We start from the raw sequence: 72,089 nt of genomic DNA on the forward strand, positions 1-72,089 counted from the left end.
TGGAGAAGGAATAAATACCCTCTAAAATCCCTTTCAATCTAATGAGGCTAGAGTGGGAATTCCAAGGGCTTTGGAAGGAATGCATTCATAAGATTGGCTCCAAGTTTGTGGGTCTTTGGGGTCCTGCTGAGAACTACCCCCACAGTGCTGGGCATTAAACCCAGGGCCTCCTACATGCCAGGCAGGTGCTATACCACTGAGTCACCTGTTGGGAACTTTGAGGAGAAGAATTTCCTTTTGCACCAGAAAGGCAAGTTTAGCCCTGTCCTGGAGGCCTTGGACCAACTCCACCATAGTATGGCACCAGTAATGGACCACCTGGGTTAAGACTATAGGGCATTTGGGCCACCAATTAGAGCACTCTGTGTTCAATCTGTTTTGACAATTCCCCTCTTCTGTATTATAAGCTCCTTGGATTTCTCAACTTATTGATCCTTATATTCCTGGTGCTGGCCCTCAGTTGGACACACAGGAAGTTGGTCATGGTGTTCATCTCTGGAAAAGGGCCAGGGAATGAGGTTATGGGAGTGGGAAGGAGACTTTCATTTCATGGATCATGAGTATGTATTAGTGATATACACTACAATAAAAACCTAGGGTTAAAGAGTGTCCTAAGTGCTTCCAGCCAGCCCAACAGGTGATAAGTGATGTGATAGAGAACTGGATGATGTGAGTATGTGATGGTCCTTAGAAAGGGCTTGGGATGTTTTTCTCAAATTTGAATTTACAAATGATTTTCACAACTCTGAAATGTCTGTTTTCTGGTATGGAACTCATCCAAATTCTTACTGTTAAAAGTAGATTTGTGATAAGGACAGGTATGAAGGCTTTTTCCAAGAGAAGGGTCAGAAAACCACTCTATTTCATTTTGAATACCTGAATCAACAATCCTGAAAATGACCAAGAGCTGCTGGCAAAAGATTGCGTATGTTTTCTTTTTTTTTTCTTAAATATTTACTTTTTAGTTTTAGGTGGACACACTACCTTTATTTTATATTTATGTGTTGCTGAGGATCGAACCCAGTGCCTCATGCATGCTTGGAGCACTCTACAACTGAGCCACAACCCCAGCCCCCCCCCCCCCCCGCATATATGTTTTTAAAGAAAATTAATCAAAATACTTCTTGGTTAAAATCAACTCTTCCAGGGCCAGGGCTGTGGCTCAGTGGTAGAGCGCTTGCTCTAGCATGTGTGAGGCACTGAGTTTAATCCCTGGCACCACATAAAAATAAACAAATAAAATAAGGTATTATGTCCATCTACAACCAAAAAATAAATAAATAAATAAAATTTTTAAAAAAATCAACTATTCCAGATGAGCCATGTACCTTGACATTGGGCAATTAAACAGAGAAGGTAAACTTGTGGACCCAGCTAAATTCTAAATTCCCAGAAGCCTTTCTCAAAGTCTGCAGAGTAGACTTCCCTGGTGCTCAGAAGTGTGCCCTCCAAGAGGAAGAGGGAAATTCCACTTTAAGTGACCAATAATGGACCTTTCCTCAGCTTCTCTCACTGACTCTGCAGCAAAACTCAATTCTCTCTGTCATCTGTGTCAACATGGTCTGTTTGACTTTGGGGCATTGCTCAGTATCTCTGGGCCTCAATTTCTTTAACAGTTAATTGGAAATTAAAATCCTTAGTTCTTGAACCTGATGGTGGTGCTATTATATGAATCTATACATGTCAAAAATGCATTAGAACTACATGCCAAAAGAAAAACAATTTTTTGTATGATAATTTTCTTTTTAAAATTTCTGGTTTATCTGTTCATTCTTTCTGTTAGTGAGATGCTGTCTCAAAATTCATTCTTTCTGGCATCCAGTGCAAGGCGTGGCTCACAGTATGCATTCAGTAAGTTGTATATCTGGATGAGTGCATGTCGAAAGAACAGAGGGCTGACCTGCAGATTGTCAATAGTTGTTCCTTCTTTCCAGTTTTCCTTTCAGTCATTTCAGATAACAGGGCACAGTGCACATGTACACACACATGTGAGCCCGCACGCACACACACACATATGTATATATGCTTTATAAGTGTCTATGTAATCTATTATTTACATTTACATACATACTCACACATTCTGGCAAATTTGCATGAATAAACAAAGGGTACCTTTGGGCACAACAGAAGCCATTTCTTCCAGCTTTTTGCACAGGCATGGGAGTTAGCTGACTGATTTCCTGTTGCCACATTGATCAAGTGTCTTGTCCATGCTAAGCACTGTTGGGAGTGGCATAGGTCCTGAGTCCAGCTACACGTCACTCCGTCCAGTCAACCTGAGCAATGGAAACTAATATTCATCTCAGTGTCCTTGGTTCTCACATGCTGGGGATTATCCAGTTATGGTATTTACAGAAGCTTGTTTCCAGTGCCTGGCTGGGAGCTGGAGTGAAGGCAGCCAGCAGGAAATCAGCCAGGGTAGCCAGAGCCTACCAGTATGGCCCCTGGGTCTGGTACTGTGTTAAGCCACCAGCTCCCCAGCCCTAATCATATCCCCAGGGACCAATTTGTTCTAATTAGCCAACAAGAATGGGAATAATGGAATAGGAAGTGAATGTGTTAGTTTCTAAGGCAATTCCTTGAGTTCAGCAGCAGGAAAATTACTGCTGCTGCAGCGCTGGTCTCTCTCTTTTTAAAATATTTTGATAGATAATTTTCTTTTGCAAAGGTAAATAATACATCATGAGTTATCAAGCAAGGAAAATAAGGGCTGGGGTTGTGGCTCAGTGGTAGAGTGCATGCCTAGCACGTGTGAGGAACTGGGTTCAATTCTCAACACCACATAAATAAATAAATAAACAAACAAATAAAGGCATTGTGCACATCTACATCTAAAAAAAAAAATTTTTTTTCAGTGGAAAATAAGCTGGGTGCAATGGGGGCATGCCTATAATCCCAGTAACTCTAGAGGATAAGGCAGTGGAATCACAAACTCAAGACCAGCCTGGGAAATTTAGTGAGATGCTGTCTCAAAATAAAAGGGGGCTGGGGCTAGGGATATAGCTCAGTGGTAAAGTAGAGTTGGACTTGATCCCCAGTACTAAAACAAAGAAAAAGCAAGTATTTGAAAAGACTTTTGGATGACATCTAAACCTCCCACAATTCCATCAGCCAGAGGTAACTATTAGTAGCATTTTTTCTTTCCAGGCTTTTTAATTTTTTATTAAAACAAACAAAAAAAAGCAATCCTGTTCCCATGCTGAACATAATATATTTATTTACGAGTATGTATTAATATCATCTCAAATCTATAAATCTTCCACAGGCTAATTTTTGAGGGAAAAAAATGACTGGCTTAGTGACCCATGATACGGCCATATGTTTTATTTAACTGATTCAATATTATTGAGCAGTTTCACTAGCATAAGCAGTACTCAAATGAACATCTTAGCAGCTGAGCATCTTTTATCACACCCCTACAATAAAGATCCTGATGGAGACTGTTGGTCCATACCAACAGCCTTTCAAACACTTCCCACCAGTTTATGTTCCCACTCCGGCAGTGTACATTATTCTGACTATAGGCCAACCGTTTTAGTCAGCTCTTTTTGCTGCTGTGACTAAAAGACCTGACAAGAACAATTAGAACAGGAAAAGTTTATTTTGGGGAATATGGTTTCAGAGATATTGGTCCATAGAAGGCTGGCCCCATTCCTTGGGGCCTGAGGTGAGGCAGAACATCAGGGTGGAGGAGTACGGCAGAGGAAAGCAGCTCAGGACATGATCAGAAAGCAGACAGAGACTTCACTTACCAGATACAAAATATATACCCAAAGCACGGCCCCAAGGACCCACTCCCTCCAGCCATACCACACCTGCCTGCCTTCACTTACCACCCAGTTAATCCCTATCAGGCGATTAATTCACTGATTGGGTTAAGGCTCTTGTAACCTAATTATTTCACCTCTAAGCCTCCTTGTATTATCTCACACATGAGCTTTTGGGGGATATCACATTCCAAACCATAACACCAACCTTGTGTTTTGTCATTTTTTTCCCCCTCTTCAGCAGCAGTAGCTTGATCACTTTCCTTTTGAGATTTCTGTCCAAATATAGTCATCCCTCTATTGGATGGTTCTGCATCCAGGTATTCAACCCAACCACAAATTGAAAAACGTTTTTAAAAAATCTGTGACTGAACTGAATGTGTACAGACTTTTTCTTGTCATATTTCCCAAACCAAATAGTATAACAACTCCCTAACATTTATGATCTGTTAGATATTACAAGTGATCTAGTGAGGATTTTAAGTTCATGGAAGGATGTTTGTAGACTACATGCAACTAATGTGTCATTTTATATAAGGGATTTGATCGTCCATGAATTTTGATTCCACAGGGGCCCTGGAACCAATCCCCTGTGGATACCAAGGTAGATTTGGTCTCTGGGCCTCATAAGGCTTTGTGTCAGAGAGCTTTTCTTTGCTGTGACGAAGTATCCAAGAAAACTCAACTTAGGGGAGGAAAGATTTATTTTAACTCACAATTTCAGAGGTTTTAGTGCATAGTCACTTGGCTGTTGGTTCTGCGCCCATGGTGAGGCATAACATCATGACAGGGAGTGTGTTTTGGAAAAAAACTGTTCACTTTAAGACAAGTGGGAAGCACTGAAAGAGAGAGAACCCACTCTCTTCAACAAGGCCCCATTTCCTGCGGTTCCCACCACCTCCCAATAGCCTATTCAGCTGTGAACATCTCACTAAGGGGTCAGAGTTCTCATGATCCAATCACTTCCCCAAAGCACCACCTCTGATCATTACTGCACTGGGGACCAAGCCTTCAACACCTTTTGGGGGACATTCCAGACCCAAACCAGCCTCTTCTGCCCAGTCTGGTTCTGGAGACATCTCTGGATAGTAGTCTCCTGCCAATTTTCCATGCCAGCCAGCAGGTCTTGTCTCACAGAGGACCTGTGATCTTTAATTAGATTACTGCTTACCTACTATTGGCTACATTTCCCAAATCTCATCAGCCTTGTTCACAAATCTTGCCAAGGGTAAATTCTTTCTGGAGAAGATTTCCAGAGATAGCTGGTACCACTCATCTTCTGTTTACAACCCTGGCTTCCGTTTCTGAGGGCGAGCCTCTCCAACTTTGTTTCTGAAGGCAGGGTGGGGAGGAGGGTATTTTAGCACAGCTGAAAGTAGCAAATTTGGTTCCTGGGACAAATAGCAGGAAATGTGGGCTCAGATCAAAGGAAGGGTACCCATCGGGAAAGGGGATGTGGGGAGAACAGAGGCCCTGGTCACACACACATTCCTGGGCTCATTGGCTCACATCATTCCAACCTCTGGCAAGAGATGCCTCTCTATTTCTTCAACTCTCCTGGCAACTTCTGTCCCTCTCAAGGACCTTTGTGATTATATTGAGCCTATCTCAGGGAATCTGGGATAATTTCCCTTCTCAAAATTCCTGTGACATCAGCAAACTCTCTTGTGCCATGTAAAGTCATATATTTGCAGATTCCAGTGAATAGGAATAGACATATTTGGGAGTTATTACTCTGCACTCCTCACCTGGCAAGCCACTTTCTATCTCTGGCCTGAGTTTCTTTATTTGCACTTGGTGAGTCTTCAACAGAGCTCTCCACAGTCCTGTGCAGCTGTGGCTGGTGGAAATGTTTTGAGTGAAATCCAGCAGGCTGAGGTATAGGAACAGCACCAAATTTTTCAGGTTGTCTGTATGTCATTCTCGCCTCTGAATTCTACGCTCTATCACTTGAACATTTATTTTTATTAATTGAATAAATCTGCACAGAGTACTTACTATATCCTAAGGCTTGTTTTAAGTCCTTTCACGTCGTGAACTTTCACAGCAGCCCCATGAACAAAGTCCTGTGGTAATTATTATTGTATAGAGACACAGGGACATTAAGTATCTTGCATAAGATCACAGGGCTGAGGTCAAATTTGGGCGGTCTGGCTCGAGTCTGCATTCTTTTTTTTTTTTTTCCTTAAAAAAAGCTTAGGTGTGTATGTATGTATGTATGTATTTTAGTTGTAGTTGAATGCAATACCTTTATTTTATTTGTTTATTTTTATGTGGTGCTGAAGATCGAACCCAGGGTCTCACATGTGCAAGACGAGCGCTGTACTGCTAAGCCACAAACTGCTGGCTACCCAGCCTCTCCTCAACCCTTGATCCACAGTCCTGTGGCCACAGCTTAAGTTCCTTCTAGACCTAGAGAGCAGAAACCTTGTCTAATTCTGTGAATCCCAGCTCTGATAACAGCCTAGCACACCATTAAACAAACACATGAATGAATGAAAGAATGAATTGCTAATATCTACTTGATCAGAGCCATAGTTGGGGGACATAATAAACATTCATGGTGCACTTCAAAAGAGGATGATCCTCATGCTAACTCCCGGAGATAGTTACTGTTATTATCCTCATTTTACAGACTAGTTAACTGCAGCAGAAAGAAGTTAGGTAACTTGCCCAAGGTCAGGAACTAGATGTGAATTGAGATCTGCTTGATTCCCAAGCTGCATCAAGAAAGGCAGCAGGAAGTGCCTAAGGGCTGCATTTTTAAGGTTAGAACCAGTTTGACCTTGAACAACCAAACAAAGCAGCAGCAAAGGAGCATTTTCCTGGACAACTACTATTCTCCAGGTTCTGGTGTCAGGGGTTTAACACAATCATCTCATTTAGCTCTCAGAACAATCTTATTTTTACATATCACAGGTTAAGTAGAATTTCCAAAATCCATAGGAAAGAGCTAGGATTCAAAATCAGGTCTAATCCGCAATTTATTATCTTTCCATTCTTCCTAGGCTGCTGTGCCTGTTCTCTCACCTATAGAATTAAGGAGTTGGGTGAAGTGATCACTGAGCTCCTCCTCAGTTTGTCTTCAAACCAGTGTTAATTGTGCGCTTATTGCCTGCAGGCAGTGCGAAGAACATTACAATCACTATGCACCTCCATCTTCATAGCACCCACTAGTTAGTTCTAGTATTGTTATTTCCACTTTAAAAATGGGGAAACCAAGAGTCAGACATACTTATATTGTACAAGGTCACACAGCTACTCTGAGGACCAGCCTGAGTTGTTTTTTTTTTTTTTTTTTTTTAGTTTTCGGTGGACACAACATCTTTATTTTATTTTTATGTGGTGCTGAGAATAGAACCCAGAGCCCCACGCATGCCAGGCAAGCCCGCTACCGCTATCCTCAGCCCCCAGCCTGAGTTTTAACAGACATTTATTGGATTCTTAAGCCAAACTCTTGCCCATGACCCTGCATGACCTCCAGCAGTCTCCGACAGCTTTGGAGTGTGGACATCCTGTGTTCCTGCAGAACGGGAACAAGGCCGGGGTAGACGTGGGATGAGTTCCTCAATGCGTGGGCCCTTCTTCCTTTGGATTTCAGACTCACTTGAGTGAAGTTCTATGAAAGTCAAAGGTGACATTGAATGGATGCTTGGCCAAGGCTCAGAGTCCAGCCCTAGCACTGCGAAGGCTTGACCATTTTCTCTGATCGTTGTCAAGGCAACTGAATCTCTCTGTGGTTTGGTTACTCTCCCTTTTTCCTTCTTGTCTTCCTACCATTTCAAGAGGACACTTAAGAGACGACAAATCCCTATGGCCTACTCATCAATGATTGAAGGAGATGCTGACTTGAAATAAAAATAGTTCCCAGGACTTTCAAGGCCTTAACCAGAAAGATTTAAGTTCTTTAGACACCTTGAGGGCAAAGCTGTCTGTCTCCTTCACATCTGTACCCTGGCAACTTATAAAGTGCTTAGAATGGAGGAGATGCTCAGCAAATGTTAAATGAATGACCAGGAATTGAAAGGGCAAAATTTCCCTGTGTTTTGCAGGGAAAACAGGAGTAGAGCAACAAGCTGAGATTTTCAGGGGCAAACAGAATAGAAGTGTATGTGTATGTGTGCATGTATCCCCACAGCAAAGGCTCAAAGACCCCTGTGATATATTGACTTGTGACCTTTCTTCCCCATCTCTGTGAACTGGAGCTGCCAATGTAGAGAACTTGCCCACTCCAGGCTTCTGACCTCAAATTGTCCCTCATTTTTTTCTCTTTAAAATTATAAAGTAGACATAAAACTTACCATCTTAATATTTTGTTTGTTTTGGGATCCCAATGTTCTTCTTTTTTTTTTTTTTTTTAAATTGGTGCTTTATAATTATACACACTAACCAGATTCATTGTTATTCAACCACTTTAAAATGTACAATTTGATAGTATTGAGTACATTCACATTATTATGCAACCAGTCTTCAAGACTTTTTTCATTATGCAAAACTGTTTATTTAACATGTGTTTAATGTATTTTTTAGCCACCATCTTGGATTTTAGCTACAAATACACAGTCATTGAGTTTTGAACACTTTATTGAATCTTAACATAGCATACAATGGCATTGATGTTCAATGAATGTTCACTGGGTAACTGGTCTTGGTCTATTTTTTATTTCTTACCGCACACTTCCATCTCTTGGTTTAAAAGCTAGTTAAGCTTCATGATACATTCCACAATTATAAATTCTTATCGACTGCCCTCTAGTGGAAAAATGAAGAAGTGATACTCAGAACAACTGGTTCTCCTGTCCAGCAGATGTTGAAAATGTACCCCCTCATCTTTTTATTTATTTTAATTATTTTTTGTTGTTAACTCATTGAACTTCATACAATCCAAAATTATTATCAATACAAAGTCAACCATTCAATCCAATGTATCCAGTTGATGTATTAAACAGTACTTCTCAGACTGGTAAAGAACCAGTTTTCAAAAAAAAAATTAAGCAATTGCAAACTAATCCATTTGTATGATCAAAATTAATTACTAATAAGTTACATTAAAACACAAAGGCATATAAGATAAAAGAAATAACTTTATTTTTTAACTTGGGATTGAGCCCAAGGCCTCACACATGCCAGGCAAGCACCCTACTACTGAGCTACTTTTTTTTTTTTTTTTTGGTACCAGGGATTAAACCCAGGGCCACTTAACCACTGAGCCACATCCCGGGCCCTTTATATTTATTTTGAGACAGGGTCTTGCTAAATTGCTTAGGGCATTGCTAAATGGCTGAGGCTGACTTTGAACTTTTGATCCTCCTGCCTCAGCCTCCCCAGCGCTGAAATTACAGGCATGCACCATCACAAAAAACAAAATTATTACTGTAAGATTCAACAGATAAAATTACAGTTCAATAAATATATTAAGAATAAACATAACCTCAGGTAAAATGAAGCATTTTTTTGTAAAATCTGTACATGTTTATTGAATGTGTATAGCATGTAATGAACAGAGACTTGCTATTATACTCATAAATTTTTGCTGTTCTGCAATCACAGCTAAATGAAAAAGTATGTGTAAAATAGTGTTTCCCCACTTTGAGTGCCACATATATCAGTATTGAGGAGTTTTAACGGTTGAAAACTCATGTGATTAATTGTTTACCTATCTAATCCCAGCAGAATTTGATCACTTTGTACAATGCTATTTGCAGGGTACAATGTGATCAAAACTATTTCTGATGTTTTTTAATAAGTGTTTGTAAGAGTTAGTAAAAGTTCTATGTTTTCCTTTTTGGTTGCGGGGGGTGGGGGATATGCTAGGGAATGAACCCAGGGCCTTGTGCATGTAAGGCAACCACAACTGAACTGTATCCCCAGCTCAATTTCTATGTTTTTTTTTTTTTTTTTTAAGTAAGAGATGGGAAAAACCAACCCCTCAGAGTTTTGTGAGATGAAAGAAGAGATTTAAGCCAATTTCAGGGAGTTAAAAATTTTCATCTTTCACTTTTTTTTCCAAAACAAAAGCAAACAAATATCTATTTTCAAAATTCATCTTTGATTCTCTGTCAATTGTCCATTCTAACAATTTGTCCTGTATAATTATAGTTAAATGAAGTTATCTTGGGCTGGGGGGGTTGTGGCTCAGTAGTAGGGTGCTCACCTAGCACGTGTGAGGCCCTGGGTTCCATCCTCAGCACCACATAAAAGTAAATTAATAAAACATAAGTGCTGTGTCCAACTACAACAAAAAATAAAATATTTTTTTAAAAATGAAGCTATCTTTCAATGAAACCATGGAATATGGATCTTCTTTTGATGTAAATAAATTTTAAAAGTTCTATCAAATCTTTACGGGATTTGGTCATAACATTTTACAGATATAATTAAGATTATCACCACTTCATTGATAACAATTACTAAGTTAAAAGGCATATTATAACAGACTGTAGAAAATGCTCTTCCAAGTTCTCATTTTCATTTTTGCCATTCAATTTTATCTGCCATTGAGATCATATTGCATTCTTTCTTGCTTAGAAATACAAGATCATTAAAATGCCAAAAATATCGCACAAATATGTCTATCATCAAAACCACATTTATAAAAGGTTGTGACCTTATAAAGTTGGGAGTTTTTATTTTCAAGAAACACTAGGAGTTTTTCTCATAGTTAAAACATTCCTGATAGAATTTTTCCCTTTAGTAAGGATCAGAACTCAGCATGCAACAACAAATGTTTATGATTGGTTTCCATATTATCACATAATAAACAGAATAATCTCAAATTTAATGCATTTGACTTTGCATAATCAACTATTTTTTACTACGTAACTGGATACTGTTTAGTTCAGCTAACTTTTTTTGGCAAAACTTTCTTGATTAAAGAAGCAGTGTGTTGGTTTACATTTCATTCTAGCTCCATAATCTGGGTAATAACTTTAGAATGTTTTTCTGTCAATGAAACTGCACATTAGAGCATATTCCTACATCACACTTAAGATCAAATCACATTCCTTTATGATGCAATTATTTACATAGTTTTATACAACTCACAGCTTGTGTTTGTCATCAATGAAACTGAAAATTCTTCTTCATATATTCACTATGTTCAAATCACATACCAAATTAAGTGTCATGTTAACACTCTGTGTGCATTCAATGACTTGCAATGAAAAATGCTTTGCTAGCTCTACTTGTGAGTTAAGGATAAAAATTTGTCCAACTATTAAAAAAATGATACTGAAGCTACCTTCTTTATCCTGGATGTATTCATAACTTCCAAGGTCTCTGATACTAGTGTCTTTTTCAAAATTTTAGCAACCTAAAATGTTAATTTATGAGATACAAGTTACTGTTTATATGTGAAATATTGAACATTTCTGTCAATTTTTTTATTATTTATTTTTTGGGGATACCGGGGATTGAACTCAGGGGCACTTGATCACTCCAACCCTATTTTATTTAGAGACAGGGTCTCACTGAGTTGCTTAGCATCTTGCTTTTGCTGAGGCTGGCTTTGAACTCACAATCCTGCTTCAACCTCCCCAGCCCCGCTGGGATTACAGGCATGTGCCACCACACCCAGCCAATTTTTTAAATTCAATATTCTTTCTTTCAAAATGTTTTTTAGGTTTTAAAGTGTGTGTGTGGGGGGGGGTGTGGGTGGGGGGGTGGGTGTGTGGGTGTGTGTTTTAGTTACTGGGGATTGAACTCAGGGGCTCTCTACTATTGCATTACATCCCCAGTTGCCAGAATTACAGGTGTGCTACTTCACCTGAATTGGGTTTATTTCTTTTTATTTTCTGTGTAAATGCTACCTAAGATCAATATTTTTATTAGCTTTTTTAGTTGATACATTATTGCAAGTAATGCTAGAGTTTTAGCACTTCAGTATCAAGTATGACTACAAACTTGCATGAAGAATCAGGCTTGTGAGTAAAATTACTGAAAACTCTGGGTTTCATTTCTTTGGAATCATTTCCATAGCCATCACTTGTTTTGCTGCTGCTATTTATTAACAAAAGTGTGTCTTTCCTGGTCAAGAAAAGTTTACTGAAACCGGGAGCAGTAGTGTACACCTGTAATCCCAGCGACTCTGGAGGCTGAGGCAGGAGGATCAGTAGTTCAAAGCCAGACTCAGCAATTTAGCAAGGCCCTAGCAACTCAGCAAGACCCTGTCTCTAAATAAAATGTAAAAAAGGGTTGGGGATGTAGTTCAATGGTAAAGTGCCCCTGGGTCAATCCTTGGTACAAAAAAAAAAAAAAAGACTGGGGATGTGGCCCAGTGGTTGAGTACTCCTGGGCTTAATCTCTATTATCAAAAAAAGAGAAAAGTCTAGTGAAGTCTGTAATAACACCTGCAAATTAAAGTTAAAAATTATCATAAAAAAACTGCTTCCCTAATTTAGCTAATATTTTTAAATTATACAGTTTTAGAATTTTTATAGGAATAATTATTTTAATAAAACAACAAATTGTAAAAGGAAATAAGTGCTTTTATTTTCTCTGATTTTTTATATCCCTCTGTTTATAGTTGACCACTCATCATAAAATATCATACATTATAGCATGATCCTATTGCCCACACAGCTCATGGACAGCTCCTGAACTGGTCTATGACTTGTTCAATGAGACAAGTTCTCTAATCATGCACTTAAATGTCAAGTTGCCATAAAAGTTTCTAAACACTGGCATCAATTCTGTACTGCTCTTCTTGTGAATTCGTAAAAAAACAGTTCATGGACTACAGGAATACTTGCCCAAGGTCCACTGGTAAGTGGTGGATCACTTTAGTGTAATGCCTTCTTCATTTCCTACTTCCACCAGAGGATTAAATGAAATTATGCATTGAAAATCTTTAGCATGGAGCCCAGTACAGAATAGATGACCGTTATTACCAACTTACTGGTGTAAGAGATGCCAGTCACAGAATCTCAGCCTTCACTGTGTTCCTTAGGACATGTCACTGGGGCACCATCAATGAGCACAGACATCTACTGAAACTCTCCTTTCTCAGTCCTTTCTAACTTGAGAAGAAGCTTCCATTTGAGATCCTTATCTATAGGTCTCCATATTGCATACACCCAGAAACTATGCAGAGCAGTCTACACAGGTAACATGGTGACATCATATATGGTGGCTACACCTTGGTATTCTGAGGTATGTTGTATGCATCTCCTCAGAGGTTTCCAAGTGGGATTGATCCCCAGAGCTCACATACAAGTAACTAGTTCAATAGAACATAACTTACTGACTTTTCTTTGTTCCCTGTCTTACTCTTCCTACCCCATCACTTTTGTTCCCTTGGGTCACCTCCCAAATAAACTACTTGCACTCAAATGCTGACCTCAGGCTCCACTTGAGTAAAAAAAAAATCAAAATAAGGTCCACAGGCAGCTGTCAAGAAAGCTAAACATTTCTTCTCCATATTTTGGTGCAGGGGATCTCTCTCAATTATGAGGACTCATTTTAAACATAAAAAAACTTCCATGGAGTCTTCATCTTCTAGAAATTGTCCTTTTTGGTATTCATGCTTCATTCAATAGATATTTTTTTAAACCCTGACAAAGTATACAATGACAAAATGGTATTTATTATGACAGTTTTTACTACTTTTTATTATATGGCATCTATTACATTATCCTTTTTGTGTGTGTGTGTTTTGTCTTGGTTTGTTTTTTTGAGAGGAAGTCTCACCATGTTGACTGGGTTGGTCTCAATTGATCCTCCTGCCTCAGCTTCCCACGTAGCTGATTCTATAGGGAACTGCACCTGGCATCTATTATCCATCTGAAGAAGTGTTTATATTTCATTTATTGCAATAGCATCTATTGAAGATAATGTTGTTTATAGATGTAGAAATAAACGTGACTTTAAAAAATATAGGTAAGGTGATGTTATGGTTTGGATCCAAGATGTCCTCAAAAGCTTCTGCTAATGCAGGAATATTCCGAGGTAAAATGATTGCATTATGAGAGCAGCAACCTTTCAGTCCTCCAAGTGAGGACTGACTGGGTGGCAACTGTAGGCAGGCGGGGCATGGCTGGAGGAGATGGGTCACTGGGGACACTATACTAGAAGGTACATCTTCTCTTTGGCCCCTTCACTCCTCACTCTTTGTGCTTCCTAACACTCCCATGAGCAGAACAGCTTTCTTTACTGGGCCTTTCCTGCATGATGTGCTGCCTCACTTTTGGCTAAATAAATGGAGTCAGCTGCCTTATGGGCTCTGAACTGGAGCCTCAAATAAGCTTTTGCTCCTCTGAGTTGATCTTGTCAGGTATTTTTGTCACAGTGATGCAAAAGCTAACTAAAACAGGGGACAATCGAGCAAAGGCCTGAATGAACTAAGGGGTAGGTCTTGGGGGGTCTCTGGTAAAAGTGTTTCCAGGCAGTAAGCAAGGAAGTGAAGCCTTTCTTTCATAGTTATGGATTACAAAAACTGGACAAGATGTTAGGCAATTGGTTTTTGAATATGATACCACAACCACAAGCAACCAAACATCAACGAAGTGATGTTAAAATTAAAAACGTATGTGCTTACATCATGTACAACCAGAGAAATAAAAAGTTGTGATCCATTTGTGTAAAAAATAAAATAAAATTAATAATAATAATAATAATAATAATAATAAACATGTATGGGCTTCAGGGTTGGAGTGCAGTGTGGTGGTAGAATACTTGGGTAGCATATGCTAGGCCATCACAAACAAAGCAAAACAAAAACTCATGCTTCAAAGGACAGTATCAAGAAAATAAAGATGATACACAAAAATGGGAGAAAATATTTGCAAATCATGTATCTGTTAAGAGTCTAGTATCAGAATATATAAAGCATCTTACAATATAAAAGATAAACTACATAAAAATTATGCAAGGCATTTGATAGCTTCTCCAAAAAAACAATACAAATGAGAATTTGACACAAAGATGTTCAACATAGTTTATCATAAGGGAAATAAAATCAAAACCACAGTGATATACCATTTTACACCATTAAGATGACAAAAAATAAATAGCACAATAGTAAGTTTTGGCAAGGATGTGGAGAATTGAAATCCTCATCACTCAATAATCATAGTGTAAATATAAAATTATGCAACTCATTTGGATAACAGTTTGACAATTCCTCAAAAAGCTAAATGTAGAATTACAATGACATTGTAATCCCACACCAAGGTGTATGATAAAGAAAAGTGGAAATATATGTCCACATAAAAATTGTACAAGGGTGTTCATAACACTTTATCTATACTAGCTCCCAAATAGAAATAACTCAAGTGCCCATCAACCAATGAATGGATTAGAAAATCTGTAATGGCCACACAATGAAGTTTTATTCAGCAATAAAAGAACACTAATACATGCTATGACACAAATAAACCTATAAAAAGTCATACCAAGTGAAAGAACTAAGACAAAACTGGCCACATATTATAAGTTTCCATTTATATGGAATATGAAGACATGGGGACATGGCACAAAAGGTGTATTCAGGAAATTATCTTTCCAAGACCAAGTTTTTCCAAGACCACATTTGTAATTTTCCCCAGTACTGGGGATGGAATAGCAGTGCTCTACCTCTGAGCTACATCTCTCAGCTCTTTTTATTTTTAATTTTGAGACAAGGTTTCCTGAAGTTGCCCAGGCTGGCCTTGAATTTGTGATCCTGAGTATCTGGGATTAGAGAGGTCAGTCACCATGCCCATTTGCAATGAAAAATTTTTAAGTGAATAGTTTTGATAAATACATAAACCTTGGAACTCAAATTTCTATAATGGTGGGCTGGGGTTGTAGCTAAGTGGTAGAGGGCTTGCCTAGGACATGTGAGGCACTGGGTTGAATTCTCAGCACTGCATATAAATAAATAAAAACTAAAGGTCCAACAACAACTAAAAAAAATTAAAAATAAAAAACCTGTAATGATACAGAACATTATTATCACCCCTAGAAAATTCCCTTATATTCCTTCCCAGTTCCCTCTTAGCCTCCCTGCAATGATCACTTTTCCGATTTTTTTCTGTCACATATTTTATTCTAGATCCTTCTATAAACAGATACAGAATGTATACATTTGGATAAGACTTCTTACATAATATTAATATAATATTCTAGAGATTTACCCATGTTATTGCATGTATCTGTAGTTTCTTTTTCTTCTTCATGTACAGCTAGCTATATATAGCTTCATGTATAGCTAAATCATAATATATACATAGTCTATATTCTGATTACAAAATGTTACAAATGATTTTTCATTTCCTGCACTCTTTTTATCTTTTATCACTTGGTATTCTCCTATAATATGTCAATAGCTGGCATAAATGAGCCAGGCCCTTTGGTAAGTACTTGGCTTCTGTGTACTTTTCGTTCCTAAGTATTTACTATTTTCTGCAAACTAATTACTGAGGAAAAGGCAGGAACAAAATAAAGTGCCTTCCTTTTGGATTTGTTAGGTAGTTGCCAACAAGGAGCAGTGGAATGTGAACTAATAACATAAGCAGGGTCATGGGGTTTCTGTAAATTGTCTTTAAAACTACAGAATAATTAAGTAACTTGTAGGAAAACAGCAGGTATTCTGACTCTGAGAACAAACAGATGGAAATAAAGAAAACAAATTAAGAAAAATGTCAAGAAGGAAAGATTGATGGGACTAACTCCTGACAGGATCCACAGATCATTGTAAAGTTAGGATTTATAGCTATAGGCTTCTCAAAATAAATCAGAAGGGCAATTTCTTTAGTAGTCCAGGCACACTAAGATAAAGTTTGCCTCGTCATTGATCCCCAAAATCTGCATTAACAAAGGTCTGACTTGTAGAGGAAGCTTCCCTGAATGGGATGACAGCCATGACAGTACGAGAAAGGGCAAATAGGGCCAAAAACTCCCCAGCCTAAAATGGAGGACATAAGTTTCTTTTGTAGTTCTCTGCTTGGAGAATAAGTCACTCCTTCTCTTTTCGGAATGTTCTTTGCTTGAGCCTAATTTTCACTTATAATAAAAATTTCTGGCTTGGTTTGCCACCTCTGACTAAAGTTTTTTCCTCAGGACACAAGAACAAAGCCCTGGAGTTCTGGCTCCTCATTTGCCTGTGACAGATTTATATTCTCATCCAGAGGAAACAATAAATACATAAATACAAATAAGATAACAGCATTAAATTCTCAAAATCATCGTTGATATCTTACATTTCACCTACCTTCTTTTCTGCCTTTATAAATGTTGCGATGGGCAAAAAGTGCGACTTATGCAGTCCAGGGGGAGAAATAAAGAATGTCCACATGCTTCTGCCCTTTTCAATACTTTATTCACTCAAATCACTCAATACAATTTCAATCTATAGGTTCTTAATCAAGAAAACGACAATCCTTAATGCTTGGCACTGCAATAGATATAATCAATTCACAGCAAACAATTCTAGATTGATTAATTCTAAACACTGCAAACACACTTAATCATGATAGGCTAGTGACAGACATTCCCTCTGTGTGCTAAGTTCAAGTGTCAGACCAAAAGTCTCAAGCCTTAGGCTTTAAGTACAGCAGATGCACACTCACTCAGACCATAGTGATCAGGTCAAGGAACCAATGCAGGCTTCTCCTGGGGTGGTCAGCTCCACCTGCTGAGGAGGCCGTTCTAGGGAGAAGTTGCTGTTCTCACCAGGGCCAAGATGTGGCTGTAGTTTGAGAGCGGTGAGAAAATGCAGAGGTTCAAGCAGAGAAGAAGAGTTGGGATGTCAGTCCAGGTCCTCATCAGGCTCTCCATCTTGTGTGCGTCAGTATTGGCTGGCTGAATGTCTGTTCGTTTGCTCTATTATTTATACTAAATTTGGGGGCTTTTGACCCCCCCCCTTTCAGTCCTTATCAGCTACCACCAGATTTCTCAGTAACATCATTTACCCTGGAGTTAAAACATCTGGTCTGGTGGTCCCCATCCTGATCTTTTCACCTTTCCCTCTTAGCAGGCAAGGACAGCCTGCCAGAGGCTTCACACTGAGTTTATCAGGGTGGGGGGAATTGACTTGTTTGTGTCTGAGGGCCATACAAAAGGGCTCCATTAGGTGTGCCTGGCGATGCAGTTGTTTAGGATCAGGCCTAAGGCCATCCTCACACATCCTCATTTTAAAGACTAGGATTTGGAGGCTTAAAACTTTAACATGTCAAAAATCCCACAAACTGACAGGATTAAAAGACAAAATAAAATGTTTACACAGGATGTTTTATTTTGGAACTTTTTTTTTTGCCAAGGGCTGGAAAGGATTTGATTTGAGCTTCAAATAAAGGATACTAACGGAGATACTAACAGAGGTGGAAGCTAATAATAGCTCAATCTAGAAATAAAAGTGGGCCAGAACTGCCTCAAGCAACTGAATGGGTGGTCAAGACCAACTTGGTTAGTTTTCACAACAGGGGTAGTTTTTTTTTCTTTTTCTTCTCTTTCCAGCATGTTATTTTAGGGCTGTCCAGAAATCCAATTTCTAAACAAGAAATGTTTTTCTATCAAAACTGATAACACACTAGAGACACTTAAGATCTTCACTAGTATCTATTCTCTTTTAGGCTGTTAAAAATAAAAACAAGGGCTGGGGCTGTAGCTCAGTAGTAGAATGCCCACCTCGCACTCGTGAGGCGCTGGGTTCCATCTTTAGCACCATATAAAAATAAATAAAGCTATTGTGTCCATCTACAACTAAAACATTAAAAACAAAACAAAAACCCCTGTGTTTAACCTAAATCTTTCTGTTGTCACTGTACTGGTCCTTCCTAGATTTACAGTACAAGGCAAGGCAGTAACAACTCACTGGGTATTAATTATCATATTTACTGAAACAAAATTTGCTAGCACTGGCCAGTCCCTTAGGGGCTGTCCTGCGAGGGGGCCTTTCTGGGGGAATCTGGGGACCATGGGCGTTTCTAGAGCAGGAAAGAATAATGGAACGGCAGAAATTCCACACTCAGAACAGCAGATATTCCACACTCAGAACTCCAGCATTCACCTACATTCATAAGGTTGGAGAACTGGCTTGGGCTTCAAGGGTCCGCTTTTTTAAACAGCCCGGGACCACGTGACCGCCAACGCGCTTTGCTATTGGCCCTCGGAGTCTCACACTTGGCTTTGGCGCCGAACCCTTACCCTCTCGGGGATGCGACCATTGGCTACACAAAAGGAAAGAGTATAGCCAACCTCCGATCAAGACTTCTTCGAATGAAACTTCCAACGGAGTTACAGGAAATAGTCAGATTCGAATTTCAAAATTCAATGGTAGTCACCTAAGAGGGTCGTATAATACTGTGATTTTTCCAAAAAGAGAGAGCGGGCCTGAAACTGACTCCCCCTACACTCTGTGGGATTCTGAGAGTGGTTCCGTCCCAGGCGCGGGCACCGCCTCCAAGGGCGCCGCCATTTTGTTTGGCTGGAGGGGAGCGAGCGGCGCTTTGGGGGAGGGGTCTCGTAGGCTCCTCACCTGACTGACCCAGCAGTCTCCTGGTTGCTGCTCTGGGGGGGAAGACCCTCTCCCGGGTAGGGGCGCGGAGCCATGTACATAAAGCAGGTAAGGCCTGCGCGACCCTCCCACCCCCCACGGGCGGGTGAGGACCACTCCTTGAGGCGGGGGTGTCGCCAATGGCCCCGCGGCCTCTTCTCTCTCCCTCTGGGGTGAACCAGAGCGAGTGGAGGAGGAAGGGACCCCATCTCCGCCGAGAAATGGGGCGCCTCTGTTCAGCCCGGGCCTCCCCGCGGGGTGCTCATCTGGGAGGCTGGATCTCTAAGAGGTGTGGAGGGGGCGGCCGTCGCGCAGCTGGAAGGGGCCGGGCCTTTCCGGGCGGCGCTGGGCCGCGGCGGAGGCGGCGGGCGCCAGAGGCTGTGCTGCCGGGGATGGCCCGGCACCGGCCGTTTGCGGGAGGTGTGTGGCAAGGCGGCCTGCCGGGGCGCCGGCTGGAGTGCCAGCTGTGATGAGGGGCTTTTCCCTGCAGGATTTACGAGCAGTGAAAGGGATCCTCCTCCCCCCGAGCGCCTCTTCATTCACTTGTTTACTTCTGTCAAAATGGTCTTCCCGCGCGCGAGTCAGTCCACTGCAAAGATGAGCCCATGCACGCAATTTTGGGGACGTGTTTCTGTTGGATACGCCTCACTCCAAGCACTCCTCCTTGGAACGCTGACCCCTTTGGCCTGGCGATTGTGTCTCGAAGGAGCTCTCACTGGTCGCGGAGAGTGGGACCTGCCGGCCGTGGATGGACTTTTACTGTTGCGCTAGGGTGTTCAGTGTTCCCATTAACTTTGTACCGTGCACTTGATTTTGAGAGTTTCTTAACAGGTTACTGACTGTAACTATTGAAAAATCAACACTGAGTTGGCGGAGCTTACTGATTTTTAATTTCCACGTTCCAAATTTTTTTTTCTATCTTGCATTAAATGAAAAACAAGAAGGGAAAGAAATGTAAAAGAAAGCTGGTGATTTAGAAGTTCTTTTTGTGTGTTCTCAAAAGTATTTCTTATTTACTAGGTGATTATCCAGGGTTTTCGAAGTTACAGAGATCAAACAATTGTAGATCCCTTCAGTTCAAAACATAATGTTATTGGTAAGTGCTCCTCACTTACTAGATCGGGTTATAGAGATGTATGTATGCATTGTTCATCTGTTGTCTTTGAATGTTAAACCAATTTTGTATGTCTGTTTCTCTTGAAATTATTTTTGAGTGGGTATCAAGGGATTGAACCCAGGGTGCTTTATCACTGAACCACATCCTCACCCCTGTTTTTATTATTGAAACAGGGTCTTAATAAATTGCTAGGGCTTTGCTAAATTGCTGAGGCTGACCTTGACTGGTGATTCTCCTGTCTCAGCCTACTGAACCTCTGGGATAACAGGCCTATCCCATCTTGCAGGCTACTTTTGTCTTTTGTTCATACTGATGAATTACTTGTTTTATAAATTTAAAAGTATTTGGATAAGTCAGTTGTAAGTTACTCATTTGGAAGACTGGAGATGTAGCTCAGTGGTAGAGTGCTTGCCTATTGTGTATATGTGAGGCCCTGGGTTTGATCCCCCAGCATTACAAAAAAGTACTCATTTTTACTTGAGTACTCTTAGTATGTGTGAGATAGCGTTGTAATAGCTTTAAGTTTATAGTGAAGGACACTTAACTTAGCATTTGATTTGTATTCTTGATTTATCACCTCTTAGTTTAAGTGCTCTCTATTGCTTTGTTTTAAAGGTGTTGATTATTTATTCACAAATTATTTATTTTTTCCCTGTCGGTGCCTAAGACCATGTAGCTTGTGCGGAAGAGCAGCATAAATTTTGGAGTGTTAATAGAATGTGGTTCATATCTCAGTTCTGGCACATAACTCTTTTTCAAACTAGTTATTTGAGAAGTTTTAGTTTTCTCACTTATAAAGTGAATATACCTGTCTCACAGGGCTATTGGTAAAATGAAATGTGAGGATAAAAGAAAAATGGTGGTTGCCATAACAATATTTAATTGTAGATTCTTCAGATTATAATGTTCAGATTGCTATTACAATCTAATAGCTTTAAGTTTCTGGCATTCTGGCATTTTCTGGCATTCTGCTGGATGTTTTAAACAAAAGATTAAATGAGTACTTTTGGACTCTTGAAAAATCAGACTGCTATGCTGTTGACACAATTCTGCAGTACAGTGTTCTCATTACAAGGTATATTAGTTTGCTAGGGCAGCAAAATAGAGCGGAGGTTTAAATAACAGATTTACTTTCTTACAGTTCTATAGGTTAGAAGTTGATGATTGTGATTAGATTCTAGTGATGATTCCCTCCTGGCTTGTAGACTGACATTTTTCTGTGTGCTTCCATGGCCCCCACCCTCATGACTTCATTTAACGCTTATCTTGAAAAGACCTCCATCTCTAAATGCCATCTTATTGGGGTTTAAGGTGTCAACATGAATTTTAGTTGCACACCACTCAGTTTATAGTGTAAGCGAGGCTTATAAAAATCAGTAAAACGGAAATATTGATTACCAATATTCATAGAAGACTCCCTTAAGACAATCATACTTTACTTTTTTATAAAATAATAAAAACCAGGCATCTGTAGTCTGCTAGTCTGTGCATGTGTAGTCTTAGCTTGGGAGAGTAAGGTGGGAGGATTGCTTGAACTCACAAGTTTGAGAGCAACCTGGGCAACATTTGAGATCTCATCTCAAATAAAGTTGAAGACAAGTTATTCTTAGCCTTGATACATCGATTGCAATCTCATAGTTGAGAATAAAGAAAACATTTTTCTTTTTGTGCTGTAGCTACTAAAGACTGTTAATTTGATGTGCCTTAAAACAGTAGTTTTATTGTACTGGGGTTTTGCTTACATTTTTTTTACAGGTGCTTTTGATTTTCGTCAATCAGAAAATCTAAAGAAATGGAGAAAAAAATAACAGTTACTAGATTAATATTATTTCTTTAATTTAGCAAGTTAATAAATATCAATGTTTTAGTTGTAAAATTTTATAAATGATCTGTAAAGTGATGACCATTATCTAGAATGATTATATTATTTATCTGTAAGGTCTGATATATCAAATGTCTTAGATGTTAGTTATTAGGCAGCTATTTTGCAGCTTTGATTGCAGTGTTAGGATTGATAGTCTAAAAATTTTTCTTTGCTTTGTTTTAACTAAAACTTAAGGTGACTATTGGTTAGACATGTTTCAAAACAGGTACCTTAATAATGTAAGAAAGACCAAAAGTAGTATTTGAGATTGACATTAAACAAACTACCTGGGGAGAGCAAACCACTTTGATTGTTTAGTGCCTTTGACCCTTAAAAAAAATTCAAAAGCAAGTATCTCTTATGCTGATGTTTGAATGTTTGACATATATATATGTACCAGGAACAGCCAGTCTTCCCTATCTGCTTGTTCCTAGTCCTCAAAGTCAACCAAATGTAGCTTGAAAATATTAGAGAAAATTTTCTCTGTTGAACAGGTGCAGGCCTTTTCTTGTCATTAATCCCTAAAGAAAACATTTTAACTTTACATTGCATTTACTGGCAGAGTTAGAACAAAAGGATTGTTTTGGTTATATACAAATACTATTCCTATTTTATATAATGGACTTGTGTATCCTTGGATTTTGGTATGAGAGAGGGGGAGAAAGAGGTGTATATATAGAGAGAGGTCCTGAAATCAGTTTCTTGTGGATATGAGGGATGAGTGTATACACCTTTTTAAGGTAGTGTTTTTCCCCCTTGCCTTTTAACAAAAAATTCTTGTTAATATAGGATATTATAAGAAAGCCTAAAAGGTAAAGGAAGAAAAATTGAAATTCTACCCAAAGATAATCACTCCACCCCCATATATTAGAGATTGGACCACAGGCATCGCACTTACTAGCTAGGCAAGTGCTACACCACTGAGCTATACCCTACCCCTTTTTTCCCTGCCCAGGGCTGAGGGCCTAACCCAGGGCCTTGAGCATGCTAGGTAAGTGCTCTGCCACTTAGCTAAATCCCCCAGTCTTCCCTCAACCCTTTTTACTTTATTTTGAGACGGGGTCTTGCTATGTTGCCCAGGCTGGCCTGGAACTGTTAATCCTCCTGCCTCAGCCTCATGATAGCTGGGATTATAGATATGTGCTACCATAGATAATCATTCTTAGTTAACCTATACTTGTATTAGCCCTTGTTTCCTAGAAAAAAGGAAACAGGCTGGCTTAGCTGCTAAGGCTTTTATGGGAGTTGTGGTCTGAGTGCGGGAATGAGGGGAAAAACTGGTCACAGCTTTATAAAGAAGACACTATTGGATTTGATTATGTTGGATAACATCTAGCCAGACATTATGGACTCAACATGTTTTAGAAAGGTCAGATGGAAGAAGGTAGTAAAGAGATTTGATAGGTGGTGCCTGCCTTTCACTGGTCAAAGTTTACTGTGTAGAATATTAATTCCTCCATGCTTTTGGATTGTGTTGCTCTGGCGACTCACCCACCTGAAGCAGTCAAGGAGTTAAATCCTCCTTTGAATCTTCACAGGCCTGACCTGCATGCACTTCTAGAATAGTCTGAAACAACCAAAGGTATTAGGAGACTGAACTTTTGTCAGCCAAGGCATGGGCTGTCGCACGTAAATCTGAAGAAGGCACATATAAACTGGGTCTGCCTCATTATCCCTCAAGTTTTTGTGTAAATCTGTAAGCATGACTTTTTAAATAAAAATGGATTTATGTAATATGTTGGCATTCTGCTTTTTCCCTCTTCAGAATAAATCTTGTATATCTTTCCTTATCATTAAATAATCAATATCCTTTAAAATGGCTAAATGGTGTTTCATCTATGAGTAGGAATAATTCTTACAGGAAAATTTAAAAATTTTCAGTTATTTGTGGATGGATTGTTCTAAACTGTACTCGTTTAATAAAGGTCAATTCTTTTTGACCTTTATGTAGAAATAATTTCAAGTTTATAGAAAATTTGTCTCATTAAGAACAGTAAAGATTCTTGTATCCCAGCGAGTTGGGAAACTGAGGCAGGAGGATTAAAGTTCAAAGCCAGCCTCAGCAATTTAGTGAGGCCTAAGCAATTTAGCAAGACCCTATCTCAAAATTAAAAAAAAAAAAACAAAAAAAAAAGGTTGTGGGGATGTGGCTCAGTGGTTAAGCACTCCTAGGTTTAATCCCTGGTACCAATTTAAAAAAAAGAACCAGTAAAGAGAATACTCATGTATTTTCCCTTACCTAGATCCATCTATTAACATTTTCTGTTTGTTTACCTTATTATTTGCCCTTGCTCTTGTGATTTTTTTTTTTTTTTTTTTTCCTTTGTGGTTTGGGGGATTGAACCCAGGGCCTTGTAATGTGAGGCAAGCACTCTACCAACTGAGCTATATCCCCAGCCCTCTTGTATTTTCTTTTTTTATTTTTTACTTACTCTTACACTTTCTATATACATTTTTTCCCCCTGGGATTTATGGTCCATATTGAGGGAGATTGAGATAGTTATTCATGACTCTTCAACACCAAATTCTTCACAAAACAAACTTTTCACAAAAGCAGGTGACTTATAATAATCTATACTTTTATGGTTCTGTGAGACTACAGATGATATATAGGGTTGATCATATATGTATGATATGAGATATAGGGTTGATTGTATATAGTTTGATATGAGACTGCTTGCAAATTTTAAATGATTAAGTATTTTAGGATATTACTAATAAGTAAATCTTAAATTAAAAATAACATTATTAAAATTGTACGTACATTGTTATTATTATAAATTATGAATGCTGGTAATGTATTTAGTTATTTTTATTAATTTTAAACTTTGAAAAAGGGCAAAATGATTAAAATTCAATATCTTTAAAAAAGTTGAGTCTGAAGTTTATACAAAATTGCACTTATTTGTTGGTTACAGCTGTTTTGTTAATTGATTACTTTTGTTCCCTGTAGCATTTAATATCAAATATAAGATGTTTTAGAAAATTGGATTAAAATTTTATTATCACATTTAATAGTTTTGATGTTATTGGTTTTTATATGAAATAATTTGTACTTTTGAAATTTTTATAGTGGGCAGAAATGGATCCGGAAAAAGTAACTTTTTTTATGGTAGGTATTGTTTTTTTGGATGCTGAATATGTTAAGACTTAGCTATCTTAAGGTAGTTTATTAAAATTGCTGGTTTTCTGAGATTATGCCAGTATTAAAAGAAATACTTTATACATGGTTGCAGTTTAGAAGTTTAGAGTATAAAGAACTGAGTTCTACTGTACCAAGTGAGTAATTAGCTATGTGAGACTTAACAAAATACCCCCTCAAATTTCTTTTCACCATAAAAATGGAGACATTTATCTTAGATGGGTTGTGAGGATCAAATGAAATAACATATATGAAAACACCTTTTGAACTTTAATACAGTGTATAAATGCACATATAGAATGTATGTAAATGCAGAATGGTTGTTATTATTGTTTTGAAAAATGGTTCATCATTCTTCACCTTTATTTTCTAAACCAATAGTTTTTATAAAGGATGGAAGGATATAAAAACTTGAGACTCAAAGACAGTTTTCAGTTTGAAGGTAGTAAATGGAGCTTTGAAGGTAAAATGTTTCAAGTCATGCCTCCATTAACAAATCCTTTGAGGAAGAAAAAAATACCAAAATGTTTTAACAGAATCAGACTGTATAAGGAGTGGGTTGGGAAAATTTTGTTCCTTAGTTGAAGAGTAACTGTGCACACAAATCCGAAGAGTACATTATCCTGTATAATTTATAATGGTTGTAATTTGGAGATGGCAAGAGAGTAGATTAGAGTGGAAATGTATATTTCAGAATCCCAGTGAGATGAAGGCAGTTTGAATCCACCTCTCAACCCGGGTGATTGAGAGAGAGCCAATCTCCATTCCAAGCACACACATTAATGCATGAGTGCTCCCTCAATCCCCTTCTCTTATAATACTTTCATAGAATGTCACTGATCTCTTTTGTGGACCAGATCAGGATAGCTGAGTAAAGTAGAGTTGTCCAGGTTTTTACTCATGTGTGAAAGGTAGGAATGGCTCCTTCTGACATAAGGAAAGGGTAGTACAAGCAGTGCAGTAAAAGTTGGGAATCTGAAACATTTCCCTGTATTTCCTTAATTTTGAGAAAGATGTTGCACTGTCACATTGCATCTACTATGATGTCAGTAGGCAGTAGGATTTTTTTCAACCTGGTTGTAGTCTTATGGGACCACTATTATGTATGTGATTTGTTCTTGTACAGTGCATGACTGTATTAACGTTAGCCTAACCCGTCAAGCATATACTTTGATCAAGAAGTAGACCTTAGTTCTGCTTGACTATTTTCTTATACTTTAGTGTTTTCCTCTTATTTTCTTACCTTACATATTTCAGTGAAAACTTCTTAATATTTTTGTCATGTCATTTTCTTTTTTTTAAAAATGTTTTTCTAGTTGTTGATAGACCTTTATTTTATTTATTTATGTGGTGCTGAGAATTGAACCCTGTGCCTCACATATGCTAGGCAAGTGCTCTACCGCTGAGCTACAGTCCCAGTCCTGTCATATCATTTTCTGCCTAATATCTAAGCAAACTTTCTGCAATCATTTTGTCTATATAAAGCAGGTATTTTATTTTATATGCAGTATTCATTACCTGACATAGTATCCTATTAAGGAAGGTATGAGAAGTTATGAATAAGTCATGAATCCTCTTTTATACTCTACTAGTACTTGTGTTTTTGTATTTCCAGCAATTCAATTTGTTCTTAGTGATGAATTTAGTCATCTTCGTCCAGAACAGCGGTTGGCTTTGTTGCATGTGAGTAAGACTACTTTAAGACATTGTTGATACTATATATTTTTAAAAATATGTTATCCATCCTGGTTAAGAAAATTATTTGTTCAAGTTTCAGAAACTTTGTGAACATGACATAGTCTCTCAAGTATGCTATTCTGTGAAATTTAGTCTGCTGTATCAATGCCAAATAAAGACCTAATTTTTATACAACAGTTAAAATAAAATTGTAGAATTTGCCTATAGACGGATTTGTCTTCCACATAAATTTCTGTAAGGATATGATTTGGTAAAATTCTGGAGGCAAGTTAGGACATTTATAATGCAGAACCAGAAGTTAATTGAGAGCACAGAAGAACAACCATTGTGTACTAAATAAAAGCCATATTTGTATATAAGATAGTAACATTTTCCAATGTGAAAAGCATTTAATATGATAATGCAAGTTGTTCAAGTATGTCATTAGGATTAAAAACAAATCATTTAAAAAAGCTATAATAGAACAACACTACAGTGTATCTTTCTGGTTTAAATATTGCTTATAATTAATTTAAGATGAGAAAATGAGATCCCTCAATATATTTTTTATCAGAGTTTCACAATAGGAAGTTCTTTTTGATTAGCCGTTATTTTCTTTCTTCATTTTGAATTTGTAGCTCGTAATCAGGACCAATACCCTATAGAGAAAATTTTAAGTTTCTCATATTGGCATTAAAAGAATAAATTATTATTCTTCATTGTATTGAATCACTGGATATTAATAGTTTCTAGAAACTGGAAATTATCTGGATTTGGTATATAATTGTAACATAGATTAATATAATTGTGAGACATGTTAAATGTGTATATTTCTGAAACAGATTTAAAAGTACATAGAATATATCACATGTTTAAAAAACATCATATGATTTCTTAGTGTTCCTTTCGAGTATTAATGTGAAACTATAAGAAGAGCCTCAGGGTATATTTGATATTAGCAAATGGGTAAAATTAGGTGGCGGGGGCTTTGGAGTAGTGTAGCTTAATAAAATGGTCTGCAGTATAAAACCTAAGAATGTCTAACTTTGCTATTCTTTGCATAGTTCTGGTTTTGTATCCTGATCCAGTGTATGTATTACTTTGGCCAGAGGGATATGCATGCTAGTCTGAGAAATTTTTCTTCATTGATTAAGGCTTGTTACACTTTTAAAGTGTTTAAAGAAAATGAAAATACTATTTTTAATGAAAGTTTTCTCATATTTAGGAGGGTACTGGTCCTCGGGTTATTTCTGCTTTTGTGGAAATTATTTTTGACAATTCGGACAACCGGTTACCAGTAAGTACCTGTTTTTTAAGTAATAATGTTGAGAATTATTTTGCTATAACTAACTTTTTTATACTTTGAAACATTTATACCTTTGATAATTTAGTGTATACTAAAATTATATATAATTATACAGTTTACTGATTTTTGTCTTTAAATTATAATGAGCATTCTAGTCTGGTAAACATTGAATGGGACTGTGCAAGCTGCTATGAAAAACATCTTTTCTCTTGAGCGTTTAGAGCATCATCTTTAGTGAGATAATTGAAATTTTAAAATAAACAGTCATGGTCAAGGTCTTTAAAATGATCTTATATAAAGAGTTTCCTACTTTGCTATTAAACCAACTTTGGGCTTTCACATTTTTTTTCTTAGATTGATAAAGAGGAAGTTTCACTTCGAAGAGTCATTGGTGCCAAAAAAGATCAGTATTTCTTAGATAAGAAAATGGTCACGTAAGTGTTGTTCTTTTTACATTTACAGTTTCTTTTTAAGAGAAAGTGTCCTTGCCATTTTTGAGGCATATACTTGGCTCATGTTCAGCAAATCAGTATACTATGAACTTGAGAATAAGAAGATCCTCTGAGACTAATAAAATAGTTTAATGATGAGTCTGTACTTCCTGATGCTTTTTAACCCAGGAGCTAGTCTCCTCATTCTTTGCTTATTGTGGGTGCTTTAAAATAATTTATCTGAAAATAATTACAGTGTTTTTCAACAGGAAAAATGATGTGATGAACCTCCTTGAAAGTGCTGGTTTTTCTCGAAGCAATCCTTATTATATTGTTAAACAAGGAAAGGTAAAACAATTGTATGTCCTTTTTTTAAATAGAAAAAATTTTTCTGAGACTCTTTCCCCTTGAATGATGAATTTGGTTTATTGGTTCTAATTGTTAAGGTAAAGCAAAAAAATGGATCCAGCTGCCTTTAGTTTTCATTGATTTATTTTGCATTGAAGTTAGAATTTTTCATGGCAAAAAAGTACCAAATAGATCCATTATATGTTTGAATAGGAGCATTTTAGCAAACGAAGTGGATTTTGTTTTCTTGGTAACCTGTATTCTTACCTAATGATATTCAGTGTACTGAAAGATGATATTGACTTGTAGAAGTTACAGTGATCAAATTAAGAATGAATTCTATAGCAATTGCATTAAAAGTACTTTCAAAAAACTACTTTATCAAAGAATTAAAAACTATATTACCAGAAATCTATCATAATGCTACATATTAGTTTACTTGAAAGAGATAGTATTTTTTAGCAACTAAATTAAAGATATCAGTGGATTGTTCTTGTCTCATTAAATAATTTTAATCTATATCTAAGATACTTTCTTTTTCTCAGAACTGATCCGTAAGTTTTTTGTTGTATTTCTAGAGGATTTTTTTTTTTTAATGTATATATTTCATACTTTTTTTTTTGCTAGTGGGGATTGAATTTAGGAGCACTCAACCATTGAGCCACATTCCAGCCTGGTTTTGTATTTTATTTAGAGACAGGTTCTCATTGAGTTGCTTGGCTCCTAGCTTTTGCTGAGGCTGGCTTTGAACTTGCAATTCGCCTGCCTTAGCCTCCTGAGCCTCTGAGATTACAGGCGTACGTGCACCACCACGCCTGGCTGATGTATACTTTTGATAGATATATTTTCTTAGTCCAGAGCCTGTTCTTTTTTATGTAAATGTGTATTTTTTTAATTGTTGTTGTTATTGTTTTGGATTTTTTTTCCCCCCCAGGGATTGAACCCAAGGGCACTTAACCACTGAGTCATGTCTCCAGCCCTTTATTATTATTATTATTATTATTTATTGAGGATTGAACTCAGGAGTGCTCAACCACTGACCATATCCCCATTCCTTTTTATATTTTATTTAGAGACAGGGTCTCACCGACTTGCTTAGCACCTTGCTAAATTGCTGAAGCTGGCTTTGAATTTGAAATCCTCCTGCCTCAGCCTCCTGAGCTACTGGGATTATAGGCGTGTGCCACTGTGCCCAGCATCTTTTTATTTTTTATTTTGAGACATGGTTTTGCTTATTTGTTGAGGCTGGCTTTGAACTTGCAGTCCTCCTGCCTCAGCCTCCCGAGTTGCTGGGATTACAGGTGTGCAAAACTGTACTCAGCTTATTTTTTTTTTTTTAATGCAGTGATAGCATTTTTGACTTACAGTGATGTTTATTATGTTAAGTCACATAGTAGTTAGATTGTACCATTCTCTCTATATTTAAAGTACACCATTTTTGTTGAACTTATGAATATCACATTTTTTAAATAAATGTCAATGATGATTTCCCTTTGTAAAAAATACTTTTTGTTCCTTGAAAATGAAGTCATCTTTTATAATTTATTATAATGACTAAGAAAAATTGGTGGTGTTTCATTTGTAAGTTATTCATAAAGGAGGCTTACAAATGTATCAAATTTTATTAAATTTCCTTTATGTAAAGGAGATATAGATATGTTGGTATATGTATTATATAAATTACATTGGCTAAATCATAATTTACAAACTCAGCATGTGAATATATGTGTGAAGAACTCTTTAAGGTAAAGTTCTTAAAGAGCAGTTGAAATTTTGTGTAACAATGAGGGTCTCCTTCCATTTCCATAGTTTCCCTTCTCTCTCCCTTTCTCCCCCCCCACTCGTCTCTGTTTAATGTTAATCTTTTCCTCATGCTCTTCTTCCTTGTTCTGATCTTAGTTGCTCTCTTTATATCAAAGAAGACATTTGTCATTTGTTTTTTAAGGATTGGCTAGCTTCACTTAGCATAATCTGCTCTAATGCCCTCCATTTCCCTATAAGAATTTGTGAGGGGAAAGGGGAAAAAAAAAAAAAAACAAGGGAGAGAATTAAACAACACCAGATGGGGTAGAAAGGGAAGATGAGAGGGAAGGGGAGGGGTGATAGTAGGGGATAGGAAAGGTAGCAGAATACAACAGTCACTAATATGGTATTGTGTAAAAATGTGGATGAGTAACCGATGTGATTCTGCAACTTGTATTTGGGGTAAAAAATGGGAGTTCATAACCCACTTGAATCAAATGTATGGAAGATGATATGTCATGAGCTTTGTAATGTTTTGAACAACCAATAAAAAAAAAAAGAGCAGTTGATAGCTACGTAGTGATTCTTCTTCTAAAATTTTTAGATCAATCAAATGGCAACAGCACCAGATTCTCAGAGACTAAAACTATTAAGAGAAGTAGCTGGTACTAGAGTATATGATGAACGAAAAGAAGAAAGCATCTCCTTAATGAAAGAAACTGGTAAAATAAATGTGATACCGCTTTATTTCTTTTTGTTGCAGATTATTTTGTCATTGTATTGTTACAGTTAAAAAGTTATGTCTGTGCTCAAAACATGTTGTGTGATAATTTGCCTATATACTGAATGGAGACAAAATTAGTTTGAGACAGTTTAAAGTTTTAAGATTTTCAGTAATTCATTAATTTTGAATAAGGAAGCATCAGGATTAGAACTGTAGGGCCTTTGTAAGTCAACTACTTTGACTCTTCCTTCCTTGCTGTTGATAGTGAGGACAACAAATTTGAATGCATTCTCCCCTCCCAAATACTGGAGTACCATTGGCATTAGGTTTTAAATTGTTCAGGAACAAATAAATGTAGAACTTTGAGCTTGAAATCTTCATTATTATAGTACATATATTATGAAACCCTCTTTTGCTTTTCAAGTGCTGTGTTATATTGTGTCTTAGAGTTTGACAATCCTGGGTTCAAAATCCTATAATTAACTTACATTATGACTTTAAACTTGATCTCTCTGGTCCAAATCTTCCCCATCTATAAAATTTTGTTTTGTAGATCATGGTGGCAAGTAGAAGAACGGGTAGTTCTATGACTGGAATATAGTATGTACTCAATATATGGTAGCTACAGATAATGCTCTTAATGAAAAATGAGAATTAGTAACACCAGTGATGTTAGGTTTTTTTGGTTTGTTTTTCATTTTTAATGTTATGGGACAGTATGTTGACTTTAAAATAAAGCTTCAATGGAGGAATGGAGGCCCTTATTATATTGTGATATAAAAATCCGCTGTTACATTGTGTAAATTTGGTTTCTGCCTTTCATAAAAACATCTTAATTGCCATTTTAGTATCTTAGATTTCAAAGAAACAATGTTATAGTTCTTAAGAATAAATTCATGGTGTATTTGAGAAGTGATATTATATAACATTTTTATTTAATGCCCTCACTTTCTCCCCATTTTTTTTTTTTTTTTAAAAGAGGGCAAACGGGAAAAAATCAATGAGTTGTTAAAATACATTGAAGAAAGATTACATACTTTAGAGGAAGAAAAGGAAGAACTAGCTCAATATCAGAAGTGGGATAAAATGAGACGAGCCTTGGAATATACCATTTACAATCAGGAACTTAATGAGACTCGGGCTAAACTTGATGAGGTAAAATATTTATCTTTGGTAGTCAAATGATTTTATTTATTTTTATGAATATGTTAAACTCAGCCTGTATTTATACTTTTCAGTGATTTTAATAGAAACTTTAAAATATTAGAAACTTCTTAATGAATTAATCAGATATCAATTTTTCTTTTGTTGTGATTTAGTTTACTATAAGGAAAATGCCTAGACCCATATTGTCTTTACTGGAGTTGTATCTGATTTCAGGAAAACCAGGAAAAGCTAACTTTAAAGCTCGTAAACTTTTTATTTGCATTTTAGAATGTATTTTGCAAATTTGTATTGCTGATTTTTTTTTTTTTTTACAAAAATGTTTTAGGTAATCCTTGAGTTTTCTACTTGAAGAAAAATATTAAAAATTTTTTTGTAAAAATATTGAAGTAAATGGTTACTTTAAATTTATTTTAGTAGATACTGAAAATTTTACTAGAAGTTATAAAATTTTAGATAAGTATGAGTTGGAAGTGGTGACTTTTTTGCTTTTTTCCAGCTTTCTGCTAAGCGAGAAACTAGTGGAGAAAAATCAAGACAATTACGAGATGCCCAGCAAGATGCAAGAGATAAAATGGAGGTAAGATTATGGACAAGGTTTAGATATATATATATTTTTAAATTTATTTATTTATTTATTTTTTGCAGTACTTGAACTTGAACCCAGGGGTATTCTACCACTGAGCTACATTTCAGTCCTTTTTGTTTCTTATTTTGAGACAAGTTATTAAGTTGTTCATACTGGCCTCAGATTTATAACCCTCCATTTCAGCCTCCCAAGTAGTTGGGTTTACAAGTATGTGCTACTATGCCTGGTTACTTAGATTTATTTTTAACCACAAAAATTCTTTTGTACCAGAACTGTGGAATGGTAACCATAAGGGGAAGTCACAGGGATTGAGAATTGGAAAGACAGGGTGATACTAAAAGCATAAGTGAAAGAAAAAGAATGGATAGAATTAATGGCGTTATAGTTCTGTTGTACTTCTGATTGCCTAACTCATTTGTTTGATACTTTTTGGATAGGATATTGAGCGTCAAGTTAGAGAGTTGAAAACAAAAATTTCAGCTATGAAAGAAGAAAAAGAACAGCTCAGTGCTGAAAGACAAGAGCAGATCAAGCAGAGGACTAAACTGGAGCTTAAAGCTAAGGATTTACAAGATGAATTAGCTGGCAATAGTGAACAAAGGGTAAGTCAAAATGCTAAAAATGAAAGACATGAATGTTCAGGTTAGTAAGAATTGTAGAAGATAGTTCTGTGATGGGATTATATCCTTGAATGTTTTATAAAAGATATGCCACATTATCAAGTAGCATATTATAAGTACTATCTTTGTATTTTTTTTTTTTATTTCAAAAAATTAGTCTTATGTTCCAGGATTGGTTTTCTCATGAGTCCCCCCCCCCCCCCGAAAACATTTTATGCTAGATTTATAAAAGTTAAGCAAAAATTTTTAAACAAATTACATTTATACTTATCTTGCTTTATTTACAGAAACGTTTATTAAAAGAGAGGCAGAAATTGCTTGAAAAGATAGAAGAAAAGCAGAAAGAACTGGCAGAAACAGAACCTAAATTCAACAGCGTAAAAGAAAAAGAAGAGCGAGGAATTGCTAGGTTTGGAAATTTTTAGCTGCACTTAATTTTGTACCTAGTTTCTGTGTAAAATATACATTGCTATGGGTTAAGAGGGGATTGGCACAGTAATTAAGAGCAAAAGTTAACTGTTCTCCTGAAAGTAATAATAGCTAATGTTAAACAACTCCTTTGGGTCAAGTGTTATTGTACATACTGCCTACATTATTTCTACTCAAAAGTGGTGTAACTGACTTTAATTATACTTTAAATTTAGTGAACTTTGGGCTTTGAAAGATTTAATAACTTATTCAAGATGACATAACTAAATGTTAGGCTTTTTAAAACAAGCATTTTTTTTTTTTAATCCAAATTGCATTGTTTTCATTCTGCATCATCTTTTTTCACTTAATGTTGTTTTACTTTTGGTATCTGTCTATAAATTGGACTTGGTAGCATTTGCTAATGTCACATGATTTAGTGTCTAATGTTTTTACACATTCATTTTAGTGAGTTGGCTATTTATATCCTTTGTTCATTTTTCTTTTTTTTTGTAGGAATGTTTTCTGTAATCTGGACACTGATATTCAATATGTTAAAAATGTTTTCTCTTTTAGAGTATCTTTATTACAGTAGAGTCGAAGATGTTTATGTAGCTAAATGTAATTGTGTTTTTTTTTTTTTTAAGTTTCTAAAATGGCACTATAATTCTCTAGATTAACTGACTAACCCAGACCTGGAATGAATACTGAGTGCCTGAAATTCTTAGAGTATGGGCTATTTACCTAACTAGAATTGTTATTTCAAAGTTATGTTAATATAACTAGCTAGTCCAAGGCACTTTATTATATAGTAATTGCTTTTTACACTTAATTTCTTTTTTAATGTAATTTTTAAAAATGGATCATTGTTTCTGAGTGTGCTTGATGTTATAGATTATAATTAAACTTGGTTATTTCCTATTCTCATTTTTCAACTTATTCTCATATCTTGTGTAGATTGGCTCAAGCCACCCAGGAAAGAACGGATCTTTATGCAAAGCAGGGTCGAGGGAGCCAGTTTACATCAAAAGAAGAAAGGGATAAGTGGATTAAAAAGGAACTCAAGTCTTTAGATCAGGCTATTAATGATAAGAAAAGACAAATTGCGGCTATCCATAAGGATTTGGAAGACACTGAGGCAAACAAAGAAAAAAATCTGGAGCAATATAATGTAAGAACTTTTGTAATGGCTTTGAGAAGACCTCAATGGCTTCAGAAGACCTAAACATACAGTTTTATCTACTTGGTTTTATTTTTAGACAACTTTGTTTACTATTAAAATACATAAAATATACTTATTTAGAAATTGGTCAGTACAGTTTAATATATATGTAGCAGAATTTCCCCTCCCCCTTTCTTTCCTTTTAATTGAACCCAGGGGCACTTTGCCATTGACATCCCTAGCCCTTTTTAAAATTTTTTATTTAATGAAGATCTCATTAAGTTGCTGAGGCTCAGAATTTGTGGTCCTCCTGTCTCAGCCTCCCAAGTTGCTGGGATTAAAGGCGTAAGCTGCCATACCTGGCTTTTTTTTTTTTTTTTTTTTAAGGATATTTTGTTCATGTCATACCTATTCATGGGGATTAGGTATGTTTAAAGTATGTTTTTATAGATTGATAGCGTATATCTAATCTACCCTTGATTTTAACATGAAAAAGTCTAAAACAACTTGAGTAACTTGAAGTTTTTTCCATTTTTTAAATTCTAGTAATTTTCTGCCATAACTTGTTATTTTTTGGTTAAAACAGTGGTATTTTACAGGCATTTTCAAAATGAACTTAGCATTATTTACTATGTATATTTAGCTCCTCCCTTTCTTAAAAATAGAAGTAGAAGATAGACTATTTCCAGAGTAAGGAAGATGTCATGTTATTTTAAATGAGAAATTGGGGGTAAATGCTTTCTTAAGTGATATGCATAGCTTTGTGCAGGTGTGTAGAAGTTGATGGGATTGATGAGAAAGGAGTATGTAAGACAGTATAGGGTGAGAAGGGGTGGTACAATCTGCACCAGTTGGTTTATTAGTTAGTTTATCAAAAAAGCTCACTAAAAGTATAAAATTTTAAAATATGTGTATGTATATGGATATATGTTTGTAATACACCCACATATATTTATCTTTTTTTTTTTTTTGGGTGGGGGGCTTACTGGGGATTGAACTTAAGGACACTCAACCACTGAGCCACATCCCCAGCCCTATTTTGTATTTTATTTAGAGACAGGGTCTCACTGAGTTGCTTAGTGCCTCGCTTTTGCTGAGGCTGGCTTTGAATTCTCGATCCTCCTGCCTCAGCCTCCTGAGCTGCTGGGATTACAGGCGTGTGCCACTGCGCCTGGCACATATATCTTAAGCAGTTTATTTTAAGCAGATCAGTGTCCATTAATGTACCAGTCTTTTGATAAAATGCCCAAGAATGTTTCTTCTGAATCTGACTGACTGGAAATAATTTCCAGGAGATTTTCTCATATGACCACACATGTAAACATATTTTCTGTTAAAGTTGAATGATGACCGGGTCCAGGATTCCATCTAGGATCATATGTTTGATTTAGTTGTCATTGCCCTCTACCTGCTCTAAACCAGTTCAGTTCCTCAATCTTCCCTTGATTTTTTAAATTTTTTATTTTTTTGGTAACTTGACATTTATGTTAAATTCAGTTTTTAGTGACTTGCCTTGAATGTGTCCAAAACCTGTCACATTTAAAAAAACGAACAACTTTTTTCTTTGTACTCACTCACATAATTACACAGCCAAAACAAAAGTAACTACAAGTGATTCTAGGAATGAACAATGTAATGGTTGGGAAAAGTGACAAGAAGTAATACATTGTAGCTCAATGGCTTTGCAAGTCTTATGTGTTCTTGTGGGCTTTAGTCAGAATACTTTATAAAGAAAATAGAAAACACTGTTTAAGCTAGGTAATCGTTTATGTGGAAATTAGTGTGGTTTCAATTGTTATAGCCACACATACTTTACTGAAACAAAACGAATTCTGTCTTGATTTTATGGAACCACCAACATTAGCAGATCCCATTTTTTTTTTTAATTTTTATTGTTGGTTGTTCAAAACATTACATAGTTCTTGATATATCATATTTCACACTTTGATTCAAGTGGGTTATGAACTCCCATTTTTACCCCGTATACAGATTGCAGAATCACATCAGTTACACATCCATTGATTTACATATTGCCATACTAGTGTCTGTTGTATTCTGCTGCCTTTCCTATCCTCTACTATCCCCCCTCCCATCCCCTCCCCTCCCCTCTTCTCTCTCTACCCCCTCTACTGTCATTCATTTCTCCCCCTTGTATTATTTTTCCCTTTCCCCTCACTTCCTCTTGTGTGTAATTTTGTATAACCCTGAGGGTCTCCTTCCATTTCCATGCAATTTCCCTTCTCTCTCCCTTTCCCTTCCACCTCTCATCCCTGTTTAATGTTAATCTTCTTCTCATGCTCTTCATCCCTACTCTGTTCTTAGTTACTCTCCTTATATCAAAGAAGACATTTGGCATTTGTTTTTTAGGGATTGGCTAGCTTCACTTAGCATAATCTGCTCTAATGCCATCCATTTCCCTGCAAATTCTATGATTTTGTCATTTTTTAATGCAAAGTAATACTCCATTGTGTATAAATGCCACATTTTTTTTATCCATTCGTCTATTGAAGGGCATAATTTTTTGAGTTCTTTGTATACTCTGGATATTAGGGCTCTATCTGAAGTGTGAGGAGTAAATATTTGTTCCCAGGATGTAGGCTCCTTATTTACCTCTCTTATTGTTTCTTTTGCTGAGAAAAAACTTTTTAGTTTGAGTAAGTCCCATTTGTTGATTCTAGTTATTAACTCTTGTGCTATGGGTGTCCTATTGAGGAATTTGGAGCCCGACCCCACAGTATGTAGATCGTAGCCAACTTTTTCTTCTATCAGACGGTGTGTCTCTGATTTGATATCAAGCTCCTTGATCCATTTTGAGTTAACTTTTGTGCATGGCGAGAGAAAGGGATTCAGTTTCATTTTGTTGCATATGGATTTCCAGTTTTCCCAGCACCATTTGTTGAAGATGCTAGCAGATCCCATTTTTGAAAGAGTGATGATAAACCAAGATTTTCCATTGAGCGGCTTTATTTATTCTCTTTTATGCTTGAAGTTTATTATTTTCCAGTATTTCAGCTACACCTAGTGTTATCAGAACGACCACTTGTGAAGATAAAGTGTGTCTTTTATTCTGGATAGATAAGAATTTGCAGTACATTAGCACTATGTAAAATATCCATTTGTTTTCTGGATTAATTTTTCTACAATTTTTTAAAATTTATTTATTCTGATTAGGTATATATGACAGCAGAATGCATTTTGATTCATTGTACACATTGTACATTGATTCATTTCTCTGGTTGTATACAATGTAGCATCACATCATATGTGCAGTCATGCATGTACCTGGGGTAATGATGTCCATCTCATTCCACCATCTTTCCTGTCCCCACCCCCTTTGTCCAATCAGAGTTCCTCCATTCTTCCCATCCACCCCCAGCTTTTGTGCTATATTTTTAACACCTGGGGCTGAGGATATGGCTCAGGGGTGGAGTGTTTGCCTAGTATGCATAAGGCCCTGGATTCGATCCCCAGAACTACACATGCAGAAAAAATTTCATCAGTCCACCTGGCAGTGGTACATGCCTATAATCTCATCAGCTCAAAAGCCTGAGGCAGTAGGACTACAAGTTTGAGCCCAACCTTAGCAAATTTAGCTAGACTATCTCAGAATTTTAAGGGGCTGGAAATGTTGCTCATGAGTAGAATGCCCTGGGTCTAATCCCTACTACCAAAAAAAAAAAAATACCTGCTGTATGAAAAAATGTCTTGGGTAGTTTTGTCATGGTTTTGTTTGTTTCATTTATTCTGTGTATCTTAAAATAAATTTAGACTTTTTTACTGATTTTAATGGTATCTTGGTCTCACTTACTGATATGGAGGAGAAACTCTTTGATAGCTGTGAATAAGCTACAGTAATGTTTCTTATTTTTTCCTAGGCTTTATTATTATTTTTTTATTCTAAAATTCTGGAGTGAATATTACAGAAGTAGTAAGGTTTAGGTTATTAATGACAAATTAATTTCTTTTTAGCAATATTTTCTAGGATAATCCATTTTACGGTTTGTGTTTTCTTGTTCTGTACTCTGCCAACTCCTTTTAAAAATCAAAATTTGATTTTTCAGTAGCTTCAATGAAGTATAACTGATATACAATAAATTGTACATACTTAAAAAAGTACATTACCTGTGAAGTCATCACATTTAAGATAGTGAATATGTTTGTCACTAAGAAATGTTTCTCATTCCCCTTGTTAATTTCTCCTTCCATTAGCTTTTGGAACCAGTGATCTACTTTCATAATGTCACTATGGATTGTCACTATGAAATTGAATTTTAAATTTGAATTGTTTTTATTCCCATAGAAACTGGATCAGGATCTCAATGAAGTCAAAGCTCGAGTAGAAGAACTGGACAGAAAATATTATGAAGTAAAAAATAAGAAAGATGAATTACAAAGTGAAAGAAAGTTAGTATAGACTAAAATGCCAATTTTTTTTTTTTTTTTTTTTTTTTTAGTAATGATTATGGATTGTTACGTGGTCTTTATGTTATAAATTAACTAAGTTTAATTTCAGTATTTTATTCTAAAGTGTATATTGTAAGTGCATCTTATGTGTGTTTAAAATTAAAGGTCATCTAATTTTTATTAATTAGTTACTTGTGGAGAGAGGAAAATGCAGAACAGCAAGCACTTGCTGCTAAAAGAGAAGATCTTGAAAAGAAGCAGCAACTTCTTAGAGCAGCAACAGGAAAGGTAGGCAAGTTCTTTGCATTACCCAAGTAGTTGAGTCAGTCATTGCTGCAAGAATTTAGTAGCTTTCAAGCTGTAGGTCTTAAGTTCTAGGTAATAAATAGGAAAGTAGAGTCCAAATCACTTATCCTATAAATGTGAAACAATAGAGATTATATAATTATCCTGATGGTATACCAACCATGTTATTAATGATAGCACTTTTGATTTTTAGGCAAAGAACCCATTTTTTCACCCTAGTGTCACAGAGCAGACCCATAATATAAAGTGTTAAGTGTAGTTGACATATTTTAAGGGGATGATATACTTGGTGAGGAGAATGTTTACTCTCTGGTATATATTTAAATGTATGATGTAATGGGCTTCTTACCAGCAGGAAAGCCTTTGGTGATACTGATGTTTTTCACTAAACAATTTATAGGCCATTTTAAATGGAATAGATAGTATAAACAAAGTGTTGGACCATTTTCGTCGAAAAGGAATAAACCAACATGTACAAAATGGCTATCATGGCATTGTGATGAATAACTTTGAATGTGAGCCGGCCTTTTACACATGTGTGGAAGTCACTGCTGGAAACAGGTGAAATTTTTTTGCTTGATATTGAGGGTTTGGGGAGGTAAGAGGGAATAAGAATAACCTAAAAAACAACTCTTCATAGTTTTTGTATAATATGTGTTCCATTATCTCATATCCTTGAGGTTCCTTATTTAACTTTAAAGAAGCAGGTGCCAAGTATTTGTTTCTAATTGTGTGAAGTAGAACTTTCCCTATTTTGGGCTCCCCTTCCTTTATTGGAATATTCTACTTAATCTTTTTCAGTACAGCGGAATTACATGGAAAAACTGAATTGTTTGATGCTTAAATGTTTACAATATTTTGAAATCTAGCAGTAAAGATGTGTCTTTTCTTTTTTATTGTTTATATGTAGGTTATTTTATCACATTGTTGATTCAGATGAAGTCAGCACAAAGATTTTAATGGAGTTTAATAAAATGAATCTTCCCGGAGAGGTCACTTTTCTCCCTCTTAACAAGTTAGATGTCAGGGATACTGCCTATCCTGAAACCAATGTAAGTCAACATATGTTAAGGTCTCTTTTATTAAATTGCCTCTATTGTAGATTCTTTTTATTACATATTAGTGCCTGGGTACTATACATGGAGATTCAGTAGCCTAGAGCAAAGTTACTGTTTGGTGGGATTGAGGAGAACAGAGATTATACCCAAGATTTATGAAACAAATCATTGCAGATATGTAAATCTTCAGGGTGACAATAATAAAATTATGGAATTGGGGAAAAACTCCTGAGGACTGTCATTTAAAGGGAATTTTAAAAAGTTTTCTGGTTATGCTTTTAATATATTTTATAAATTAAATGAAAAGTGACTAGGAAGATGATAAAGTCTGAAAGCATAATGTTTCTAATTAGCACAGTTTAAGTGGATTAAAAATATTCTTCAGACATCATTCTTGAAAAAAATGTTATTACTTTGAGGTCCTTGTCCTCAGAATGTTGATAATAATAGCAGCTCTTAAGTATTGTGGAGGAAAATTGAGTTTTAAAAACATGATGTATGAGTGAAGCAAAAGACACATAAGAATGGAAGTGTGGTTCCATTTATACAACATACACAAAACTGAACTTAGGTAATAGAATTAGAAAGATATGCAAGGAAGTGATTAGCACAAAGTTGTGATAATGGTTACCTCCAGCAGGTAATTACTGTGGCTTCTGGACTGTCAACAGTGTTCTGTTTCTTGTGTATGGTGGTTATATTAGTGTTCTCTTTATAATTATTAATTTAAGCTTAATATGTACATATTACATTTTTTATATGTAGGATATATTTCATAATTCAGAAAAATCTATAAAAATCCTTTTCAGATAGTTTAGGAAAGAGGAAAAAATGAAAATACATGACATCTGCAGATACTACATGAATTACTTTGCATGTATTAACTCATTTAGTCTTTATAACTTTAAAAGGAAGAAACTATTATTTCAAAGTTTTGTATGTAAGTAATTGTTATCTAGGGAAATTAAGCAATTTATCCCAGCACACATCTGATAAGTGGCAGAACTAAGATTTGAATTTGGGCAGCCTGACTCCAGAGCTATTAAGCTTTTTATCACCATGTGTTCTACTGTTGAAAACTTTGAGGATTAAATATCCAGGATATTTCATTTTATTATTTTTTTTGTGGTGCTAGGAATTGAATAGCAGCCCAGATCTGCTGCCAGTACACTATATTCCCAGCCCTCTATATTTTAGTAGAATGATTGTTTCAATATCTTCAATAAAAAAACTGGTAGTTTTGAAGTATATTTGTGTTTGTATTTATAAAGATATAATTCTGCAAACAGTTTTTAATTAGCTGTGTTGTTACCTCCTTGCTTATTAATGAAATATTCATTTTTAGGATGCTATTCCTATGATCAGTAAACTGAGGTACAATCCCAGATTTGACAAAGCTTTCAAACATGTATTTGGAAAGACACTTATTTGTCGAAGCATGGAAGTTTCAACCCAACTGGCGCGTGCTTTCACTATGGACTGCATTACTTTGGAAGGTTTGTAATAGTAATTCTTAACTTTGAACAAATAAATCTAATAAATAATTTTAACACATATAACAAGCTGTATAATAATATATCTCTTGAGCTGTATGCATGTCTGATGAGTATATCTTGGATAGTAATTAAAGGGTTCAAGAGTATTTAAAAACCCATGTCCGATTTTTTTTATCATTTTTAAAACAGTGGGTTCAAGTGAGAATGCAATCAGGCTGCCCTTGATATTGATTTTTTTTTTTTTCTTTTTTTTTAATGTATAAACATTTGGTTCTTAACCTTTTTTACACTGTGGGCTCCTTTGGCTCTTTGAAGCTTATGAATCCTTTCTCAAAAGAATTTAAATGCATAAAGTAATATACTTTGGATCACAAAGGAAACCTGTTATATTGGTATGTATCACAATATTTAAAAAATAAGATATAGTAATGCATTATTAAATGTATTAAAGACAAGATTTAGGAAAGTCTTTAGTAACTAAGATTTTGAAACACAGATACATGTAAACAAAATTTTGAGATCTGTGACAAGCATAATTTTACATGAAAATAATTTTGCTTCTCTTCATAACAAAGTTATGAGTACTTACAATACCATAGTTATTCATTACAGAAAGAAGTATTAAATAAAGATGTACATTTTAGGGGGGCTGGGGTTGTGGCTCAGTGGTAAGAGTGCTCGCCTCGCATTTGTGGGATCCTGGGTCGATCCTCAGCACCACATAAAAATAAATAAGTGAAATAAAGGTATTGTGTCCAACTACAACTAAAAAATAAATGTTAAAAAAAAAAAAGATGTACATTTTTTCCCCACCCAAGTCACAGGTCTGAATGTTATCTGTGGAATGCAGGTTAAGAACTCTTGGTATGTTATTTGACTTCATTGTTTCATTTTTTAATTTTTCTTTATAATTTGTTGGAGAAAAGAAAGAACATTCCTATTCCCAGTTTTGTTCTTGTTGCTGCTGAACCAACTGAGAATAAGTTGTAAGCATCTTGGTTCTTCATCTCTAAAACTTAAGCCTGTGTTTTCATAAATAAGAGCATTTTCCATTGTAACCACCTTATATTATTCTTACACCTAAGAAATTGAACATTAACTTAATAACATCTAAAAAGTAACCACATTCAAATGATGTCATTTGAATTGTTTTTCTATTCAGGATTCAATCAAGGATACATGCAATGTCTTCTCTTTAGATTCTTTAAATATAAGACAGTTCTTCTGTTCCCTTCTCTTAGCCCACTACCTCCTGAAATTGACTTAGAGAGTGATCCATTTTCTAAATTTATTTTATAGTTTCCTTATGGTTAAATTCAGGTTAAACTTTCTTGGTATGAATGCTTACATGAGTGATGTGTACCTCTTACTGCATCATTTACTATGTCCCACTCTTGGTGATGCTAAATTCAATCACTAGCAGATCTCTCAGCTAACAGTAAAGGGGCGTTTCCCCTTTGTAACTAAGTCATATGTGCAGTTGTTCTTTAAAACTGAGTATTAGGTTCCCTAACAGCTTTTTAAGCATTCTTTGTTGACTCTTGCCTAAACTACTTATTACACTTGGGGTTTTGAAATGGCAATTCTTAGATTCTTTCATTGCCTCTATACATATTAACTGTTAGCTTTCTGTAAAAAAGAGTGCTGTGTGTTTATTTATTTTTGGCACTGGGGATTGAACTCAGGAATTCAACCACCAGCCACAACCCTAGCCCTATTTTGTATTTTGAGACAGGGTCTAAACACTGAGTTGCTTAGGGCCTCACTGAGTTGCAGAGGCTGGCTTTGAACTCATGATCCTTCTGCCTCAGCTTCCTGAGCTACTGGGATTACAGGCATGCACCACAGTGCCCAGCTACTTGTTTATTTTTAAGTATCACTATGACTCATGGATTTTTTTAATTCAGTATTATTACATTGCTATTATTTTTGATGCTCTGATTTTTTCCAAACTAGTTCTTAGTGTCATATTGATATGTCCTCATTAGTCTTTAGCACTTTTGCTTTCTGCTAGATGTTAAAGCTTATCTAGAAGGTACTTTTTTAATTCTCATTGTGTAATTTAAAGCCTTTGATAAGTATTTGATTATAAGTCAGTTTATCATTGAATAAAATTGTTATACAGAATCACTACCTTTATCATGTTTTGTTTATAGGTGACCAAGTCAGTCATCGGGGTGCTCTAACTGGAGGTTATTATGACACAAGGAAGTCTCGACTTGAATTACAGAAAGATGTTAGAAAAGCAGAAGAAGAACTGGGTGAGCTTGAAGCAAAGCTCAATGAAAACCTGCGCAGAAATATTGAAAATATCTTTTTATTTTGTGCTTAATGGTGGACACTGTGGAGAAAACTACATTTTGATTGTAGCTAATCTTTTACATGTTGGGTGTAATATATATATAATGTGTTTTACTTTGGCTTTTATTTAAGCAGAAGAGCTTATGTTTGTCTCTTTAGCTTCTGAAGACTAAGGGGAAAAAAACCTAAAAAGAAATTTTTATTTTTATATTGATTCTTTGCTTAACTATTAGTAGCTAATACCAGTGTGTTTACTTTTGAAGGAAAAGAATCTTAGGAACACCAAGTTTTTAAGGCTATCGGGCAAAGAGGAAACCAAGGATTAGTCACTGAATTGTGGGACGAAACCTGGGTGGTGTTCCAAGGAGAAGGGTTGGAGGTATGGGTAATGCCCTATAATGTATGGATGTCAGTATATCAGGAATGAAAAATGTCCATTAGAACTTACTATCTGAGGTCATTTGGTGCAAACGCAGATTTAATATTAGTGGAGGAAATGGCCATGAAATAGCCAAATCTGAGTAACCATGGTTGTTCTTTGAAATAAAAATTGTGCAACATGGAGAGTGGCTAGTTCAGCACACAACTGAAATAGTTCTGCCATATGCATTTTCTTAAAAACAAACAGTGCTTTGGAAATACAGGAGTACTTGATGTGTGCTTCCTAGTTTCTCATACAATGTGAAGAATACAGGTACTTGAACATTGAGAATAGTCATTTGTTACTACTACAAGGACATTTTAAGTAAAACTGGTATTTTTTTTTAACTGAATTTATAGCTTCTGTGCCATCAATGTAAACAGCAACACAAAACAACAGTTGAGCTTTTTAGCTTTAACATAGCCAAGATTTATGTTTCATACTTTTAGAACATGTGACATATAACCTGGTAAGAATTTTCCTTAGCCTTGTATATGGATTAATAATGAAATTGATCAGTTGATGAATCAAATGCAGCAGATAGAAACCCAACAAAGGAAATTTAAAGCATCCAGAGACAGCATATTATCAGAAATGAAGATGTTGAAAGAGAAGCGGCAGCAGTCAGAGAAGACCTTTATGCCTAAGGTTTGTTAAGTATGTCTTTTATTATAGATTTGTTTTTATTATATAGAATTGGGGTGATAGCTTGGGGATGTAGCTCAGTAGTACGGCACTTATCCAATGTATGTAAGGCCCTGGGTTCAACCCTGGCATGGCAAATAACAAAACTAAAAGGATCCTTGTGATTATATAGAATTGGGGGTGAATCATGTATTATATGGGTTATCATTGAATCTCATATATTCCATTTTTATTTGAACCCATACTTCTAGACATTTACATCTCTCTGTACAGTACTTAAATTCATATGTACCCAGAATCTTTTATTGTAGGTTGCATTCAGGCTGCACACCTTAATTGGATAAACAGACATTTTGAGATATGGCATAATAGTGCTGTCTGATAATTGGTATTTAATTTGTCAGTATCCATTTTTGTCTAGAAAGCATTATGAAACTATTTGAATACTTGACTGAATGTTGTCCAGATTATATTAAAATGAGTAGAAGCAGACTTATACAAAGAATAGTTCATTATTGTATCTTAAACTTGAAGCAGTTTAGGCAAGAACTTTTTATTTAGAATCTCAGTAGTACTGAGATTAAAAAAAAAAAAAGAAAGAAAGAAATGCTCACAGTTACACTCTTCCAAAACATTCTTTTTGTTCCTATGGATACTTCTGAAAAGTTTTGTATAGTTTAACCATGAAATATGGTTTGTCCCTCCCTCACAGAGTAAATGTTTTTCTTTTCTTTTCTAAATATTAGATTTAATTAGTATAGGGGTTTGGGTATGTAGTTCAGTGGTGGAATGCTTGCCTGGCATGCTTGTGACCCTGAGTTCATTTACTCAATACCATTGAAAGGAAAAAGGAAGGGAAAAAATAATACAAAAAAGAAAAAGTACAGTTGCTCCTTGGTTTATGATGGGATTGTGTCTTGATAAACCTATCAGAAGTTGAAAATATCCCAAGGAAAAATGCATTTAATACACCTAACCTACAGAACATTATAACTTAGCAACACATTATAGCACCTAATATTTAATTGGGTTGTGATTATTTTAGTTGGCTTTAATGTCATGTAGATTTTTTCTAGTTTTTCATTATTAGTAATAATGGTTAATACCTTTATTAAGAAATGGATAATTTGTCATGTAGCAACGTAGCTTACAAAGTTTGGAAGCAAGTTTGCATGCTATGGAGTCCACCAGAGAATCACTGAAAGCGGAACTAGGAACTGATTTGCTTTCTCAACTTAGTCTGGAAGATCAGAAAAGGGTAGATGCACTGAATGATGAAATTCGTCAACTTCAGCAGGCAAGTACACCTGATGGGGAAAAAAAATTCGCTGATAATTAGCTGTTATGAAAATTGCCTTTCTTGCCAAATAAAAGAATATGAAGGCGAATTACTGGGGAATGAAATTGGCCAAATTATTTTATGTGCACATATGTATATGTACAATGGTTACTGCTATCATATATAATGATAATGAACCAATGGAGTATGAAAGAAAAGAATATTGAGAAAATACAAAAATGAGACTTGGGCCTTAATACTCATAGGAGTAAGTAAGGTTTTAATTAGGTGTTTCTAAGACATTTGGGGTATGTTAGGATTATATAAGAAATCTTCACTTTGTTATTTAATGCACATTTATCATTAGTACCATTGAGCTACTTAAATCAAATATAAATACTGATCGGACCAACTTTATATATTCAATAATATTTTCTTGAATAACATTTGATGTTTTTAATGCATAATTATAAATAACACTGAGACCAAAAAATAAAAAAACAAGAAAATAAAATTTCTCGGCACCATGTCTTTTAAAAACCAGGCACCAAACTTAGCATTCTGTTGAACAGATGAGAAAGAGAAAAATTTTTTAAATATAGGATTTCTTGAAAAGGTTTAAAATATAAAACTCCGTTTGAGCTCATTTCAACACAATGGTGCAGATAATAAAAATGTCTGAAATATTACTGCTTAGGTAGAAAACTAATTTTTATTTCTTAATTTTAGGAAAACAGACAATTACTAAATGAAAGAATTAAATTAGAAGGTATTATTACTCGAGTAGAAACTTATCTCAATGAAAATTTGAGGAAACGCTTGGACCAAGTAGAACAGGTAATTTGTTCTTTTTGAGGATTCTGTGGTGATAACCTACTAAAAGTGGTTATATGAGAGAGGATGTGATTGAAAGCATGGGCTTTTAGGATAGACAGCTATCTGCACACTAGCCCTGGGTTGGAATTCTGGCACTCCTACCTGATGTGTGATTTTTGGCAAGTCATTTAATATTTATTTTCTGTTTCCTTTTGTGTAAAATAGTAGGTTCTGCTTCATATAATTAACTGTCTTGGTACATTCTACACGCTCAGTAAATGTTAGCTAGTGTTTCCTCATTAAAGTCATGTTGAGCAATTTTCTATTAATTATGTCATTACTTTGTTTCGCTTTTAGTATACTGTCAAGTATTTGCAATCATATGAACTCTTTGTAGAAACTAGAGAATAACTATAGCAACTAATGGCAGTCAACATTTTGAAACTAACAAAATTCATATTTTATGGTTTAACGCTCAGAGGTCCTTTTCTGTTGTAGGAACTCAATGAACTGAGAGAGACAGAAGGGGGTACTGTTCTCACTGCCACAACATCAGAACTTGAAGCCATTAATAAAAGAGTCAAAGATACTATGGCACGATCAGAAGGTGAATTTGTATATAGTAAAAAAATTATGGTATTATGTTAAATTTAGCTTAGTTTATAAAATGCTTGTGATACAAATAACATCCAAATAGGCAGAAGCATGTAGTAATAATTTTTTTCCATCACCATAAGCAATTAATAGTGAATAGAGTTTAGTAGGTTAAATATAAATAGAAACTTTTTTAAAAAATTTTTTTTTAAAGAGAGAGTGATAGAGACAGAGAGAGAGAGAGAGAGAATTTTTTAATATTTATTTTTTAGTTTTCAGTGGACACAACATCTTTGTTTGTATGTGGTGCTGAGGATCGAACCTGGGTCGCACGCATGCCAGGCGAGTGTGCTACCGCTGGAGCCACATCCCCAGCCCCTAAATAGAAACTTTTTTGTTGGGATAGATTTCTGATGATATTAAGAGAGACTGTAATTATTTATTTAGTTAACAAAAGATGAAATTCCTGAATCAAATTTCTTAATAGTTACTGAGAAGAAAGTAATTTTTTTAGCTATTTATAAATATGAACATTAAATAATCAAAACTATGAAATGGAAAGTTTCATGATTATTTTTTCAAAAAATATTGTTAGTTGTAGTTGGACACGATACCTTTATTTTATTTATTTATTGTTATGATGTGCTGAGGATTGAACCCAGTGCCTCACATGTCTTAGGCAAGTGTTCCACCACTGAGCTCCAACCCCAACCCTTATGATTATTCTTGAGTAACTCATGTATTTTGTCCAGACTTAAGTGGTATATGTGCATTTTCACAGCAAAATTTAAGCAAACTCTGAAAAAGGTTAAAATGTATTTATTTTGGAAGATTTGCTCATTTTAAAAATCTTGCTCAAATAGCACTGTGGGTCTAATAGTCTAAAGCCAAATTTTGTTTCTTTCCCATCTTAGATTTGGACAATTCCATTGATAAAACAGAAGCTGGAATTAAGGAGCTTCAGAAGAGTATGGAGCGTTGGAAAAATATGGAAAAAGAACACATGGATGCTATAAATCATGATACTAAAGAACTGGAAAAGATGACAAATCGACAAGGCATGCTATTGAAAAAGAAAGAAGAATGTATGAAGAAAATTCGAGAACTTGGATCACTTCCTCAGGAAGCATTTGAAAAGTATCAGACACTGAGCCTCAAACAAGTAAATCAACAAGGATTTAAATTTGAAGTTTCATTGCAGATTTCCCTGTAGTATGTGAACTTATTTACATATTTTCTTTTCTTTGTAGTTATTTCGAAAACTCGAACAGTGCAACACTGAGTTAAAGAAGTACAGCCATGTCAACAAAAAAGCTTTAGATCAGTTTGTAAATTTTTCTGAGCAGAAAGAAAAGTTAATAAAGCGTCAAGAAGAGTTGGATAGGGGGTACAAATCAATTATGGAACTGATGAATGTACTCGAACTTCGAAAATATGAAGCTATTCAGTTAACTTTCAAACAGGTATGTTCTGCTTATTGTTTAAAAAATGCAAGATGAAAACTTCATCTGTTACTCAGTAAGGTTAATCTAATATACTTGAATAAATCTGGTATATAAGTTGCTAACTTGTAGTAATTTGGATGTTTTTATGTAACTCTGAGAAGAATCTTTATCTCTTGTTCTTAATATAAAAAATATTCCCAATACTTTTAAATACTTGTCTTTGTTTTAAGTAGTAGTATATATAATTCCTTTTAAGCAAAATTTATATTTGAATTGACACTTTTTTTTTTTAAGGTATCCAAGAACTTCAGTGAAGTATTCCAGAAGTTAGTACCTGGCGGCAAAGCTACTCTGGTGATGAAGAAAGGAGATGTGGAAGGCAGTCAGTCTCAGGATGAAGGAGAAGGGAGTGGTGAAAGTGAGAGGGGTTCTGGGTCACAAAGCAGTGTTCCATCAGTTGACCAGTTCACAGGAGTTGGAATTAGGGTAAAATATTTGTATCTTTTATTTTATTCACTACAATATCATAGAATTTATAGAATCTTTTGCACATCTAAATTATACTTCATATGCAATTTAATTTAAGAAGTGATAATGATTCTACTACCCTCTGGGATATTAACTCTTAATATGTTTTCCTAGGTGTCGTTTACAGGAAAACAAGGTGAAATGAGGGAAATGCAACAGCTTTCAGGTGGACAGAAATCCTTAGTAGCCCTTGCTCTGATTTTTGCCATTCAGAAATGTGACCCAGCTCCTTTTTACTTGTTTGATGAAATTGACCAAGCTCTGGATGCTCAACACCGAAAGGCTGTGTCAGGTACAGTTTTGGTTTTGTGCTTAAAATGAGAACTTGCTTAAAGGTGATACCTTACCTCTTTTATTACTATGTTTTCTTGTTGTCGGAAATATTTGGGGCAAGTAGATTGTATATACTAGGTAAACAAGATAATTTGTCTTTTAATAGTTTTTTAGAAGTTTGGTATTTGACTATTTTTCAAGGTTTAGTTATGTGAGAAATAGATATACTATTTTGAATTAAGTGAAAATTACTTTAATTAAATTTTATTAAAATCTGCTTTGTTTACTCAGCATTAAAATAGTACCTGACAAACAGTTTTGTGCTCAAAAGTCTAATTCTTATAAGTCCAAAAGGTTTTGGGGGGGTAGTGGATAGCAGAAGAAAGATGATATGTATGTGTGTATGAGAAAACCATTAGAAGATTCTTTATAGTAAACAACTGTTTCTGTAGCTTTAAGATACTGGGTTTAAAGCTTTGTTCCTAATTGAAGAAGTTAAATTGGTAGTTTCTGCAGTTGTGTGCATGGAAAATAAAAGTCACAGGCTGAACCAGGCATGGTGGCACATGCCTGCTGTCCTAGTGGCTCAGGAGGCTGAGGCAGGAGGATGTGAGTTCAAAGCCAGCCTCAGCAACTTAGTGAGGCCCTAAGCAACTCAACGAGACCCTGTCTCTAAAAAAAAAAAAAAAAAAAAAAAAAAGAGGGCTGGGGATGTGGCTCAGTTGTTGAGTGTTCCTGGGTTCCAATTGCCATTACCAAAGGGGGGAAAAAAAGGCTGTTCTGACAATTTTGAATTTTAGATAAGAGTAAAAATATCTTTTTTTTTTTTTTAATTTTTAGATCTCCTGAGAAAAGGGATTTATTAAATTATTTCTTTTTACAGATATGATTATGGAACTTGCAGTACATGCTCAATTTATTACAACTACTTTTAGGCCTGAACTGCTTGAGTCAGCTGACAAATTCTATGGTGTGAAGTTCAGAAACAAGGTAAATTTTTTTGTTGTTGTTTGTTAATAAGCATTGAATTTGTTGAATTCTGATTTTATGTTAAATTGTGAAAGAAGACAAATAATTACTAATCTGTCTCTGTAAATACATTTTTCCCAAATATCTATGAAGTTTAGCAGATATTTTGTAGCATTTATTGTTTGAATTTTCTTTATTTTCATTGATATCAAAAGACAATATCTTCCTGTCAGGTCTACTCAATGCTTCTTGAAAGCATAGTCTTTAACAATTAGTTCTATTTGGCTGTCCCACTCATACCTTTTCCTGGTTGTCTTCCAGTCTTAAGATTCTTTGATGAAATAGTAAATAATTTAAACTGAACAAAAGGAAGTTCAGGATGATAGGCATAATTACTAATCTATATCTTCAGAGCATTAAATGTATAATATTTTTAAACCCACCTATTGAATAATCACTATTATAAATAAAGATTTAACAATGCTTTAGAATCATTTGACACGATACGTACAATTTACAGGGACTAGGCTGTGTATTGTAAACATTACCTTAAACAGGGCAAACACAGATAATAATTGTTTAAGATGTAATGTTTTCAACATTGTTCTGCAGGTTAGTCATATTGATGTGATCACAGCAGAGATGGCCAAGGACTTTGTAGAAGATGATACTACACATGGTTAATTGAAAAATATTGCCCACAGATTTGGAAGATGTATATAATAACATGGTTCTCATACACAGGAACTGTAAATTTAAGCTAAATATTGGTCTTTATTGTTGTCAGACTTAGAACACACATAGTCCTTTTTTATTCTGTCTTTGTATTTTATAAGATATTCTGTAATGTTACATTTCTACTAATAGTTAAACAATTTTGTTTCTCACACAGCTTTTTGTAAAGTGCCCTGCTTCTCCTATTTTAAATCTTTTGAAACATTCTAAATATTCTTTTCTAATTGTCAGTTATACTGCATCTTTTTTTATAGCCTCAATTAAATGATTGGCTTTATGACTTTGTGTTTTATGTGGCTTTTTATTTGTCATTTTACTGATTAGAAACCAGTTTTTCTTGGCTGAGTTTGGTGGTACACACCTGTAATCCCAGTTCCTCAGGAGGCTGAGGCAGGTGGGTTACAACCTGGTGAGACCCTGTCTCACAAAATAAAAAGGGCTGAGGATGTATCTTAATAGTAGAGCACCCCTGGGTTCAATCCCCTGTAGCACACACACACAACAGTAATAAAAATAATTTAAACGTGTACTTTTTATTTTGCCTAAGAAAGTGTCACTTTTATTTAAAAGGTGTACTTCCATATTTTTTTTTTTTAATTTCATCAGTGAGTCTCATTGTGTACTTGATGGGGAACTTTTAAAAATATAACACTATTGGATGTTGAATCAAAATCTTAAATGGTTGGGATTCTAGTTATTGCTATTTCTAAAGTTCCTCATAGTGATTTTGACCTTCAGTGATGATTAGAGCCCCCTGCTTCAACTTGGTATAATGAGTTCTTTAAAAATTATTATTTTTTAGATGGCAGTGTATTTAAGTGTGAGAACACTAGTGCCAAAAAAAAAATGAGCCTTATAATTTCCTTGTTTTTCTGGCTAAGTAAATAGTTTTAGAAGGTTTTATTACTGAAATTGCCCCCCTGGGGGTGGTCTTTAGGGATTTTTATCTTATTAAATGACTTTCTTGAGATATAATTCATTCACCATAAGATTCACCCATGTGATCTATGTGTAGTTCAGTATTTTTAGTATAGTCACAGAATTGTGCAGCCATTTCTGAAATTTAATTTTAGAACATTTTTACTCCAAAATAAAACCCTGAGCTAGGCACTGTGGCACACAACTGTAATCTCAGCAACTCAGGAGGCCAAGTCAGGAGGATCACAAGTTCGAAGCTAGCCTAGCAACTTTAGTGAGGCTCTGTCTCAAAAACGATTGGGGGGATGTTGCTCAGTGGTTAAACACCTCAGATTCAACCCCCAGTGCCTAAAACAACAACAGCAACAAAAGGAATCCCTGTGCCTGTTACCAGTCAACTCCCTCCTTTTAGCTCCTGGCAACCAAATTGACTTTGTTTTGTACTATAGATTTGCCTGTTTTGGTCATTTCATGTAAATGGAAGCATATGATATGTGTTCGTTTGTGACTGGTTTCTTTTACTTTGCAGAGTGTTTTCAACGTTATCCATGTTGTAGTGTGTGTGAATTTTTGTTGCTGAATAATGTTATATGAATGTGTACCATGGTTTTTTTTTTTTTTTTTAATTCATTTATCAGTTGGACACTTGGATTGTTTCTCTCTTTTTGCTATTATAAATAATGCTACAGTGAATATTGGGAACAAATTATCATGTGGGCATGTTTTCACATCTAGGAATGGAATTATTGGTTCATATGGTAACATTTTGAGGAATTGTCAAAACTTTTCCCTTTTATATTCATTCATATAATAAATTCATGAGAGGATTTCCCCACATCCCCACCAAACTTCCTTTTATATATGTTTTTTATCATAGCCATTTTTGTGAGTGTGGAGTGGTATCTAGTGCCTTTAACTTATATTTTCCTGATGACAATGATGTTAAGTATCTTCATGTGTTTGTCATTTGTATATCTTCTTTGTTAAAATATCTACTCATATGTTTTGCCCATTTCTTAAATTGTTTTTTGTATTCTTATAGAATTTTTAGTTCTTTGTATATTCTGGATACAAGCCCCTTATCATCAGGTATCTAAATTTTTGTCCCAGCCTATGACTTCTTTTTTTTAAATTCTTACAATGGTGCCTTTTGAAGCACATTAAAAAAAACAAAAACAAAAAAAAAAAAAAACCTCATTTTAACTTAATCATGTTTGTAAAGGCCCTATCTCCAATTATAGTCACATTTAGAGGTATTGGGGGTTAGGCCTTAAACATGTGAATTTGGTGAAGGGACACACAATTCAGTCCCTAATAACTGCTATCGTATGTTTATCACCCCGTATTGCTCTCAACTAACTCTAGATTTTATTCAGATTTCACTAACATTTTTAGTAATGCCCTTTTTCTCTTCTAGGATTCGCAAAGGCGAATTACATTATATTTGCCATGTATCCTCTGGTCTGTGACAGTTTATCATTGTGTCTTTGTTTTTTATTCCTTGACAATTTTGAGAAGTATTTTTCAGATATTTGTAGAATGTTCCTCAATTTGGGTTTGTCTCATAGTTTCTTAGGATTAAATAATACCATAGAAATTAAGTATCCTCATCATTTCATATCAACAGTACATATTATTAACGTGCTTTATCACTGATGATGTTATCTTGATCCACCTCCTCAATATTATGTTTGCTAAATTTTGCCATTTTTGCACTTTTCCTCCCTTTCCCTGTTCTGTTCTTTGAAAGTATATCACTAAGTGCAGTTTACACGGAGGGTATCCTGTGACTTTGGAAAGTGCTTTTATTAGTTGTAGTAGCTTTTTTGATAGTCTGAAATTTTCAGACAGTCTTGTCATATGCAGAGTTTTATTTCTTCTTTTCCAACATATTTTCCTTTTCTTATTGACCCCACCCAACTTCACCCTTGCCAAGAGTTTATAATTTATAGGAGAGTTTGTTAGGACCTACCCATACATTAGTAAAAGCTAGAAATACCTAAAAGAGGCACATTAAAAATAAAATACTATTAAGACTTCAGATCGAATTATAAGTGTGCATTCATTTTGTATTTTCATTTTGATAAGCTTATTTAAATATTTAGTGTATTATTATGCTCTGTAACTTTGCTATAATATAACCGATCTTCTAAAAAAGAAAATTTGGTATATAGGTTGAGCATCTGTTATCAACAAATCCAAAATGCTCCAAAATTTGATACCTTGTTGAGTATCCAAAAAGATTGCAGATTTTTGAGACTTTTGGATTTTCAGATAGGGGTGCTCAGTAAGGTAGATCTATACAAATATTCCAAAATTCAAAAACTATCTGCAACAGTTCCTATCCTAAGCATTGCAGATAAGGGATACTCAGTCTGCATATGTTCTGAGATACCATTAAAAAGGTTATATAACTATAATATCTTTCTAATATTCCTAATGTTTCTGATGCATCTACCCAGGAGATTTATCAAGAGTTACTAAATAACTATGTAGCTTGAAATGGTGTATGGTATATGACCTATTGCTTAGCTATAATCCTAACCCTCCAATAATACAGAAATTGAGCCTAAAATTGACCAAACCTTTTACACATAAAACTTTGGAGATTTGTGACTATTTTCTCAAGATAGACTCCCAGCAGTCAGTATGTTGTTGTTGTTGTTATTTTTAAATATTTTTTAGTTGTAGATAGACACACTATTTTTATTTGTTTATTTTTATGTGGTGCTGGGGATCGAACCCAGGGTCTCATGCTTGCAAGGCAAGCACTCTACCACTGAGCTACAACCCCAGCCCAGCAATCGGTATGGTGTATGGTATTTATATCTTTTTAAAAATGTAAAACTAGATTATGGTATAAGTGTGTTAGGGTTTCTCTATTTAAAGTAATTTTCTTAGGAGATTATAAAAATAATGGTCTTACTATGAATAGTATCAATCATAATATAAAAGTGGAAGCTGGTTGGGCGTGGTGGTGCATGCTGATAATCCCAGTGGCTCAGGAGGCTGAGGCAGGAGGATTGCAAGTTCAAAGTCAGCCTCAGAAAAAGAGAGGTGCTAAGCACTCCTGCCTCTAAATAAAATACAAAATAGGGCTAGGATCTGGCTCAGTGGTCAAGTGCCCTGGAGTTCAATTCCTGGTACCCACCCCCCCAAAAAAATGTGGAAGCTGACTTCTTGGGGGGTACTAAAGATTGAACCCAGGGGCACTCAGCCACCAAGCTACATCCCCAGCCCTTTTTCATTTTGAGACAGGGCCTCCCTAAATTGCTGAAGCTTATTTTGAATTTGTGATCCTCCTGCTTTAGTCTTCCAAGTCATTGGGGTTACAGGTATGTGCCACCATGCCCAGGTCTTTCCTTTTTGAAGTATTAATAACAAACCTGTTTTTGAAAATATTTAATTCTTAAGAGGAGTTTTTCTACTAATAACTAAAGGTAGAGAATTAGCTCTTTCACTTACCTCAAAGGAAGACTCCCAGTGTTCAGGAGGAGAAAAATAGTAAGATTTCACTTTCCCCCAGAAAATGATTTTCTCAGGGCCTAACATGGAGATGTTGGGGTGCCTGCCACAGAGATGAAGTGTTTCAACAATTTACTTTGGTAGAAATGATGTTCTTTATCTTTTACTCCGTCATATATCTTTGTCCTAGAACACTAATAAATAATCCAGGTTTGTACGTTTATTCTGAGTCTGATATGTTAAGCTTTGAAAATGTAATTGAAACCAGTTGCACATTAATGCAGTTAAAAATTATAACAGCAGATTGTTAACTTACTGCCTGTACATTAGGAGGATCTTCCTTGAAGGTTTTTTTTTTTTTTTTTTTTTTTTAATTTTTACTTTAAAATGATAATGTAAGAGCTGGGTACAGTGGTACATGGCTGTAATCCCAGCAGCTTGGGAGGCTGAGGCAGAAGGATTGTGAGTTCAAAGTCAGTCTCAGCAACTCAGTGAGACCCTGTCTGTAAATACTATACAAAGAAGGGCTGAGGATATGGCTCAATGGTTGAGTTCAATTCTTGGTACCAATAAACAAACAAACAAACAAATAAATAAGATAAGTAGGTAGAAGTTACCCTGTTTTGTGTGAGGATTAAGCAATAGGGATGTTTTTACTCCTTTGTTTTCATACTTCTTTTGAGGAAAAACAGGTAGTTACTTTCTTCTGTGAAAAGTAATACAAAAATCTATTTCAGTACTCTATTGCTCAGAAGTGTCAGAATTGTTTATGGTCTTTATTTTGATCACATTAAATAATTCTTAAAGGGGGTTGATTGTGAGTTAACATTTCTAGAAGGAAATTAATTTTGACAAGAGCTCAGATTTTTGCAAAGCATGTCCTCTTAAATATGGCTTTCTTGTTTACACTTTGTCCAAGCTAAAAATATCAAGACCTTGCAGTTAAGATATATTTAGACCTAGCGATAACGATTTTTTTAGTTTAATACTTTTAATTTTACAGATGAGGAAATTTGAAGCCCAGATTAGACGAGTAACCGAGTGAATAAGTGAGCACACTCAGACAGAGCCAGAACCAATCCTGACTTTCCTGCTTCACTAGAGCAGACTTTTTAATACATTAGCTCTTTATTTCTCTCATGTTGACTATGAAAATGGGGGTGATGTATCATATTTGTAATTAATTGATCCTACATATTACACAGAAACACATTTTAAGGGCACAAGGCATTACCGTCCTTAGTTTTCTTTGCCTGTTCTCCTCTTGCTCTCCTATTTTCTTTAAACCTCACCTATTTAGGTACACTGTGGTCACTTGCTCCATGTCCTAGGGGGACTGGGTTACTGCTGGCTGCCAGTCTCCTTCATGGAAGATGCCAATGTTGCTCCATCAATCTGCCATCATGTGGCACTCAGTCTCCCCTTCTTAGAGACAGAGAGTCTCCTGGGTGTAAGAGCCCTTGTGGCAGCCAGTAATTGCATAGGGCTATGAGGCAGCATGGATATTAGGTTTGCAAAGAGAGCATGGATATATTTACTCTCTCAAGTCATCACATGGGTTGATATCAATCAGTATATTGCAAAGAGACAGCATCTGAATGGTAGCTTTTATGGATTCTTATGTAGTTCAGATCAGTGCCTGGCAAATTGTCAAACACATCAAAAGGTGTGGTAATAGCAAGCCCTGCTTTGCCTCATAGATTCAACCATTAAAAATAATGGTCATAAAGACTGAAAACAAGGAAGTGTACATATAAGGTGTGAAGAAAACAAAACCACAATAGAAAAATTGAACTTGAAGGACATGGGTTTAAGGCCCAATCATTTGGAACTAAGGTTATAGAGGAAGTTAACATGTAATGTAGTAACAGTTCATGCCACTTCTAAGACCTTTGCTCGGAGAGATTTTCAGACACAGGAGTCTCATGCCACCTCAGGATTAGAAACCATGACTGCAAAGATTGGTAAGATTGAGGCTTTTTTCAACCTTGTGTATGATGCTTTTTCTCCCAGTGTTGTAAATCCCCTACTATTTCTTTTTTTCAGAACCACTAGAGGGGGCCCTTGAATCATGCCAGCTCCCCAATTTTTCATTCTAGTTTTTCAAATTCTGTAGCGTTCCAGGAGCAGTGAGAAGGTCAAGGTGTGATATTCTTGAGATTTCTCTGTTGCAACAGTTTATAAACTCAGTGTTAACCGCTTGCAGCTCAGTCTTAAATTGGACACTTCTGGCCAAAGATCCCTAGTGCTTTGCAACAGTTTGTACTACCATACGGAAAGCTACACAATGGCTGTTCAGTGGGATCTTGTTAACACAGTGACAACCCTTTCTTGCAGCAACCCTACTTGTTTGACCCCAGAGCAGTATTTTCTGCCAGTGCCTTCTTAATCCTTGCTTAAACCCAGGAGAATTTGTTCTAGTTTTTCTTATCTACCATTTCTGTCTGTAACCTGGCGTTTCTTAAAATGGCTTTACCTCTTTAGCTGATTTTCAGTTTATTATTTCTAGGTCCTCTGCCCAATGGAACTCTTGAATCTGAATTGGGGTCTCCTGTGTTTTCTCAGAGTGGTGGGAATTCTTGATTTTTTTTTTTTTTAATCAAAAATCTTATCAGAATCCCTGTAGCCTTGGAGAAAAGCACTCATCCTCTTTAGGATTGTTCCAGAAGTACAGTTTCTGTGCTGTTTGAGAATAAAGGGCTCATCCCCACTGTGAGGAGGTGTGTAGGAGCATGTGTGTATGTCCATGCCTCATAACCCTGCCTCAGCTGTGTTCACACATCTGCAAATACTGCCTTTGAGCATGGCTTTGTGATGGGTGGGAATGTAAGGTACAAATACATAAGTTACATGATGTTTCAGTTCTGACAATGTCTTTGATCTCAATTGTGAGGTTAATGCTTAGAGGAACCCCCATAAAGAGAAATTACTAAAGCTTGGTGCCAAAGAGGACTTTCCAGTGACTTTCCCTTTGTTTTTTCCATCTATCCTCTGCCCTTGGCTAGATAGAAGAAAAAGACATTTATTTGATTGCAAGTGATTTCTTGATCCCATGGGGCAAAAGTATGAGGATTAGTCTTTGCTGTGTGTTGAAATATCTTGTGTGAACGACTTAATCACAACCTACAAGGTACCAGATAGGTCCTTTAATCATCTCACTTAAAGGCAGCAACTTTGAAGTGGTGGTAGTAACCCCAGGACCCTTAAAAGGAAACTGTTTACTTGAAGATGAGGTAATTTGCCTAAAAATTCCTGCTGGAAAGTGGTGGGACTGATAGCAGACCCCTGGCTTATTCTGCTCCAGACTCCCCAGGTGCCATTTTCAATTCAAAATGAAGTTAGTGCCAACACTTACAGATGGAGTGGCCATAAGGACATGTGTAGGATGCCTCTGATCTAGTTGTTTTCTAAGCTGTTCATGAATCTGGGGGTAAGTGTCGGGTTTTTATCTTTCCTGCTGTTAACTGCCCTCATCTTGAAGGAGGCCATGCCACGGAAGTAGAGGCTTTAGCAAGATGGTGGGGTGTGGAAACTCTTTCAGGTGGTACCTGAGAAGGAGTCCCTTCTTGCTCTGCAGGGCTCTTGTGCATCTTTGCTAGTAAGTTGCTGACCAAGTACCATTAATTCTGCTGTTGCCTAGTAGTTAACTTTTAACTCTATTCACCTCTCCTAGCCTGATCTCTTTCTCCAGCCTAAAAGGAGACACACTGCCACGATCCTGTGCCCTTCCCTGAGCCTGCCATAGAAAGCTCAGCTTTCCTTGAGGAGCCTGTGCCCAGTTCTACTCCATCTTGCAGCTCTGAAGAACATAACTGGGATCCTGCCCCGCTCTCCTTTTTCTCCTTCAGTATTCAAATCCATTTAACTGTGCCTTACTTTGTAGTTAGATATGTAAAGGATTTTAGGAAGAAACTTGGGGCATTTGAGGTAGGTAGGCATTGACCAAGTAGGTCTGGGAGCTGACAGAATCTAGAGTAATTCTAGGTTGCCAGGCTGTTAGACACATGGGTGCAGGGGCAGGATGAAAACTTGATTAGTACTACAAGGCTGAACCCTGAGATTGCAGTAAGCATGCCCCATTTTGGCGTCCTCTGGAATCTACTCTTATTCCAACAGAGTCCAAAGAAAGAGCAGTGGCAGACTCTCATCTAATCAAACTTATGCTTTTACCCCACAGTTCTCTCCCTTTTACTTTAAAAACAAAACCAAACCCTTCTCATTATAGAGTAAAATGTTCCTTTAAAACCTTCTACCTTGTAAGTTCTATGTGTGTCAAGACCATATTTGTCTATTTTTTGGTTCGTTGTTTTTGTCATTTTTGTTCAGTGAGTTTTTGCTGAATGAATAATGAATGATAACAATAGCTGGCACTGTGTACCAGGCTCCATGCTGAGTGATTGATATTCTTGAAGCAAACAAGTCTCACAACAGCCCTGAAAGAGAGGACCTGTTGTTTTCCCCATCTTCCAAAGCAAAGACCCAGCCAAGAGGTTATTACCCACTATGGCTGTACATCTCTAAGAAGTAAAGGCTAGAATCCAAGGCAGGGCTTCTCTAGCTCTGTGCTCCATAGGACATGGTGCATCTCCATTACTAAGGGAGCCTTCTTACAGGTGGGCTAGCTTCTATCACCCCCCCCCCCAGGTTGCTGTTCCCTTCAATGGATTTTCCCTACACTGTTCCTGTCTTTGCCATGGTTCTCTTTAGCTGGGTTCTACCCATAGAGCAATGGGGAGCAAGTAATTAGAGAGAAGTTGTACTGTGTGGGCCCAATTTACCTTGCTGTAGGGACGCACTCAGTGTCTACATAAGATTCTGGAATTGCTTCACCAGGATGTGAGAAATGTATGCAGGATCTAATGTGCCTTCATAGCAAGCCAGAGGGTCTTAACCTGTGTTACCTCTTGGACTCAGATTACCTAGAGCAGTCAGTGAAATATGTTTTTTCCGGTCTTTCCCTCAGCAGGTTTGGGGCAGGGGCCAGGAAGGCCATAGGTGAGGCCTGCTCACCAGGGAAATCTAAAAGTAAGGTCAGTCCTCCTGAAATCTTTGGCCTTTGGAACAAAGGATGTCTGTGAACCTGGAAGAAATCCTTCTTAGTGATTTCCAGAGAGCTTTGTTAAAGCCAGACCAGATCAGTGGTTGTATCCTCTAGTCTAGCCAGTGTGAGACTTGTGACCAGGGAAAACCCCACTGGCACTGCTCAGCAGTCAGAATCCAGGCCTGGTATAGGAACTGCCTTCATTCTTGGACCAGAGAAGTAGGTCCCTTCAGTTTGCACCTGCCATATTCATCCACCTCCTTTAAAACACTTCATAACAGTAAGTTTTCTAGAACCTTCAGCTGCAACCCCAACCTCTGAAACCTTTTACCTCCTGAGGAATTTTCTGATGTCTCTCATTCCTGAAACCCTTTTGATGTACATCAGGTTTTCTTTCCCACCTCCTCACTTAGGTTCAGGAAAAGGGATCAGTGAGCTGGCTTGGCTGCCGCTGGCTTCACCACTGTTATTCAGTAGTCATGCTGTTGCTAAGCCATCATGCCGTTGCCATTCCTTCTGCACCCCCAATTCACTCACCTCCAGCCTCCTACACACCCACACTTCACCAGCACCCTAAGTGTCATCCACTCAGGATGGAGGTGCACTTCCCCAACCAGCTCTACCTTCCTCACTATCCCATGGCCTGTCATCCACAGTTGCCTAAATCTTCCTCTCAATTTCCACTCTCAAGAGCCCTCCTAACTCTGACCTCCTGAAATGTAAGCTCTGAACTGAAGCATAATTTCATAAAGTTGAAAACATGGTTTTTGTACAAACCAAAAGGAGCAGTCTAACTTGTTAATTTCATGGATCAGACCAGCAGGATGACAAGAGTCCCTTAGGGCAATAAAACTAACCTTTGAGACAAACCCACATAAATACAGTTATCTCATACTAGACAAAGGCACCAAAAATATGTTATTAGAGAAAAGGTAGCCTCTTTGACAAATGGTGCTGGGAAAACTGGAAATCCATATGCAGCAAAATGAAATTAAGTCCCCATCTCTCACTATGCACAAAACTCAAAGTAGATCAAGGACCTAGGAATTAAACCAGAGACTCTGCATCTAATAGAAGAAAAAGTAGGCCCTAATCTTCATCATGTGGAATTAGGCCCCAACTTCCTTAACAAGATTCCTAATGTACAAGAAATAAAATCAAGAATAAATGGGATGGGTTCAAACTGAAAAGCTTCTTCTCAACAAAAGAAACAATCAGTGAGGTGAAGAGAGAGCCTAATAGAATGGGAATAATTTTGCTATACGCACATCAGATCGAGCACTAATCTCCAGGATATATAAAGAACTTGAAAAGCTTAACACCAAAAAACCAAATAACCCAATTAATAAATGGGCCAAGGAACTGAATAGACACTTCTCAATCAATAGACACAATCAATCAACAAATATATGAAAAAATGTTCAACAGTTCAACATCTCTAGCAATTAGAGAAATGCAAGTTAAAACTAAGATTTCATCTCACTCCAGTCAGAATGGCACCTATTAAGAATACAAACAACAATTGGTGTTGGCAAGGATGTGGGGGAAAAAATGGGTCTCACACTCTAACATTGCTGGTGGGACTGCAAATTGGTGGAACTAATCTGGAGAGCAGTATGGGGATTTCTCAGAAAACTTGGAATGGAACCACCATTTGACTCGGCTATCCCCTTCCTCAGTTTGTACCCAAAAGACATAAAATCAGTATACTACAGTGACACAGCCACATCAATGTTTTTAGCAGCACAATTCACAATAGCTAAATTGTGGAACCAACCTAGAAGCCCTTCAATAGATGAATGGATAAAGAAACTGTGGTATGTCTACACAATGGAATATTACTCAGCATTAAAAAAGAATAAAATCATGGCATTTGCAGGTAAATGGATGGAGTTGGAGAGTATCATGCTAAGTGAAGTTAGCCAATCCCAAAAAACAAATGCTGAATGTTTTCTCTGATAAGTGGATGCTGATCCATAATGGGGATGGGGTTGGGGAGCATGGGAGGAATGGAGGAACTTTGGTTAGGGCAAAGGGGAAGGGAGGGTAAGAGAGTGGGCATGGGGGTAGGAAAGATGGTGGAATGAGATGAACATCATTACCCTAGGTACATGGATGAAGACAAATGGTGTGACTGCTTTGTGTACAACCAGAGAAATGAAAAATTGTGCTCCATTTGTGTACTATGAATTGAAATGCATTCTGCTATCATCTATAACAAATTAGAACAAATTAATTTAAAAAACTGTAACCTTTGGGTTATCTTTTCTCTCTTGTAAGAATCACTTCCAGGGCTAGAGTTGTGGCTCAGTGGTAGAGCACTGGCCTAGCATATGTGAGGCCCTGGGTTCGATTCTCAGCACCACATATAAATATAAATGAATAAAATAAATGTCCATCAACATCTAAAAAAAAAATCACTTCCAATTTACTAATCCTCTATTCTCTGTAAGTTAAAGTCTCTTTTACAGAGTCTGAGTCCTAATCAGTAGAAAAGACAGGGCCAAACAGTTAACTCTTTCCTGGAGTCGGGTGACCCTTAGGGGGCCTGTTGATCCATGCCCTCAGGTGGCTTTGAAAGAGTATCTGGTGCACTTGTTGCCTTGCTTCCAAGTGTTGGATACATTTTCTGACTCTTCACTTCAACCCTCTGAAGTGTGGCCCTGAAGAAAGAAGCTCATGGACTCTCAGGTTTGGAAGGGTACAGAGCATCTCAGGTCAAGTCTAGTTGGGTGGGTGTGGGGATGGTGCGAGGAGCAGGTGGTGTGGAGGAGAATGGGTCTCACTGTAGAAATGAGTAGGTAGACTTGGGGGGATGACTGGTTTTATTGAATTATTTGGTGAGGATCTGGGATATAAAAACCTATGAATTTGGTGCTACGCGATTAACCAATTTCCCAGGTGAGGAAACTGAAGCTTAGATTAGGAACAGTCCCAGATTCAAACTAAGCGTTGAACAAAGGCCAGAGTTCATCTGGGCCTGTCTCCTGAGCCAGTAGTGTGCAGAAGCCCTAAGTGGGAGGCAGAGGTGACACTGTGTGTGCATATGTGTGCACATAGACTGGGCGGGAGGTAGATGTGACGCTGTGTATGTGTGTGTGCGCGCATACACTGGGTGGGAGGTAGGAAATGACCTCCTCCAGCAGCAGGTGCAGAGCCCCCGCCTGGTGCAGAGGCCACATCTAAACAAAGCCAACTGCAGGATTCCACACATCCCCTCTGCAGGGCTGTCATTCCTGTCCTTCCTCAGCACCAGCCTTCTTAGACCCCAGAGAATGAGCTCAGAAGATGGGGACCACAGCAACGAAGGCAGCTGGCTGTGCCTTCAGCAGATTCATACTCGGCTTCAACATTGTTCCCAGGAAGGGTGGGTCCCTGCTTCCTGTGGACTGGAAGGAGGAGGAGGAGGCAATGGGGGCTCTGGGGACTCTGGGTTTGTAACCGAATCAGAGGCTGTGAGGGTGACAGCTGCTGGAGGAGGAGGGGGCTTGGATGGGTGAAGAAAGTCTGGGCTGGGATTTGTCCCCTCCCATCATCCTCAAGGCAGCTCTCCAGGAGTGCTGGGACCCTCATTCCAAAAAGTCTCTAATGTCACCAGTGCAGTCTGTCAGGGCATGTTATCATGCAGGAGGAGAGGCCCCATCAAAGGAGGCAGTTCATGTGGACTCTGGAGATGAGAATGGGTTTTGAACCCCAGCCCTGACACTTTTGCATCATGTGGTTTTGGTCAAGTTTGTTAACCTCTGTCTCCATTTCCACTGTTCAAACTGAGACCATGTGAATGCATCATCGGAGGCGGCTCAGGAATGGAGAGGGAGCACTTTGCACGCAGGGGTTGCTCCATGAGAATGAGGCCGCATATTTTGTGCCAATTGATGTCCAAGTTAATGTCATAACATTTGAGATCAGAAACAGTTTAAAGAAAAGCTTGTTAAAAATCCAGGCTGAGGTAGGAAGATTGCTTGAGGAAAAAGGAGAAAGAGAAAGAAAAAGAGGACAGAAGGAAGGAAAAAGAAGAGTGTGCTGACAAAGTGTATAAGATCCAGGAGAATGTGTGCTTATGCCGGAAAGTACTCAATAGACAGCTGCTCTGGATGGAGAATTATCATACACATATCTATTTTTGTGTAACAAATGACATCAAAACTCAGGCAAAAACAACCTCCATTTAACTATATCTTACAATCTGTGGGTCAGGAGTCCATACAGGTAGTTTCAATGGTGGTTACCTATGAGGGACTGAGCTGCAGGTGGACTGAAGCATCCAAGATGGCGTCACTCCTGTCTGGTACATTGTTACTGGTGGCTAGAAGGCTAGGCCCAGATGGTACTGTCAGCCAAACGCCCACAAGTGATTTCTCTGGCATGGAGGTCTCAGGGTGACTGGACTTCATACAAGATTACAAGAAAGAGTTACAAGAAAGAGTGGTTACAAGAAAGAGTGACAACAAATGGCCAAGGTGGAAGCTGTTAGGCTTCTAGTGACCTAGCTTTGAAAGGCCCAGATCTTCACTTCCACATCATTCAATTTGTAAAGCAAGTTGCTAAGCTCAGCCTCGCTCCATAGGGAAGAGGAATTGGGCCCCACTTCTCCATGGAGGAACAGCTAAGATTTTTTGCGTCATCTTTAATATACCACAGCTATCCTCAAAAAGGGTCCTGCAAGGTATTTCTCTAGAACTTTTCCAGTTGCATCTTGGGGGAGTAGAAAGAGTCCTGGATTGGCCACTCAGAAACCTGAGTTTGAGTGCAGCCACTGTCACTTTGAGTTCCATTATATTCAGGGCGCTTTATCTGAAGCTGGGACCATGAAGGGTGACAAGATAGTATTCCTGTGCTCTGGGTCTCAGCCTGGACCTGCTTCTAATGTGCTGGCCTCAAGCAAGTCATGCCCTTTCTCAACACCTATTCCCCTGTGAGCAGAATGAGGAGAAGGGTGGGTTTGCTGACCACAGCTTTTTCCCAACACCAGCCTCCCATGGGGCTGACTGGTACTACTGGGGAAACGCCTACCTGGCTCACATCAACTTTCCAGTAAGTTCTAAAGTGCCTCTCATTTTTAGCAAAGGAATTGAAAAACAGTTTTCCAAAGCTCATCTAGGAAGAGGTGGGCTGTCTGTTTACAAATAAATTCTCAGCTTTCCCAGAACTCAAGAACAGGAATGGGTATACTTAGAAGGGAATGCTTGGCCCTTTCTCAGAAACACAGGCATAAAAACCCACTTCTCTGTGAACTCCAGTGTGTGAGGGACTTGGAATTGCACTTCTGGCTAACTCAGAGTATAAAGGAGTAGAGGCCTGGGCCATGCATCTCTCTAAAGAGTGTTCTAGACTGATCTCCTTACCTGTAGAGGTCCCCAGAACAGGCAAGCAGTCCATGTGAGGGTCTCCCGGAGAGCCCAGTGGACCATGAAGGTCCCAGCCTCTGCCCTTCAAGACCACCCTGGAGTCTCCATTCCTCTTGGTGTTTATGGGCTAGGCTGGGGAGGGAGTGAGGCAGGAGGCTCTCTACCAGTGGAGAAGGTGGGGGAAGGTGGGCAAGGAGTATTCTGGCCTGCAGCCAGGGCTGTGGGATTTACAATTATCTTGGGGCCTGTAAATAATTCCAGCAGCTTTTTTATTTTGAGGCCATGAGTAATTGAACCAACTGTATGCTACATCCCACAGCCCAGCCATGCCTCCTCCCACTCACACCCACCCACACACTCACTTACACCTGTTATACACTGCACACACCTGCTCACAAATCATTTAGAGATGTACCTTGTCAAGGGAGTCTGTGTTCTATGCTAGGTATATGCTAGGTACTTTTCATACACCCTCAATTAATTCTAACAAGAATTATTTAAGGTGGGCCCTATTTCCTCATTTTGTTGATGAAGAAACTGACTAAGCCCAAGGGGAGATAAATTAACTTTTCTAAAGATCCACACCTAAGGTAGCAGAAAAAGAACTTGGGGCCCTGAACCCTTTCTACCAGCTCAGGTCCTTCCCCAGGCTCAGAGCGACTCGGCTAGCCCTTGCCTAACTTCATCTCTTTTAATAGGGAAATTGGACATTGGACTTAAAAATAACCTTACATTATAAATGAAAGTTGATAAATTCAACTGCATTAAAAATAAAACAAAACCTACCTGGCTCAAAAGTACACCATAAACAAAACAAACAAAAACCCAACAAAATGGGGGTGGGAGGAAATGGTTAATATTAACTGATATTAAGACAAAATGCTCATCTCCATAATATATATAGTGAGTTCCTAATCATTTGTAACAAAAAGGATAAAACCTAATAAAAAATAGGGAAAACATGAAGACTATTCTCAGAAAAAGAAATACAAATGGATCTTAAACCAGTGTAGTTGCTCAATTTAAAACAATAATACAAATTTAAGCATTCTGACATTTATATCCCACAAATGACTCAATTCCACATTATTCACATAGACCCTATAGACGACTCAAGTTAATTTTTAAAATGGGCAAAGGTTTTTGACAGACATTTCACAAAGCCAATACACATTGAAAGTCTTCAGATAATGTAAATGGAAACCAAGAGCTACCAGGACACACCCACCAGTGTGGCTAAAAGACTCATGATCCAGTAGTCTTTCTTATTATTATTTCTTTCAAACATGACAATATGATCCAGTAGTCTTTATCCACCGTTTTGCTTTCCAGAGTTTCAGTGACCTGCAGTGAACCACAGTCCAAAAATATGACACGAGGACTGGGGTTGTGGATCAGCAGTAGAGCGCTTGCCTAGCACGTTTGAGGCCCTGGGTTTGATCCTCAGCACCACATAAAAATAAACAAAATAAAGGTATTGTATCCAACTACAACTAAAAAGTAAATATTAAAAAATATGACATGGAAAATGCCAGGAATAAGTAATTTCTAAATTTTAAATTGTGTGTTGTTCTGTGTAGTATGATGAATTTTCTCACCCCCACACCATGTGTATAGTTGGTTTGTCCAGGATTTCCACACCATATACACTACCTGCATTAGTCACTTAATGGCAGTTCCTGTTATCAGATCAACTAACTGGCACAGTATATCAGTGCTTGTGTTCAATAACTCTTTTTAAAAAAATTTTTTTTTAGTTATAGATGGACATAATACCTTTATTTATTTATTTATTTTCATGTGGTGCTGGGGATCAACAAGTGCCTAACACATGCTAGGCAAGTGCTTTACCACTGAGCTACAACTGCATTATTTTAATGGCCCCAAAGCACAAGAGTAGTGATGCTGGCAATTTGGATGTGCCAAAGAAAAGCTGTAAGTGCTTCCTTCAAGTGAAAAGGTGAAACTTCTCAATTCAATAAGGAAATTTAAAAAGAATCATATGTTGAGGTTGCTAAGATCCATGATAAGAACAAATCTCTCTGTGAAATTGTGAAGAAGGAAAAAGAAATTTGTGCTAGTTTTGGTGTCACACTTTAAACTGCAAAAGTTACATTGACAATGTGTGATGAGTATTTAATTAAGATGGAAAAGGCATTACATTTGTGGGTGAAAGAGAGAAATAGAAAATGTGTTCCAATTGATGGCACAAAAAAGCATTGAGCCTCACTTCCTCTCATTGCTTGGGTGTCATGTCAATCATTTCACATCAGCACCAGAAGGATGAACACAGTACAACTAGATATTATATATATATATAATTTTCACATAACCTTTATTACAGTAATTGTTATCATTTTTCCATTTTATTATGAATTATTGCTAATCATCTCTCAATTTATAAATTCAACTTTATCATAAGTATGTGTAGGAAAAATATAGTACATCTAGGATACGGTATTTTCCCATGATTTCAGGCGCCCACTGAGTCTTGGGTCACATCCAGGGGAAGCTTTTTGGGCAATGAGGGAGGCCTTGTCCAGTACCTAACAGAGTCCAGAGGCTGGGAGCACCAGGAGTGGGCAGAGAGCAAGAGCTTTAACCCTGAGCTGGATCACGAAGCTGTGTGGGGTCCTCCTATCACTGCCTTCAAGCAGAAGTTCCTAATGAAGGCCAAACATTGTTATTGCTACCCTTTATGGGGGTCATAAAGGAAGCCAACTTCTGTCAGTGAGATGCGGAATTCTGGAAACATCATCTCTAGGGACACCAAGGGGCAGTTGGGGTCGGCTCTCCTTTTGCTTGGTAGAAGCTGGACGAGCTACTCTTGGAGGAGAGTAAGTCACCCTTTAGCAGCTTCTTCCAGGGTTGCAGCTTGTGAGGCCTGGGCTCACCTGCTCACCCCAGACCCTTTATTTCATCTCCTTCTCTGACTCCCATGGCCAAAGGCATGAGCTCTGACTGGACAGGCATCTCCTGCTGCCTGTGCCCTCCCAGGGAGAGAGGACCCTCTGAGGGCACCTTTCTGTTGATGCCTTTCAGTTGTTCAGAGACCAGAAAGGATCACAGCCTCCAAGGTCAGACTGGCCTGATCTTGAACCCTGGTACATGTGTGCTCTATGCAAAGTCCCTCTCCCCAGGCCTCAGTTACTTCACTTGTAACCTGAAGCCGGCTACAGCCATCCAGGGGGCCTCATTCCTCATTCTTGGGGATAGCTGTTCTTGGTGCCTAATGATTTGAAAGCCATTGTTTCTTCTGGCAAGAGGATAAGTTTGTCTCTATTACTCCATCTTGAGCAAATGTTGAACTCTTTTTTTTATTTTTTGAATTTTTTGACAAGATTTCTAGTTGGTTCTCTTTCATTACTTACCTGTTCTTTTTTTTTTTTTTTTTTTTTGGACTCTTTGTATTTTGTTCTTGGAGCTATTTTGTTCCTTCATTTGCATGACCTAAACAGAGTATTTTTAAAATATATCTTTGTTTGTTTTATTTATTTTTATGTGGTGCTGAGGATCAAACCCAGTACCTCACAAGTACGAGGCAAGCGCTCTACCACTGAGCTATAACCCCAGACCCCTAAACAGAATTTTTAAAAATTCTTTTGTCAGATAATCTTGTTATTTTAACTTTATCTGTATTAAATGTTCTTTCTTGTTTGATTCCATTGGCTTTCTTCATTGGGGTTAGATTTCTTCATAGGCTTGAAAGTTTTGGCTTTCAAGTTCATGTTGGGTAATCCAGGAAGATGTTCATTGCACTTTTGAACAAAGATTAAGTTTTTTTCATATTTTATCTACTGTGCTTAGAGCAGCAGTTGTGCCTCAAAGCATGAACTTACAAAGAAATCTTTGAAGTCCCACATTCTAGAGTAGGTGCTATCAGAAAGAGCCAGGCTCTCAGCAGGCCAAAGCTGTCATTCTGAATCCCAGTTCTGCTGTGTGATTTTTGCCCAGGTTTTTGAACTTCGTTGGGTCTCAATTCTCTGGTCCCCCAAATGGGCACAATGATAACTTTGCAGAGTGTTTGTGAGGATTAAGTGAAAGTGCCTGGCAGGGCTTCCCAAATGTTGTTGACTTTGTAATTGAAACTATGATTGATTCTCCCAGGCAGCATGAATGAAGGAGAGGAAGTTGATACTCTGCCAACAGGTGCAGAGGGGGCTGCTGGATTTTTAAAACAAATGGACTCCAAATACACATGACTGTTTACATTTAGCACTGAGTGGTCCCTTAATCCAATTCTGTCTGTGTGTTCTCAGAGGGGAGTGGGCAGAACAGAGGCGGGGAATGTGTGCTATTTCTGGAGCCAGAAAGGGACAAAACCAGAAGCAGGAGTAGCCTTCCTGGTGCTGATCAGTTGTCATGACTCTGGAAATCTGCAGACATTAAAGGGGCAAGACCTACAGCTTTCTCAACCAGGGGGAGAGTCACAGGCTCCTGTTATTCAGCTCCAGACAGCTAGAGGTAATAATAGGCTGCGGCCCTTTTGAGGCTCAGGCATGGGAGGTGGGGA

The 72,089-nt window shown here is 36.9% G+C and overlaps 1 protein-coding gene and 1 non-coding gene across 2 annotated transcripts; one reads left to right on the top strand and one right to left on the bottom strand.

The window, feature by feature from the left end:
- The first annotated feature begins 19,152 nt into the window (after positions 1-19,152).
- On the top strand, positions 19,153-53,084 carry Smc3 (structural maintenance of chromosomes 3). The gene is made up of 29 exons (XM_046450321.2): positions 19,153-19,308; positions 20,260-20,335; positions 25,294-25,332; positions 26,978-27,045; positions 28,265-28,336; positions 28,700-28,779; positions 29,046-29,124; positions 31,472-31,589; positions 32,571-32,746; positions 33,255-33,335; positions 33,782-33,946; positions 34,252-34,373; positions 35,330-35,543; positions 39,835-39,938; positions 40,127-40,226; positions 40,645-40,805; positions 41,155-41,296; positions 42,648-42,798; positions 44,955-45,107; positions 46,017-46,168; positions 47,304-47,462; positions 48,174-48,281; positions 48,759-48,867; positions 49,769-50,016; positions 50,105-50,317; positions 50,594-50,785; positions 50,942-51,119; positions 51,984-52,090; positions 52,682-53,084. The coding sequence occupies exons 1-29, from the start codon at positions 19,294-19,296 to the stop codon at positions 52,751-52,753; spliced, it is 3,654 nt and encodes a 1,217-aa protein (XP_046306277.1). The 5' UTR covers positions 19,153-19,293; the 3' UTR covers positions 52,754-53,084.
- Positions 53,085-56,444: 3,360 nt separating this feature from the next.
- Trnaa-ugc (transfer RNA alanine (anticodon UGC)) lies at positions 56,445-56,517 on the bottom strand. Its single transcript has one exon. It is a non-coding gene; the product is annotated as a tRNA-Ala (tRNA).
- Between the last annotated feature and the right edge of the window lie 15,572 nt (positions 56,518-72,089).

This window comes from Marmota monax, unplaced genomic scaffold, assembly GCF_021218885.2.
Source record: "Marmota monax isolate L192 unplaced genomic scaffold, Marmota_monax_Labrador192_F-V1.1 WCK01_AAM20220418_F8-fsc00004, whole genome shotgun sequence".
Lineage (NCBI taxonomy): Eukaryota > Metazoa > Chordata > Mammalia > Rodentia > Sciuridae > Marmota > Marmota monax.

Coding starts and splice junctions, on each gene's coding strand:
- Smc3 (XM_046450321.2), top strand. Junction 50,017..50,104: donor AGACACTGAGCCTCAAACAA/GTAAATCAACAA, acceptor TTTTCTTTGTAG/TTATTTCGAAAACTCGAACA. Junction 50,318..50,593: donor TTCAGTTAACTTTCAAACAG/GTATGTTCTGCT, acceptor TTTTTTTTTAAG/GTATCCAAGAACTTCAGTGA.